Below are 60,948 nucleotides of genomic sequence, written 5' to 3' on the forward strand. Positions count from 1 at the left end.
GCATAAATTAATGACAGAAAATAATACAACAACTCAGAATAAAATCACTAAACAACAATGCAAAGAACAGTTTTTACCCAGAAATGAATATGGAACATTTTAGCTTAGAAGAAGGCAAAGATATAAGTTAGCCTAGAATTTACGTGTTCAATTCAGATATTACTGATGAGGAAATGTTAATATCCGTTCAAAAACTACACGGAGATGCGAGCGCTGGAGATGGCAATATAGTACCAGATTTCTTCATTAAAATATAGATTTGACCCTACCCATTATAGTCAAATAGGCTGATTGAAAAAGAGGAGTTCCCAGAAGCTTGGAGCTAAGCAATGATTGTAGTTACACACAAAAAGGGTAATGTCAACGATCCAGATTACTAAGGAATAATATTATAGTTGTTAAATATTTTTGGGAAAATATACAAGGTATAATCTCAAGGCGCCTTAACCTTTTCGTGAACATTTATGACAAAATAAAGGAGTCTCAAGCAGCATATTATATAGTATATATTGGTAAAACTAATTGGGTGTCAGATATCAAATACTTGCTTACACACAAGGCTCTGGTATATAAGGAACCAGCAGAAAATTAAAAAGACAAGCGTTTTTGAAAATATTTATTCAGAGATTAAAGGACAGTGGTCAGATATGATAGATAACAGTCATATGCTTCACCCATGCAACTTACCTAAAAGATCTTTTGAGCATGAACGGTATCTAAAAGTAATAACAGTGAGAAAATGTGGAAATGCTTTAGCAAAATTCAGAACATCTGCACATGATAAAGAAATTGACAGAGGCAGATACACTGATATGCCGCAAGACGAAATATTTTATAAGTTATGTGTTTCATTAGCAGAAAATTAATACCATTTATTGCTTGTATGCCCGCTCTCTGTAGCTTTAAAACAAAAATACGTTCCTGAAAAGTACTGAAAATACCCTAACATTACTAAATTCAATGCACTTATGCGCAGGAAATGCGCGGGATTGATAAAAGATGTTATGTATATTTTGTATGCATTTGCATTTTGAAAAACGAACAAAGTTCGCAGTGTGAAATTAGACTTCTTGAAAATAGTTTTAATAATATAAAAGATATGTAATGAAATGTATGAATTCAGAAGTAATTTACATATATTTTTTTGCATATATAAGTACTTATACTACAGCCAGTGTTCAAAAGTTGTATAGATAAGTAAATATTTTCATTTTATTGGCCGGTGGCCTTCGTCATAATTACTTTGTCATTGCCGTTGTCAATAAATTATTTGAACAGTCTTGGTTAAGGGTCACCCACGGTAAAGTTATTTCAAAATTGGACCAGATGTTTTGAAGGAAATATTGCTGGAAGATTTCTACATGTTTAACTTTATAAAGTCGAGCAAAACCATTTAAACAATTTTGCATAGGACCATCTAAGGAACACCCATGTTAATTTTCACCAGTTTGCACCAAATGGTTTCAGAGCAGATGTCATACGAAGGAAGTTTTGGACTGATGAATGTCGAACGGACGTTTAACAGACGGTGAATGATCACAAGAGCTCACCGAGCATTTTTTTTTTCAGTTGGGCTAAACAGTAAAGCAACGGGAATCAATTATTTGCCTGTCAGCATTCTATATTTTTGTCGCATCAATTTCAGTTAGATCTATAAATGATTTTTAAAGATATTTTAGCGGAAAATGTAGAATTAGACAGTGGGAATTTTAAATATTTCGATTTTCGAAATTAACATTTTATGCATAATATTACATCGAAGATTCCAAGATTTATAATTCAAAAACATCGTTTGCTTGGTAGCATGATTTCCTTCATAAACCATTGCTGCATTCGACTTGTTTCTCTCTCACGAAATCGTATAATTATGAATATGTTGATATAGTAACGACTGATATAATATCTATTCATTTCAAGTTGGGACCGACGTAATCTGCGATTTTGATCTGGTATTTAAGGAGGGTACAGTTCGAACTATCTTCAACAATAGGGACTATCTATTCGACAGGTCACGTGTTTACTTTGGGAATGAAAAGGGCCTAACGGATAGTCTTTTCCTTCAATTAGCAGACTTAACAGTAAATCAATATGTTGATGAGAACATATGCACATTTGAGGTAGATTACAAATAATTTGTTTTTCAAGTTATGATGTTATTGAATTGGTGAGGTTAATAATGTTATTGAATTGGTGATTTATATTTCATTTCATATTTTGCCGGGCTGAAGCTGCTAAAGGACTTTTTTTCATTAACTATATACTGTTCATTATGATTATATCTATATCATTATATCATTGGTAATTTGTATCGCAGATGTTTGGGAATCACATAATATTCATGCATTCAATACATTATTCCTTTTATTACCATCGCGTTTGTTTCTCCCTATACTATGATTCCGAAACCATGATGATGCTAGTTGGAACCACAAAGATGAAAACACGAAGCCAAGATTATCAAAGTCTAAACCACGATTGTAAAAGCACGAAAACATGAAACAAAGACGTCAAAATTTCCGTAGTAAGATACTGTTTAAATGCTTAATGTTAACTGGTATATCATCCAAGAATCACTTAGCGCGATTCATGAACTTGCTAGAAATCCCAGTTAGGTTTATACGCCCTTAAATAATAAATGAAGCATATTTTGTATCTTATTTTCTTTAAGCCTGATAATTTGTTCATTTTGAGATTTGCAAGTCCGTCTTACTTTCACTTTCAGGTAACAGAGAGCTGCAGCCCAGGTCATGCTGCAGTATTAGATTACGATTCAATATATTATAGTAGAACTTTTAATGAGTGTGTTTGCGATTACGCATATATTGAAAACTTCGATTGCACGTAAGTAAAATTTTGTTTGCAACCACGAACACTAAGGACCATTTACGTAGACATTGTGTGTTTGCCAGTAAACAGCATATTGTTAAAAGACATCCACTTCTGTTTTAGAAATTTTGTTTTCTGTGGTAATAAAGAGCCGCATCTGCTTTTCTTACTTTTATTATGAGAACTTACAGTAAATGTTGATGATGCTTAAATGTTTTTTCTTTGCTACTTCTTTAGTAAAACTCAGTAAATAAATTTAATTAAATGATCAGTTGCGGGATGTTAAGAGGTTAATGTTATTTTATCGGTAAAATACATACCTATATTTTCAATTTGATTGTCGGGTGCTTGCTGCGATGTGAAAGTTTCATATCATACCGATGCACTGGCGGAAGCTAGTCGTTCTTTTAAGGTATTAGACCCTAATAGTAATGTTTTGAAAATGGCATTTGCTTGGTATATTCTTAAAGTTGACCTTGTTTCGCGCTGTGTTGCAATTTTTAAACAATTTTTACCGTGCCGTATTTTATAAATTTTGTATAATTTATGATATTTCCTCAAGCTCAAGTACAGACAAATTTCAAAGTGATGGCCACTATCCAAGACGTTTGCAGAGAATTCATTATACAATTAATTAACTATTGGTAGACAATTATAAAACAGAAAATAAAACTGTCAATATCATTTTTGTTCTAGGGTGCCTCCAGTAAAAGATTTAATGAGACAGAATTCTAACTCCAACATTGAAAACTTAAGGTCCTGTCAGGGACTGTTTTAAATTTTGCTCACTTCATTCAAAAATAATCTTGTGGCAGAAGTAAAGCCTACCTACATTTCTTCCACAATATGTAATCGGAAGAGTAAAGGCAAAATAGAGAACTTTTACGCGATGTAACTCGGTATTTTTAAAGATGTCTAACTCTGTTCCCTTCTGTTTCAGAGATAAATTCACTATGAACAGCAAGAAATCGCTTATCAAATGAAACAATTCTAATTTTTCACAATAAATCAATAATAAGTCTTGAAAAAAGTAAGAACTTACTAGAAAAAAAGGAATATAAGGAAAACAATTTTGGTCCCAGTGGGGCATGAACCTATACCCACCTGAAAAATTTAAGTCAAAGTAGAGTTACGGTAGGAATTGAATACTCTTCAAAAGGAGGTACACTATTTTGGGTCTAATACCTAAGACTTAAACTTGCACCTACACTAATAACGCTTGATTAACAGAATGCAAAATGTAAGGGTTCTGTGCGCCCACTGCAATTTAACTAGTTGCAATAAATAGGAGTATGTTCTATACAAATATCACCTGATATCAAGACTTTTTTGTTTTAATTGAGATATAGATTTTGTTAGCATATCATTTTCGGTAAAACTACAGCTGTATTCGGTATTTGAAAATTTAGAATAATCTCGTATAATTATGTGAAACAAAATCCGGTCCTTCTTTGAAAAATGCTTCTGTGTTCTGTTTTGTCAGAACAAACAGGCCATGGATATGGTATAACGGTGTGGGAGAATTAAGTAATATAAACATAACGGTGATGCTGAATTGAAAATGGAGTATGCTCAAATAGTCAGAAAAATAAACGGTTTTATTTGTTATAACTGTTTGCCAGCGAGTCAAAAGTCTAATTGTAAATCGCAGAAAAAGTGTTACAAATGTCATAAAAGACATCATACGAGTATTTGTAAGAATTAACAAGTAGCCAGCAGCTGCAATAACTTTAGCAGCGACAAATTATCTTCCAGTACAACAACAAGCAGCAGCTCTATATTCCTAAAATAAATTCACATTCGAGTAGACGACATCCATGCATCATCATTGGCACGTGCTTCTGAAGATAGCTGTTTCAACAGTTCCATCCGGAACTTCTCCGCAGACCCGAACATATTGTTAGAAGAGGGGTCACAGAGATCAAACTTTTCCAGAGAACACACAGATTAGCTGAAACTTACCTCAACGGGAACTGACACCATTCACCTAGCATGTTTTGTGAGTTTAAGAGACGATGTTCAATACCTAGATAAAGCCACAGTGTGCATAGTACCAAATGCCGATTAATGAACCGATAGTGCTGACTATTGCAGTACCGCTACATACCTATAACAAAAAATGGCGAACATACCGCATCTTAAAAGTCGCAAACTTGCGAATTCAGTGACCATGACAACTTACGAACCAATTGGGAGTGCAATTACTATCCGGCGCAGTCAACTGCTGGAAAATCGTTGAAGATGAATTCGTCCAAGGTTCGGGCCCGACACCAGTAAAGTCCAGGACTGGACATTTTTTCTCCGGTCCGGTTCCATTTCAGCTGACGGAACGAAACCCAAACAAAAAAATAAATAACGCAAAACATCATCACACACATCCCACAAGATACTGACCTTGAGAAATTACCGGAGATAAATACACCGCCAAGTTACCATGGACACAGGAACATCCACCCCTACGAACAAAATATGACATTGTGAAAAGCAGAACCGATAACCTAGTCTGCAAGTAACACCAAGATCAGACACCATTGACGCATTTCGTAGATATTATTAGTCAACAAGAAAGAAGAGGCTTTATAGAAGAAATTACCCATACAAACAAACCCCGACAAAGTATACACTTCATTCCCCATCATGCCGTGAAGAAGGATTCTACTAAGTTTTTGGCGCGATGATTAAATAATCCAGTTAATACTAGATAGGCTTTGGCTGTACCAGATTCCAGAATAACCCAGGTTACATCGTATTTCTATCACTTAAACATTTTTCAAGGTCATTCAGGAAAACAGAAAATAAAAAAGGATAAAGATTTTCACATTGTCTTATTCTTACAGTGCATTTGAAATAAGGAGTTCTCCTTCTGATGTTACGACTTTTGGCTTTAAATTGCCGTAAAGACTTGTGATTACTTTAAAACAATTACCATTTACATTTTTATTTCGAATTTTTTGCCAAAGGCCAGCATGTCAGACGGAGTCAAAAGCCTGCTTAAAATCGAAAAAAAAAAAAAAAAACAACAGTAGGGTCCTTTTTTTCAGCTTGTACAATGCCTATCAATCTTTAAAGTATATCAAATATATATATTATCAACCGTTGAAACCGGCCTGTGTTTCATGTATCAACTTAGTGTTTTTCGGCATATTTATCCAGTCGGTTATTTAAAATACATGTAAAAGATTTACCAAGATAGCTTAGCAGCGAGATTGGTCTATAATTTTCAGGTTATTTATGATCGCCTTTATTTTTATAGATAGGTTTGATTATACCGAAAGTGCAGCTTTCTGGAATTACTCCTGTATCAAATACTACGTTAAAAAGTTTCAAATAAATCGGCATCATGTACTGTAGTGAATATTTGATTTGCTCATTTATGATATCGTCATTTCCTGGAGATTTGTTTCTTGTTCAGTTAATAAACCATTTATTTCTTCGTTAATATTATTATTATCATCAACTTTATTATTATTATCATCATTCTTATTATTATTATTATTATTACCATTTATTTTTGTGTTTTCATTTATATTTCTGAAGAAGTCATAAAAATCTTTCAGTGAGGCATTTTGTTCACTTCATTTAGTTTTTAAGTGTTTATTATATTCCGATATTTTTAAGGATCACTGGTTTTTAATTTCCTTAGATTTTGTATTCTGGAGATATTAAATTTGTTATTTGCTAACCTTAAAGTGGATTTATATTGTTTACTTACTTCTTTTAAACGCAGTTTATAGTATTGTGATTTATGTTTATTATACAACCTTTTTGTTTTATGATAGATATTTCTACTTTGTTTACAGTTGTCATCAAACCATGGCTTTTTTATTAGTTATAGTTTCAAATTGTTTTTGTTTTTTTCTTAGTTTCAAAAGTTTTAAGTTAGCATTTTTAAAAAGGTCAGCGATATGTAATACATAATCATCAATTTCTGTTTGAGAAATATTATGTGTATCTGTTAATGCTACGCTCGCTTGGTTCCCAAATCCGTCACAGGTCTTCAATAAACACAATGCAGGCATATTCCTCGAAAAATAACTACAATGTATTACTTATTCAAAAGACTTGATCGCAAATTATATAACTGTATAATGGACATACCAACAGAAATAGAAACTCTGATTCAACTTGATTAAAAATTACACCGACTATATAATCTGTCAAATCTAACAACACTTTTGTAACGGCCTTCTTCTATCTCTAAATTATGAGACGAACATCTTAATCGTGCTAAAGCGTTTCTATGATCATCATTATTTATCAAGCTTATATAATTATCTTGAAAACAATTTAACTTAAATTGTTTATAATAATCCAGTTTAGTAGATGAATCAAGCCAACCATTGCTGTAAATACTAATAATAAATTCTATGGACAATTGTATTAACGTTTGTTTCAGATATTCTATCATAAATTCACACACAAAAATCCCAGATTATTTAATAAGTTTCTCACAATTATAACTGACCAGCTGCTTAACAATGTATTATTGTTTCCTCATGTCATCGTACATTTATGCATTAATGAATTAGGCATATTCATAATTTTGTCCCAATACTTAATAATTGTAATTTTTCGCATTACATAGATAGGAAATACACTAAATTCTCCATATACTGCACTGCTATATGTTTGTTGCTTAACACCATTTGTTTAAGAAAGTTTAGGTATATACCTTCTATGTCTAGAGACTTATGGAAACCTTATATCTTAGATCCGTAACACAATATCGGTACTACCATAGAATTGAAAAACTTTTATCTCGTCAGTAACATCTAAAGTACATTATCAAAAAGTGAGTTAAACGCCGGGTCCAACCTGGCTGATATAGCGGTGGTAAAGCCATTAAGCATATTTAGAGAGTAGGCTGGGCTTATCTGACAGATTATTATACCAGATTTATATAGCGCCCTTTTCATGATAAACACGTTCAAAGGCGCTTTACAGCAACTGCAGCCACACAGGGCGCGAAATCATCCTCTACTAGTACAGACACAGAGCGATCTGACCAGAGGGACAGAGTGAGACAAAGCCCCCACAGGGAGATCAGAAATTAGATACAGGCTTGTCCGGCTAACTTAGCCTAGCTCGTTGCGAATAGACAACCTGGTTCTTTAACGTGCCCAGTGTATAGCACTGATACACGCAAGGATTGCCTGGGTTCCTGACCAGGACACCTCTAGCTGGGTGGCAAACACTGAAAAGCGTTTCTGAAAATTCCCGAGTAGCTGCCGGGGATCGGACCCCGACCTCAGGATTGGAAGGCCAGTGTGCAAACCACTGAGCTATCCGTCCACCCAGATGATGGGTGATACACTGAAACTTTATCTCTAGTAAATAGAACCACGTGTGCTTTTGTATATACAGGAATAACTAGTTTTCAGATCTGAATAAATTGTACTATTGTAATATTCATCCACAAATTAAAAAGACTATGTATCTACCAGGGTATCTACAAATATTTTCCACTGTTGAAATACTAATAATTTACCTGAGTGGATGAAGTTAAGAAGTTTAAACTTAACTTTGCTTTTGTATCAGTATCAGAGCAATGGTACACATGAATTAGCATTTCATGTAATAAATATTAAAATGTGGAGATAGTTTAGCTTACTTACGTAATTCTTTGAATCATGTTCCATAGAATTGTTGAATCTCTCAGAATTATAACAAGGTCAGTATGTGCTACATAATGAATGTTTGAATATTTGTTTATACATTTACATCTCCCGGAAATTGAATTTTGAAACTACTGGCTGTGATATCCATATTTAATATACATGTATATAATAACAAACTGCTCTCAAAACATACATCTGGTTACTATTAATATCCTGGCTTTGTTTAGTTCAGCTTATCAGGGTGACCAGAATACCCATTTTATAATGTAGGTACATCAGAGTAATCAGTCCAGCTAGTTTTATGAAGTACTAATTTCAATATACCAAAATACAGATCTGGTTCTAAGAGCTATATATTTTTACTATAGCAGTTTCAAATTATACAGTTACTATTCATTTGTTTGAAGTAGGTCAATATTGAAGCCAGTCAAATAACCTTCTAACCTAATGGTTCAACCCAATGTTTTGGGAACTAGATATAAATCACTTTTATCTACAGCTTTCACGTGGCGTAGCTTATTACTGTAATGTGTGCAATACAGGGATGCAGGGGGTTACTCTAGATAACTGAGTGGAACAAATGTAGAATATGTGAACAGTGTGATATCTAACAGTGGAAGTATTGTGCTCAATATTTTGAAGGTTAAATCAGAATGTGAATTATCATTTATGGATTAAATCTAGATTGTTTATAGAAAAAGCAGAAGATTCTATTTCTTTTCTTTATCTAAATGCTGAATGGAGTTATTTTTTTCATCTCCCGCCATCTGTCAGATAAAGATGTTACTCATGTAAACCTCCCTATTCTGTTACTGGCTGAAAGGGAGGTCATAACCTTTATGTGGGCTGGCCTTAGCAAGTAGAGGTAAATTTGAATTTCTAGTAGACAACAAAAAACTTTTTTTCAGAAGGGCAGTAATTACTTAATAAAAATTTACAAAATTTTACACACTGAATTCTGTCATACTAGAGAACAAATGTTCCAAATTTCAAAAAAAAAGTTCAATAAAAGTAGAGATATTTAGAAAAAATGTATCAGTTTTCTGTTGTTCACAGCACTGTGTTCAACTGAAAAGTAGACATTTTCTGAGCTTGTCTGCCTTTTATACTTTTACACTGGTGTTTAAGAGAGAATAGGGATTTTAATGCCAGCGTAGATTATGCCATTTAGAAATGATAGTTACAACCATTAGACGACAAAGTGACACCAAAGACACTAAGATATGTTATAAAAGTTTTTAACAAAAACTTGATTATTACACTTTAACGATACATTATTTGTCCTGTTACCCTGTCTAAAAACCATAACAACTGTTTTGTCTGCATTAACCTCTATACCCCATTTACTGCAGTAATTATAAAATTAATTAAAACCCTTTCACTGCCTACAAGACGGGTATTATACCAGTCCCACTTCTATGTCATCCTATTTGCCTACAAGACGGGTAAACCCGTCTTGGGATTTCCCAACATTCCAACATGTAAACAATTCAAATGACGTCACATGAATTCATCCCAGAGCAACCAATCATATTAAAAGAATGTTTTCCATCTGTGTTTGATGTAGTATTTTTAGAATACTGTACACCGGAAAGCCCACAATGACCTAAGTGACTGGTAAATTTCCACATTTCAAAATGGTGGACGGCGATTCAGCTGCAGGGTAAAGTAGACAAAACAACTGCAATATTCCCTCTAAACGTCGAAGATTTGATAAGGAGATTAGGTACTTCATATTGCTTTGTTTTCTAAATAAAGATTTACAAACTAAGCAGATTTTTCAAAAATTTATAGCTGTTTATGGTGATTCTTCCCCATCTAGGCCCTTCGCTGTCTACATGTATGACGGGTATACCCGTCTCACATTTACGTCAGCATATTTCAAAGTAAAACAAGATTTCTTTTAGAATATATCTGTTCATCTGTATGCATTTGTTATTTTTCTTTCTAAAAATTATAGGTTTTTTATATACTTTCTGTGAAAATAAAGCCTCTAAACTATTCTGTCAAAACTAAGGTGTTTTCCAGGAAGGTGCCTCGGCAAATGCAGTGTACATAACGTTATCGGGTCTTCAGCAGCGAAAGGGTATTAATCTAACGTTCTAATATGACTACCAATGTTTAAATCATCGCAACGATATTATGTTGACGTCACGTCGACGTGATATTTAGCGTCATGTATGCATTTAGAAATTGCGCTTTCAAATTTGATCAAATACCTTACTTAATTGCATGATTAAAACGAAATGTCACATTGCACAACTGTCCTGATTTATTTACACACATACTGAGTTGGTTATTCGCTTTGCAGAATAATCCGCCATAATTTTCGCCCAAAATGAATTCCTCCGCAAGACGTATTACCATTTCCTGTCCTAGCGTGTATAATCAAAGGAGCGTGAAGACCTACCATTTGGCGCAACGCATGCGCGAAGAAACAAACAGAAACAAACCTATCATATTTGATATAAATTTTACAATAAAGACATATTAGAATCGATATATTTTATAGCAAAACAGTATTTTAACACTATTTATGCACACGGGCGATTATACGTCGTTCGAAATAATTTCACTCGGGCTGCGCTCTAGGGAAATCATTGCGCCCGACGTATAAACGCCCTTGTGTATGAATAGCGTAACAACAGTTTTGCTATAAATTATTTCTTACATATTTGTAACCCTTGCTCAGAATACGAAGTTAAAGCAGTTTCATCAGCAAACAATAACAAATATATTTGTATTTCATCTATACTAAATGCATCAATGTTATAATCAGCTAAGTATTCTTGCATGTCATTGACAAATATTATGCACAGAAAGGGAGATAACTTCTCTTTGTTATCATCAAAATAACAAATTAATTTGGTTAATGACAAATGAATCTTTTGATGTTATTAAACGTTTTCCAGATTTTGTACACGAATGCTTCAAACCCTGCCAATTCTGCAGGATTTCTTTTCAGAGATGTACCGATCACTGTTATAATTTGGTATTTGCCTAAAAATCATTTTGAAAACGGACAAAGTCATTACTACATGGTATTTATATAACAGTAAATGAACACAGTTTGTGTGTATAAACAGTACTCGATGTTAGGTTTGGAATAAAACACTTAATATTTACTGTACAACAAACCACAGAACGACTTTTTTCTTCATCAATGCATTTATACGTGGTCAGTTAGTTTTATATTAGACTAGGCTGTAAACATTTGTAGAGGATGTTATATATTTTAAATCTCTATAAAGTTTCAATCAATCAGGGCATTGTATATCTTTAATTGATTGATTTAAATGTACATGTTTTTTATGTTTAGTTAATTGCTTTTATATTAATCAGAATCAAGCCTTTGTTACCTTATGAAAATTTTATGTTGCATTTATATTTGATTCTAAAACGACCCGATTTGTTTTCCTATTATACAAAGAAGGCTGAAAATCGTGTGTTATTATTCAACAATTCATCTTTCTGACGTCAAAATTATTACGTCATAGCGTTAGACGGCATAGCGGCGCACTGGAAAAGAAATCAACAGAAATCAGGCACATATTTGATGGATATCTTCAAAGACGTACAAATTAATCCTTAGAATCGAACTAATATATCTCAAACAGTGTTTTGCTGATGAATAAAATCATTGTTTCTGATTTAGATGCGTATTATTATATCACTCGGGCTGTGCCCTCGTGATATAATTCTTTCGCATCTAAACTGCAAACAACGATTTTATTCAATGACAAATCACTGTTTGGGATATATCATTTCTTAATTTATATGCCATGGATGGCCAATAAATGGTTAATGAAATGCATTCTATTCTATTCTGTTCTGTTCTGTTCTATTCTATTCTATTCTATTCTGTTCTGTTCTGTTCTGTCCTGTCCTGTCCTGTCCTGTCCTGTCCTGTTCTGTTCTGTTCTGTTCTGTTCTGTTCTATTCTATTCTATTCTATTCTATGACTTTGTAACCAATAACTGTACATTATACTAATACAAATCAAGCTGATAGAAAAATAATCATTAAAATCTTCTCCATTGCAGCAAAGACGAATGTACAAATCCTTATACATCCCATACGACATGTACTCCACCAGAGTTATTGATTCTTCGATGGGATTTTATTACCTTTGTAATGTCTGCACTATCAACAGACGGGCCAACTGCCCAGATTAACGTTTCGCCTCTTGTTTGCAAAACAGGTAGATATTGAGTTTATTGTATGTTTGTTCATTTTGGGTAAAGTTTTATTTTTACTTGTTTTCTCAAATATATCAATCTCAATCAATCTTGATCAATCATAATCTTTTACATCTAATCAATTTGATTCCGTATGTGCTTTCAGCATATTCGTTTTCCACTTTAGAACATATATGACGTTACACTCGATTGCATAATACTTCGGTTTAGCTTGAGGATGTACAATTGTTTCTACAATTAAGAATTGTTTCATACTTTGAGAGCATAAGTTTCTGAGACAAATGAGGGCAGAACAAAAATACGGTCACTGCACTCGTTTTTATTTTATATGGCACTTTCTACATCCACTAAGCATTTCTGAAATTAAGTAAAATTGAAAACTTGGGGTACGTTATAAAACATATAATATTCCACTTAAGACTCGTGTCTTACAGGTTACTATGAATGCATGGTGATATCAGTATCATATGAACATAAATGTCACCAACAAATCTCTTTTATTTTTACATGTTGATATAATTACCCCATCCACTGATTTTCAATGCAAAAAATAAATGTATTTACATCTACAATAAAATCTGTTGTTAAGATTTTAAATATATTTTGCTACTTTAATGACACACAAAAATGCCTCAAAATGGAAGGGGAAAAAGTTGGGGTCACAGTGCATCTAAGAGATCTTTTTTGAAAAAAACCTTTAAACACAGGTAAAGTTTGATATTTTAGTTCTTTTTGTTATAATTTATGCTTCCTAGATAATATAAAGTATGTTTTGTTAAAAACGTCTATTTCTGTTGTAGCCTATCATTATATATATATATTTATATATATATATATCCTGAAAAAGAAACGTTCGTACATCCTTAAATGTTACGAAGAAGTATGTTCCTCATAAAGTACCAGTTTCATTTGGATGAACACATGCCGTTTCGTTCTTACGGTTGTCTATGAGAACCCGTCAGTTTTAAAAATTGATTTTAAATTAGCAGACAATCTTCACCTAAAAGTAAGGTTAAAAACAATAGTCTCACCTCTGAAAGCAGCACATACAATCCATGTAGGGATATACCAATAATGTAAACGTAGATTCATTTGCGGAAGCTAGGCTAACACCTGCCGATATTTCAAGTTTGAAAAACGTGTTCGTGTGATAAGTGTTCTATTTAAATGTCAATAATAAAAGTTTTTTATATATTTTCAAGGATACTTTTCTATAATAATTTCTCTGAAAACTGTTGTAATGTGTCCTCGGAATTTCGTAATTATCTATATTTGGGGCGAAATCAGCTTAATACAAACTGGGCCCTTCATAACATGTTGCATAAGGCTGCTTTTAATCAGATTGTGAAATGCGAGATGATTAGTAATATTCCTCTTCCAATACGAACTTGATTTTATTCCCTTCTAGCTTCAAGAAATCTTTATTATTTTACTATCCATCCTTTAATCTTTTTTCACAACGTCTTATTTTCGTTTGAAGAATACAAACCTCCAGCTGATGTTTTGACATGCAAAGGAGATGTTAAAGTGATTGACAGTGCTTTAAAATGTGTTTATGACGTTGATGCCTACGGCTTTATTCTAGGCTGTAGATCAAAAAGCCATCTTGAAAATTGTGGTCAGTATAAGAACTACTAGCATTTAGATTTAGGTTGCATGAATGTAAAACTATTTTATTTATGTTTGCTGCCCAAATAGAAATCCAGACAAAATAATAATAAGTTTTATCAGAATCAACTATTTTACATATTTTGACAATATTAGGCAAATTTATGTAGTTTATTACGGCTTATGCATAATTCATACCAATGAGAACCTAGTTATCTGAAGTATTTGTCATGTGTTCAGTGACTTTTGTTTCATGTAATGTTTAAAAATGATAATTCTAAGATGTTGAAGAAGGGATATTGGTCTTGATTTTACAATATCTATTGATTTACATAGATCCATTTGAATGTCCTCCAAACACAGTCAAATGCCCTGGCACTTACTGTATACCACTCAAGTTTGTTTGTGATGGAGAATTTCAGTGCCCAGGAGGAGAGGATGAGAAAGAATGTGGTAAATAATCTTTATCCATACAGCGGAGGAATATAAATGTTTTTGTTGAAAAATAAAACTGGTCGAACTTGCATCATTTTACCTTAATTCGTGTTATATCAGTCTTGGTAATGTTTAATGTGCATGCATAACCTATACGATCTGTAACATACTTTGCTAGGTTACAATGTGCCCTTTAATTTGACTCGGTATGTGCCTGCCTACTGCATAGCGGATACTATAATATTCATTCGAAGATCCTTTGGAAGCATAGCACGCAATGAATCTGTTTATGAGAAATAACGAAAGCTGCAACAAGCGGATCTCTGTAATAAACAACTATTAAAAGGACCCTATGATCTTACTGGACAAGAAATAATAACAACACTAACACCAAGGATAAGCATAGCATATCGTATTATTTAGTTTTGGCTGAGTCTCAGAAATAGTGTTAAACTCTATTAAGGTAATTTTGCACGTTTGGATCGATTTTTTCTACAATGTACAGTTTGGTCAAACCCAGATACTCAAAACATAAGAGTTTGGTAAATGAAAATGATAGGGTCGTGTGCTTGATTTTTTGCTAGACTGATTTGAAAAATTTCAATAATATTTTTGTGAACAGAATTTTTTCTATAATGTACAAAATGTAGATATAAATGAAACTTCTCACAGTAGTAAATTAATATATGGCCTATAATATGGTGAAATAAAATATACATGTCCGTTTGCTTGTTTTTGAGATATTTGCTCATCCTTAAAGAGATCCACACATTTCAAGCTGATTTTAAAAAGACATTTGGGATCATGATTTAACGTGTCAAATGTTAAATATCAAATTTAACATACGGTTTTTCAAACGTGCAAAACTACCTTAAAGATAAACATGTTTTGTCAACAGATTCCGCCCGCTTAGCTCAGTAGGCAGAGCGTTGGTCTACAAATCGCGGGGTCGCGAGTTCGATCCCCGGGCGGGGCGTATGTTCTCCGAGACGATTTGATTAAAGGCATTGTGTCAGACATCATTCGTCCTCCACCTCTGATAATTCATGTGGGGAAGTTGGCAGTTACTTGCGGAGAACAGGTTTGTACTGGTACAGAATCCAGGAACACTAGTTAGGTTAACTGCCCGCCTGCCGTTACATGACTGAAATACTGTTGAAAAACGGCGTTAAACCCAAAACAAACAAACAAAATCTGTAAGTCTGAATAGTAAGTAGTTTTCATATTAAGTACTATACATAAAATAAAGTTTTAGATACGCAATCTCAAAAATACTTAGAAAAGTCTTCTTCATTGTAGGTTGCAATAGTGATATGCATGAGATAATAATTGTCGTTGATTATAATTTTCTTACGAACGGTGACTTATCAGTTGAAGCGTTTGCAACACAGCTTGGTAATCATGAAAGCATAATCAGGATTTTAAGTTACGAGGTCGATCAACCTCTGCAAAATTATGACATTGGAAGCCATCGACTTATAATTGAAGACATTTCACTGGAACTGCGGGGTTTCGAAAATACTAAAGAAAAATGTAAATACAACATTATTTCTGAACAGTTTCTCAGTCAGGTTAGATTTTCAGACAAGAAAATCAAGAGTGTTATTTTTCTTGAGACTGATTCAACAGCGGCTGTAGTAGCCAATGAACTTTTTTCAAACAACCAAAGCACATTCGAATCAGGCCTTCTGCTATACAGAGTGAAAGAAGATCCAAATGCTAACAGATACGGTATTGATAAATATCAACATGTAACTGATGTATATATCCCGCGATGGAAGACCCTGACAGATATTGGAGCCGATTTTTTCCCAAAACTTTGTGGAGGTAAACTCATATATATGTTTTATGCCATAATTATATCGAAATAAAGGTTGAACAACAAAACAATAACAAAAGATTTTATGTAAAAGTCAGCTTGTTTATGTCAAAGAAAGCGAACTCCTTTTATTAAATTTCAGATGGATGCACATAATTACGTAGTCCGAGATCCTTTATTGCACGATATATCTATAGAATTGAGAGTGTCTTACTTATTGTAATACTAATTGATTAATATTTTAAGTCACGTTAATTCTTTATTCTAAGAGTAATTCCGAGATACTATCTTTTTTACACTTAGCACTACATACAAAATGTATGTAAGTGTAACATTCGTTAAGCGAAAACATTTAACTCGCTACAAATGAATTGCAGTTTCATCCAAAGTTTACTGCCCAGGAAAATACAAATGTGCTGCAAGCAAGATGTGTATATCTTTTGACAACTTGTGTGATGGAATCAAACACTGTGTCCATGGAGATGACGAACGCATGTGTGATTTTAAGTGTCCAGTGAATTGCACGTGCATTGGATTTGCAGTTAATTGCCATGATAAGGGACTTCAAACAGAAATGATAAATTATATATCTAAAAACACCCGGTCTCTTGATCTTAGTAAAAATTCAGCTTTAGGTATAATTTTGCAGGCGTCGTACATTGACATTGAGGGTTTAGTACGACTCAATTTATCACAGTGTAATGCAGAGTACATCATGCCTACTGTGTTTAATAAGATAAATAATTTAAGAATATTGGATTTAAGTTCAAACCTTATCCGGACAATTTCTTCAGGAACATTTTGGGGACTGAATTTGGAGATTGTTTATTTGTTTAACAATAATTTCATTAGTATAGAAGATTTTGCGTTTAATGGTATGTCGGTTGAGATTATTGACTTCGAACCAAGCAGTGTATCCGAGTTTAACAAAAATATATTTACTGGAGTAAGAAACGTTAAGGAACTTAGGACTCCTGCATTTAAATTTTGCTGCGTTCGCCCGAATTATCTTCCAGAAGAGAGCTGTTACCCAAACAAAGATGAATTTTCATCATGTGAAGATTTAATGCGACTGTCGGCCTTACAGACAATGCTTTGGCTAGTAGGTTTCTCTGCTTTTTTCGGCAATATACTCTCTGTCTTGTACAGATTAAAGTATGATAGAAACAGGCTGAAATTGGGTTTTGGAATATTCGTCACAAATTTGGCAGTAGCCGATTTTGTAATGGGTGTTTATCTATTAATAATTGCTGTAGCAGACGCTGTCTTCAGAAAGAGGTAAGCCATTTCAATAAGAACTTTCAATTAAGAATAACAATTTCATAAGTCCAATGTTAGATTTCAAAATACAAATATGTGTCTCAAACCTGTGTATAACTATTAAACTATTAATATCAAATTCGGCACGATGTATATATCAATGCTTACGTCAGCTTTGTAAGTGTAAATCTTTGTTACTGATACTGAACAAAACAGCTACAGCTAGTCTGCCATTTGCTATTTTTCCAGTATCTTGATAATTATTGAACACACATTTTTGAAACTTAGCACAACTTTTTGGCAAATTTATTCATAATAACTAATCAAAATTTAAAAAATAAAGAAGAACAAAAAAGTTGTTTTACTACATCATCCCATTTTTAAATGTCATAAAAATTCACATAAAAGTTGCTTGTTTAGGAAACGGGTGAATATATTTTATAAGGATACAGAGGTGAAAAGTTGGGGTTTTACAAGAAAATTGTCAAATATCATACACATATCAAATGATCTTTTTTATGTCATTTAGTTCTTGTTGTCATTTTCTTTCCTGGTTACGGTTATCGCTTGGTTTTGGAGTGTATCTTCTATTGCATGATTTGTTACTGCTATTTTATTTAAATTACATGACTGGGTGCATATCTAATATCGTTTATCCATTATTCAGATACATATATAATGATGACTACTGGAGAAACAGTGTGTGGTGTAACCTGGCTGGAGTACTTTCCACATTGTCTTCTGAGGCCAGTGTGCTGTTTCTCTGTCTAATAACTCTTGATCGCCTTTTAGTAATAAAATTTCCATTTGGAAATGTGAAATTCAACTCGAAGAAGGCTATTATTTGCGCATGTGTAGTGTGGTTGTTTGCTCTTACCATTGCGTTGGTGCCTATACTGTATGGAAGTTACTTTCAGAACAAGTTTTACACAAAGTCTGGCATTTGTATTGCTTTGCCCTTTACACGTGATCGGCCTCCTGGATGGCTGTACTCTGTGGCATTATTTGTTGGATTTAACTTTGCAACATTTTTATTGATTGCATTCGGTCAATGGTCCATCTTTATGGAAATCCGAAAGTCCAGTATTCGAACGAACAAACCACAGGCAGCCAGAAAGAGGGATTTGGTAGTTGCTCGAAACCTGTTGCTGGTTGTTACGACTGACTTCCTGTGTTGGTTCCCGATTGGAGTGATGGGTGAGAAATGTATTTATATACTGATAACAATACGTTATGTTGATATAAATCACAGATTTTATTTATCTTTCAATTTCACTTAACATTTTAGGTATTAAGAATCTTACGTGGCCAAAGTAACAACTTTGTTGGATAAAAGCGCAATTCAATAATGTACATGCAAGTATGTCTTTTATGACTTATTACTATTTAAGGTAAGAACCAAAATACTGGTATGTTTTTTTTTTAATTAAAGATAATGTACATAATGTACATTACCAACTTTAATTACATTACATTATTTAGTTTGTGCTTTATGACATATGTTCACTGGGCATGTAAGTCAAAAGTTTAAAAATGAAACTAGGATCTCTGGCTGTTATACATCGTAGGAAATAATTTCACGAGGGCGCAGCCAGGTGTATTATCCGCCAATTGTGTATAAATAATGTTAAAACACGGTTTTGCTTTAAATTATTTCTTAGGTGATTAAGAAAGTAAACATCCACATATCGGGAGAAACTGGTCATGAATTTAAATGTATTAAAAATAGTGAAGTGGCATATTTTTTACTATTTCTGAAGGCTGTGTTCTCTTATATAAAACAAAAAACTTATGTTTTCACATGGGATACGTACATCGAAAATATATTAAATATGTATAAAATTAATGTCATTTTAGGTATAATGGCTTTAAACGATCACGTGATACCAGCTGATGTTTATACATGGACCGCAGTTTTCATACTACCTATTAATTCTGCATTAAACCCAGTACTGTATACACTGACAGCCATTCTTGGAAAAACGGTTTGTATTTTACAGAGCTGTCTGATGTACGATATTGTTGATGAATTCATGATATATGCACATTCCATCTGATAGACAGATTTTCCTGAAATTTTGTTGTCTTCCACGTATGAATTAAAAATAATCAGTACAAGGTATATAGATCACGGTGTTCATTTTAAATTCATTGCATGCATGCTCTAACTTTTTACAAACAGTAAACTACCAAAATATAAAAACAATACTATTTTTAATGTCGTTTCGAAATTTATTTGTAACATTCTATCAGTTACTTACAGAATTTATCTCGATACTAATACAGATTTGACAAAAGTTAGAACTATTTCAAAAATCAAAACAATCAAATGAAAATGATTAAATTCTATTTTAAACTTTTGAAAATTCTCAATAATACATTTATAAATATATTTTAATATATATATGGACAGATGTTATTCAGAACAAATTCGTAGATCCAACGCCTTGCAATCTATTGAAATTATAAATTCAAAATAAGTATACCCTGATGAAACATTCCATATGAAAAGCAATGGTATCATTGGACAATTAAAGATAGTGGAATTTCCACAGGTAGCTCAACATGACAAAAATGAAAATGTTGCAGGCTCGCTTTGTTTGAGCCTGTTCATCAACGGTAGAAAGAGGATCTGAGGTTATGGATCCTGCATATCACCGAAACTGCCTAAAGACAAAATTAAAAAGCAGGCACCATATCCAAGGGGTGATATTATACAATACCCAAAGCTATGAAAGCGGGAGAATTGTAACCACCCAGGCCAAAATGTTCAAGCTGAGAAACCATACAGTACAAATAACGCGACATAATAGAAGAACGAAATATATATAACAGCCCTGACTGAATGTACGGGGAGATATTTTACGACCGCCACACGGCACAAACGACGCTGCTGTTATAATAAAATAGAAAAAGTGGAAACTCCGTAGGTCGCTCAACACGACTAAAATGAAAAGAGCAGAACTCAACATTAACACATGCTACAAATAAATCTGTTTTGCTAAATAACAATTTCAATTGTTTTTCCAACAACAAAAAATGAACTCGTAAAGTGATCCTTCGTCATAATTAAATTAATCATATTTTGCTAATTTTATTACTCCATTTCCAACATAATCAGAATACGCTTGACTAATCTTCTATCGCAACACTAAGTTTTATGCTAATGTCTTTTAAATTACTTATCAGCTTTTTAGACTTTAAAGGATTAGTTGTAAAGAATATGTCCTAAGTTATTTGCTGGGTACCAGTAGCCGGACAAATTTTTATATTCATTCTTTAGTATTTTCTCACAAATTATTGGCACAAATGAAACTCACAACGTGTAAATTTCAGTTCCTACTCTTTCCGATTACGTTATCAATATCATATATTTGGGCAAAGTATGGGTTTCCTAGAGTCTCCAATGGGCTAAAAAAAGAAATATTGTTCACGTGTGGTAAACCAGAAGCTGACAAATATTTTGACGATAAAATTGAACTCTGATCGAAATAAGAAATTGAAATATATTTGCACATCTCTTTATCATTAATTTTTCTAGTAATGCATACTTAAAATAATTAGACTGCCCAAAGTAGCTATGAAAGCATATTTCGTCTTACACGAACTCAAATAGATAAAGAGTAAACTCAGCGCAAAAAATAGACATCCCTAAAATTTATGTGATTAATGTCGTGAAAATAAAGTAACAAATGTAATCAACCCTAAGTGATACATCGAAAAATTATAAATATTGCGCAACATCCAGAGTTAAGTCCCTTCCGTGAAGTGATAGTAACCCTTGCTTGAACGTTAATGTCACGCCGGTATAGAGAACAATGCAAAAGATGTCTAATTTTGTGTAATGACATTATTAACCATGTGTTAATTTTTTGCCCAAAGAAGTCAGACATAAGACAGACCATATTGGATTTTTTCATGAGTGATATATTTAAGGGATTACATTTATATTTATATTCAATAATCAAATCTAGAAATGTTCGGTTTGATATACTTCTCAGCGTTACTTTTAACGAGGTCAAAAAATCTCATTTTTCACTTCGGAGACTGCTAAATCGTATATTCAACAACAGAACACTGATATTAGTGGTTACTACAATGCTGTTAGAGGTTAGTTGACTATGTATATGTGAAGGGTACTTAAGCGGGACATGTTGTTATATGGCATATACTTCTTATCTACTTGGTTCATTGTTTTAACATCATGAATTACTGTAAGAAAAGTTTCTAAGCACATAATGCTGCAATTATGAAAAGGTGAATGCACCTTTAACAAATACAGATTTAAAGTAGAAAGAACTTCCATATGTCTTACTAGTCTAGCTGTAAATAACAGATTTTATGTTTCATTTTGTGCGCTTACTATACTGAGTTACCGGTTACGATGACGTAATTTAATGATTTCTGTGGTACACTAAAATGTTTGTTTATACATTATCAAAATGTAATTCAATTTGCTCTTCAAGGATTAGAAATAATAAAACTTTATCTATTATCATTCATACTGACAAGGTGTATACTAATTTGAACATAATATGTACCTAATTTGAACATAATATGTGCGAGGTGTATCACAAATGTTCTACGGGCTGTTTAGGTGGAAGCTGACCTAAATCATTTGGCACGATTTGCATTCTGTGATGTTGTTATATATTTGTATTTTTGTATATGCATTTCTTCTATAAGCATTTACCATTGTATCATTTGTATCGTAACTTATGTATGCGCTATTTATATGCTAGCTGTTACTTATGAACATAATGATACTGTTTCTAAATGTTTATAATATGTATGTTTTGCTCTTCATAATTAGAGGAAATAAAAGAATCTATCTATCTTATTGGCAAGATATACTTCCTTCATCAAAGTATGAGTATAATTATGAAGAATTTCACAACACTAACCGAACGTATATGCGAGTGACTTAAATGAGCGAAATTTTCTTAAATTGACACAAAAGTGAGTATACTTGAGGATAATGTAAAGAAGTGAAATACACTTTTATATTGAAAACTCTATAACTAATCATAATACAATAACAATACTAGCTAGCTGATGTGATGATTTATGATTTCAGACATTTAACCCAAGTACAGACGAACAAAACGGTAACGAATTAACGAAAGGTAAGCAATGATTTTATAATAGTCTCGCTTTTTTAGATTTTTTTCAGCCGCATGTGAGAGTTTGGTTTTTTTACTTTTACCCATTTCATATTTCCAACAATCGGTATAATTGTATTACATAGTTTAGGATCGGTTTACCAGCATCATGTTATTGCGTAACACTATGAACTTATTTAAACCTAAACTCATAATCATTACTAAAGACGATCTAAGTTCCTGAATCTATTACATATTCATCCAGAAACATTTTTACATACATGTATCGGTATATCAAACCAGCATTCTGCGTTAGTGTAATGAGTAAAATCATCTTTTATATTTGAAACAATCGTGCATATATGATCCCAAATGCATCTTAAGACTCCCTGTCAGTGGCTACCTTAACAGAAAACAAACAGAATAATAAACAGCTAATTCTCAGATAATTCTGTTTCAGATTTTGGAATCTACTTTATGGACTGTCAGTTGGTCAACAGGTACATGTCTACAAGGGTAAAACCAAGACAAAAGTACAGAAGCGTTAGTTCAATTTTGGATGCTGAAATTCATGTACCAGTACATGCTCTCCTTCAAATATCATCAAAGATTTTCAAATCCCTTGACGTAATTCAAAAAGGTGCCTTGGTACTAGGAACACTGAACAAACAATCAGTGTATCTGAGCGTCTGTCACAGACAGGTATAAAACCGTATGACATTTTCTTATATTATATGTATATGTGAATGCAGTTTCCATGAAATAATGATATTAATGTGATTTAGTTTGTGTTAACTATTTCCATTTTTCTAATTACTTGCAGGACATACTATTTCATAGTGTTTGTAATTGTAGGGTATATATTTGATTTTTTGCCAGTTACAACAGCTTGTTAGTGTTTAAAGTGTTCGTGAACTTATTCATGTGTATTCATTTTATTATCAAAACTTCCGGTATTTATACAGCTCATGAGTACTGACCCTGGTGATTTTAAATATATCAAAGTCTATGTTCTCTTTTAGGTAACTGGAAGCATACAAATTCAAGGAAAACCATACGTGTCAAGGAAGGCTGTCGATGCAGAGAATGATATACGGGATGCTGCAGTTATTATTCATTGCCTGCTTAAAAAAATTGGTAGGAAAAAAGTTACGCGAGAATAATGATTCAATTTTCGTGCGTTGACCGTCATCGTTCTATGAGATATCGTGCCTCTTTAATTCTAACTAGTAAACGAATATTGTAGTTATTAGATATACATGCTTCTTTTTTTAAATGTTTCTTTTTAAATATTTATTGATGCCCCCTTCGACGAAGAGAGGGTGTACTTATTTGCTTATTGTCTTTCGGTCGGTTTGTTTACTTTATAGTATGATTAGATGACCTCTATTGTTTGTGGGTCAGTAAGTAAATGGTCGAGGTCACAGTGGAATTGAGACAGCAAACGGTTTCCACTAAATCAATAAAGAGCCCTTTGGCCTACGTCATTGAACTCCATAGGGTGATTGCTGGTGGTTAGTAGACGATCCATATTGTTTCGCGGTTCATTGGTCAAAGGTCATGGTCACAGAAACCTTGAGACTAATAACAGTTTCCACTAAATAATTAAAGACCATTTCAGCCTACACATTACAAGAGGATTGCCCACGGTAAATAAATGTCCTTTATTGTTTCGGGGTCCGTAGATCAAAAGTCAAGGTCCACTGAATAAGTAAAGACCAATGTAGCTAAAATTTAAAGGATGATTGCCCGTGGTCAGTAGATGAATATTCTTGTTTTAGTGGAAATAAAAGGTCACTCAAGGTCAAAGTGACATCGAGACCGAAACCAATTTCGCATCACTAACGAAAAAATGCATTGGGCTAGTCATTAAACTTCATAGGAAGATTGCCGGTCTCTATTGTTTTATGGCCATCTGGTATATGTCACAACAACGCGATGGCTTACAGTCCAAACATTTCATAAAATGACTGCTTGTGGTTATAAGATATCTAAAGAAATTTTGGGTCAGTAGGTCAAAGGTCAGGGTCACGATGACCTCAGGACTGAAAATGGGACAGGCATATGTGCTTTTCAAAGTGCTCTTACTTTAATTATTGTATGATTTTACATATACCCGAACATGTAATTTTGTTCGTGATTAAAATCCTCGGTAAATCACCACCGGGAATGGTAGTACGATAGAAGTATATAGTCATCTGAGGAAAAACATTTGGACTGTAAATATTTTTGATTTATTTAAAATTGGAATTGCTGGGCTATACTAAAACAAAAATGTGATATATACATGTAATTCTAGGTTTAATTGTCTCGGAATTATTAAACCTATAGATATCTATGTTAAGACAGCAATTTATAGAAACATTATTTATATTTTACCATGTGTGCTACCAGTCAGGAACGTTGTTTTTATTTAGCTTATAAACCTACCACAACTTATTGACCTACTGTTTCCTTACATAAACTTCATAAAAATCATTCTGATAATACAGGTATAATACAGTTATACTGTAATATGATAGGTGGACATTTTAGGCTTTTTCTGAATTAATGTGTCTTCACAACTTCATCAGTCAATCTCTTTTTAATATAGCTTTGATGTTTTGATCTTGATGTAGTGTTCTGGTGAATGAAACTTTGGGTTGAATGTATATTGAAACATATTTTATTTCAGCTGACTACTACTTTTACTGAAGAACTGTTTTTGCTCGTTGTTGTTATTGAACATTAGTTCTGAGAAGGAATAAAGTATATAGTGTGTAATCTCCATTGTATTAAACGGAAAATATAGCGCCCAAACAGAAAAATAAAAGCCATGCTGTTTCAAACACACATTCACTGACAAAGTTAATAGGGCTCAAAACCATTAAAAATATTTTTTCTTCGCAGCATGATGCGAGTCTTTTAACAAAAGGACCCCAATTCGAGTTCACCTAAAATATTTTTAAATTGCTTTGTGTTTATTTCTTTTTATTTTAAATCATTTATACATGATTATTAAATTAAAAAAATAACAAACATTATTTTGTATAAGTTATGTTAGAACTTTTGTCTTTTCATTGTTTGTTATTTTATTATATATTCATGCAACATTGTATTGAAAATGTATAGAAATGTTTCAAAACATTTGAAATAGTTTGTTTAATTCATTTTAAAACATGTGTCTTGTTAAATGTTATGCATGTATTTTTATATTGTGTTTATTATCTTACACCTGAATAAATATATCTGTCTATCTGAAACAGACAACTTTCATTTATGATCTAATGTTGTGTCGCGACAAATGTCCAAAGATATGACTGTGTGTTTGCTGAATATGTACATAATTATACATTATACGCTGCATATAAGAATAGGCACGTTACATCTACATATTCACTACTTATATAGGTTGCAGAAAAGGCTCTACATCTAATTCTAACACAACCTGATTTACTGTCCTATTAAACAAAGAAGACTGAAACGTTTGTGTTATTATGGAACAAGTCATTGTCTGTACGTCACAACTAGTACGTCATAGTGCTGACAAATCCGACAAATATTTTGTAGAGGTCGTCAAGGATGTGTTAACATTTTAGAATTAAAATAATTTTATTCGAGCAGTGACTTGCTCTTCAATGAGATCATTGTTTGTCGTTTAGATGTGTCTTAATACTGCACCCTACTGATATAATTCCTTCGCATCTGAGCTCCAGACAAGATTTTATTTGACAACAGATCACTGTTTGGGATATATTTTTTTCCTATACACTGCGTATACAGGTTGGAGAAGGTGTATGAATATGTTTCAAATCTATATACATGTATACACTGCATAGGTTGAAGAAAATGGGGGTTATTTCAATAGTATACCTTGATGTGCAATGTTGTATTCTGTTCAAGAGGATTTTGCTAGGCATGGATCATAAGATGCGTTTCCACCGAATGTGATCAGGCCTAGAAAAGTTCATATATAAAACTGTGTACAGCAGTGCTTGAACAACATTAATATATTTCGCTATAATTACTTTATACAATGCAAAAGTATATTTCATAACATGACTTAGACGTAAATACTCAGAGAGAATGATTCTAACATAAAATCATAAACTTAGCATATTAGAGTCTTATTTTCTGGTGCTTTTGTAATCAAGGAGAAGTTTTTGAAGAACTTGTATTATTAAATGATTTAAGAGTTTCGCAAAGTTCAAGCAGATCTGAAGGCATTTTCCCGAATTATTTCATGCGTCAAAATTCCTGTAATTTTAGCTCCACTATTCGAAGAATAAGGAGGGCTATTGTACTCGCCCTGTCATCGACTTTTTTTTGTTGTTTTTTTAATAGTCAGTACATTTCTACGAAGTTTGTTAAAATTCTTAAATGCAGATGAAAATAGATATACCTCTAAAGTGTAAGACATGTGAAAGGTAGATTTTTTAAAAATGCTCAAACAAGATTTATCCATTCTCGCATATCAGAGGTGTACCACGGTTCCCTGGTTCGTCTCATGATTTTGACGAACCTCTGATGGATGAGAATGTATTTATCATGTGCTTTAGATATTTAATTATGATGTGTGGTTACAACAGAAGGTCGGACATGTTATTTAGTTAAACATCAGCGTGTCTGGCGATAAATTTAAAGTAATTGATTTCATAGTAATACAAATACTTGACCTAGATTTTTATGAAAAACGTACGACCCCCACCATTTAACACGCAGACATTGTGAAATGCCACAAATAAATGGCCATGACAACATTGAACATCAAAGGACTACTTGGAAATGATACATACCAAATATCAAAAGCTTAGGCTTTGCAGTTTCAGACAAAAAGATTTTTAATTTTTTTCCTATATAAGTCTATGTAAAACTTGGTACCACCGGGGCAGGTCCTCTTTTCACCCTAGGGGTATAATTTGAACAATCTTAGTAGAGGACCATAAGGCAATGCTACATACTAAATATCAAAGGCCTAGGTCTTGTAGTTTCAGAAAAGAAGATTTTTGAAGTCTAAATAAACCAGTTGACCCCCGGGGTGGGGCCATATTTGACCCTAGGGGAATAATTTGAACAATCTTTGTAGAGAACTACTATATGATGCTACATACCAAATATCAAAGCCCTAGGCCCTGTGGTTTTGGACAAGAAGATTTTTTTAAGGTTTTGGTTACCATGGCAACCAGAGTTCTGCCTGGAATTCAATTCTTTGAACAATTTTGAAAGTGGACCACCCAAGGATCATTCCTGTGAAGTTTGGTGTAATTCTGCTCAGTGGTTTTCAAGAAGAAGATTTTTTTTTAGGAATTGTTGACGGACACACGACGCACTACGCACGACGGACTACGGACGACGGACATTGAGCGGTCACAAAAGCTCACCATGAGCCTTTTAGGGCTCAGGTGAGCTAAAAACACCCCCAACCTGACGAAGCTCATAAATTAGATGTGTGTTTTCCCGCTTTTGTCTCTCTTAAATTATTAAAATATTGTAATAATTTGTTATTGTCACTTTTTTCATCTGTACTTTTTCATATTTCTTTAATTCTAGTTTCCTTCTAATTGATAAAGAAGAAAGGAAAGAGCACATTTATTTTTAGTATTATTATTTTCTTTCCACATAATATTTTCATTTAATATTATAAATTTCTGTAAATGGTAATATTTCATGAGTTTAATGAAATTTTCTTTGATTTATTTTCCTATTTCATTGTATAATTATTTTTTATTTGGACCAGCCTGTAAAGCAATGTAAATTTGGAAGTCAGGGAAAGATAACTCTTTGAATTAAAAAAGTAATGGACTCGTCATGGAATTACACTTTAAACATAAAAATATTTCTCAAATCACTCTGAATCAATATTAATTATCGACCGTCATATTTTATCAATATACAAAGATTTTTCAGAAACAGCACCACTTCTGCTGGAACATCTTTCTCAACGCAGAACATTCAATAACATCTATACGAAAATACTTAGGAAGCATAGAACTCGTTCAAGTGAAAATAATAGTAGACTCTGTTAGATCGTCTGACCATGGCATAACATGGAAATGTGCACCGGCTTCAGCAGAACTCATGGACGGTAGCATGCATTTCCACTACCGTCCATGAACAGGCTCAATCAAACCGAGCCTGCAACATTTTCGTTTTTGTAGTGTTGAGCGACCTGTGGGGTTCTCACTTTTTCTAATCCATCATTTTTATAAGAAATATTTCAAAAAGGCCTATCTATACAGAATACAAACTCTAAAAGAAGATCCTTTTAGAAGCATACATAGAACGCAACCCCAAAGAAATGCATACTTGGTTTGCGATTGCTCATTAGAGATAGTGAAAATGTGCAATATCTCGTCGTTTGTGTGAAGTTAGCAGACTAGCAGAATAGCGGGATAACTCTAGCAGAATAGCCGAATAATTCTAGCAGAATAGCTGAATAGCCAAATAACTCTAGCAGAATTGCCGAATAACTCCAGCAGAATAGCCGAATAACTCCAGCAGAATAGTAGAATAGCAGAATAACTCCAACAGAATAGCAGAACAACTCCAGCAGAAAAATAGAATAACAGAATAACTCCAACAGAATAGCAGAATAATTCCAGCAGAAGAGCACAATAGCCGACCAACTCCAACAGAATACCAGAATAGCAGAATAGCAGAACAACATTAAAAATAGCACAAAAGCAGAATAATGACTTTTAGAAAATCATTTTAGTCTGTGTGAAGTATAGGTAATGGACTCGGAAAGACTTAAATGATAGGCTGAGTTTGTTCCTGTGAGGCTGATGAAAATGTGCAACACTTTTCTTCATGTCCATTAGCGGAACTGCATTATAAGTAATATTGAATGGACTTTATGATCCCAAAGGACCATAAACGCTGCGTCCAAGTACGGGTAACCATTTTGCGGCCGCCACAAGACACTTATAGACTGCTGATGTGGAATTGATAAAACCTATAAAAAAGATCCTTGGAGAGCAAAGAACCCAGTCAAACAGAGAAACAGAAAACTAGCATTGCCAAGCATATCAACAAAACACCATTTTAAAAATGCCAAAGTTTAAATATCTGTTGAAATCATGTCACATTCGTCGTTTGCCGTCGTTTATATTATATTCTACTTCTTTAAAACCGTCATGTAATTTCTTGGGAAACATCCCCATAAGAACATCACTCACTGTTATTAATCCCTGGCCACGAAATCATACTTTACCCCAAGCAGTTACTGTATCATACGATTGTCTAAGTGGCTTCTTACTGTTTACGGGGAGTTATCTAGTGAAAGGATTATAATTGTTTATATCATAATTACTTCCCTTAATTTCAAACATTTTATGACATTTGTTCTGCGAGTTTTATTTGACCATTACAAAAAGCCAGATTCCAGTCAGAAATATATCGAAGAGTGAGAGAGAAAGTGACCAAAGTACATATAGATAAAGAAACTTAGAACAGTTTCGCTCTCATCACTCGGCATGTTTCATCAAATTTTGTAATTACCACATTTAAATGTGAAAGTAGCATTTCTTTTGATTTTAATAGAATTTCCCTTTTTCTACTCAACCTTTCCACTTGATAGTTTAGATGACCAGAATCCGATTATTTGGCATAAATGCAACGCTGTCTGAAGATTTTATATATAGTGTCACCGCTGGTAGGGACTACATGTTCTAACTAATCGTGTCAATAACCAATCATTGCCGTCTGATAAGTGCACTATACATTTTATCATATATCGACACACAATAACATAAAGAGAAATAAACCGAGTTGAAATCATTAAATCAGATCAGACACACAAGATTAACAGAGGACTTTAACAGATTTATTAAAACTAGGCTCAAAGCTTATTCTATCTAAATAAATGGAATAAAGTGCAGAAAGGATTTGCATTTGAGGGTCTTAACAACAGAACAGCGAAAATAGTTACACATTTATTGTATTTATTCATCTATTAAAGATATCTATCCAGCCTGTCCAAATTGGACCCTTACTTGTTATCTATGCTCTTCTCATGATACTAGTGGATACTAGAATACTGACTGGCATCTAGTAAGTGCACTGTACATTTTATCATATACATACACGCAATAACGTAACAAGGTAAAGTAAATGTGAGGTCATTCTTTGTAGGTTTTACTCGCAAAGTATTTTGTTACACTTTCATGTTACTGCGATGGAAACGGCTATGTACTGTATTAGTCTATTATTATGTGTGTGTGTGTGTATGTGTGTGTGTGTTCGGGTTTAACGTCTTTTTCAACAATTTTTCAGTTATATAAACGACGGTGTCTACTTGTAGCAGTGAGCACAATGCCCAAATTTATAGTGCTGCCTCACTGGAATATCACGCCGTAGACACGTGGCATGATACCCCACCCAGTCACATTATACTGACACCGGGCTGACCAGTCCTAGCACTAACCCCTTAATGCAGAACCAAGCGAGGAAGCTGCTAGTACCATTTTTTACGTCTTTGGTATGACGCGGCCGGGGATCGAACCCACGACCTCCCGCACTCGAAGCGGACGCTCTACCACTAGGCTACCGAGGCGGTTAGTCTATTATTAAGACAGATAGGTAATATTTTATTCCACCGAAAGAGGAAAGACATACAATTAACATGTAATACAGAATGTTATGTGAATATATTGTAAAAAGAATATTTGCCAAACGAAACATATATATATAGACAACAGGTTAAACAAGTGAAAAACATTTCAATGTTGACAATAATTATAATAACAAATCTATTCCGCTGCTTGTTGACGATATCAAAATTGTTTCACTTTGTCCTTTAATATCCAGTTAATATCTAACCTTTTGTAATGCAGAAAAATGCTGTAATGATAAATCTGTCAACTACATAGCTCAAAACAAAAACTCATTATCTAAAGATACAGAGTATCAACAGGGCCACAAATATTATAATAATACACGCGAACTTCAAACAAGTTCTATCCGTTCTAACCTACGTGAAGGAACTGTGAAAGAATTAAATGCAAGTTTTGTCCGTTTAGTTGGGTATAAACTGTATTTGGACTTTTGCGAATATGCTAGCGGTTCTCTGACGATTTTCAAGAATTATACACGTTGAATATGGCGTGTAATGTGTTGCAATATTATATCTTCTATAATTATTGCCTATCTTTACATATTTATTCAATGTCTTAAAATATTTATTACAAAACCGAAATATTTTTTCAATGTTTTCAAGACATATATTTTTTCTATCTTTTGAAATATTTATTGTAAAACTAAAAAAAATCTGCAGTGCGATAAAATATGTATTTTATCTTTTCAAATTATCTATTCAGTCTTACACAATATTTATTGCAAAATAAAAATATTTGTTCAATAAAACAAAAATAGTTATTGTATATTACAAACTATTTATTCAAAAAATTAATATTTTTATGCAATCCTAAAAAATTGTAAATAATTTTGAGTAAAACGTAAATATTTTTTCTATCTCCTTAAAATATTTGTTCGAAAGAATTCTGGGTAAATTGCTATATTGCGGCCAATCTTCGGCTAACTGCGGTGCATTTTGTTAATACGCCGGCTTTGAAAAAACGGACGTATTATTTGATGGTGCGTGCGTCCGTCTTTTTGTTCGTCCGTCTGTCCGCCCGTCTTAATTCGTGTCCGGAGCGTAACTTTATAAATAAAGGTATTGACTTTAGACTTGGCAAAAAGAAGATGGCAATGACATGATGTGCAGAGCACTTGTAATGGCTCTGTAGGTCAAAGGTCAAGATCACAAACTGCGCTTAAAGGTCAAAACTAACTTTCATGTCCGGAGCATAGCTAAATAAACATGCAAGGTATTGACTTCAAACTTGGCATATACGTAGGTAGCAAAAGAGAATGTACAGAGCACTTAAATCAGCTCTGAAGATCAAAGGTCAAGGTCCCAAACTGAGCTAAAAGATCAAATTTGTAAGTTTAATTTCGTGTCCGGAGAATAACCTATTAACCATTCAAGGTATTGTTTGTTTATTTTGGGTTTAACGCCATTTTTCAACAGTATTTCAGTCATGTAACGGCGGGCAGTTAACCTAACCAGTGTTCCTGGATTCTGTACCAGTACAAACCTGTTCTCCGCAAGTAACTGCCAACTTCCCTACATGAATTAGAGGTGGAGGACTAATGATTTCAGACACAATGTCGTTTATCAAATAGTCACGGAGAACATACGCCCTGCCCGAGGATCGAACTCGCGATCCCGCGATCCTCAGACTGACGCTCTACCTACTGAGCTAAGCAGGTATTGACTTTAAACTTGGGGTGTATGTATGTGGTGATGAGACGATGTGCATAGTGCTAAAACCAGTGTGGTAGGTCAAAGGTAAAAGTCACAGCAAGGTCAAATCCACCCATCATATTTCATGTCCAGAGCATATACATCCCCGGCCTACAAACAAACAACAAAAAACCCCCATTTTTTTATTTACACCCCACCCTAATTTTCAGTGTACCCCGCCCCATGACCCACCAATCACCCGCCCCGCCAATTATTTTTCTCTGGTGTTTCTTTTTTTCATTTAGCTTCTTGCCCTTTAGTATTCTGTCACGCCAAAACCTTCCCACTCCCGCATCCTGCTTTTTTAAATTTAGTTTCTTACACTTTAGTAAACTGTCTCCTGTCACCAGCATCGCGCACACACACCCTTCTCCCTCTCCCCTCACATGCCCCGCCAAAAATCTTTAAATATGCTTCGTCTTTTAAGTTTGCATCTGAAAAACCTTTTGGGCGTATATTGTCCCGCTAGGTGAAGCTCTTGTTTGGTATATTTCTGTCTTCGGTGATATGATCTATATCCTCTAACGTTTATCCTGAAATCAGTGATAAGCATAAAATACATGTAATTGTTTTATCATTAAGGTAATAAAATGCGCACAGATTGGCCGCATGGCCGCGGAATAGAGATGTCCGCAAAATAGCAATTTACCCAGAATTCTTTCGAACAAATATTTTAACCAGATAGAATGAATATTTACGTTTTCCAAAAAATTATACTCGTTGCATCGAACACAATTTTTGTAGGATTGAACAAATAATTTGAAAACATTGAATAAATATTTTGTCAGATTGCAGATTTTGCTTTAGTTTTACAATAAATATTTCAAAAGATAGAACAAATATATGAAACATTGAAAAAAATATTTCTGTTTTACAATAAATATTTTAAGACATTGGATGAATATATAAAGATAAACAATAATTATAGAAGATATAATATTGCAACACATTACACGCCATAGTCGAAACGCACCAAAGTAGCATTCAATCCTTAGAGTTGCTTGCTAAAACGTATGTGATTTGATATCCATGAGTATCAGAAGATCAAAATAAATGTCAGGATATCGATCTTTTTTTACCTTTAAATAGAACAGGAAAATGACCCGCACATGTGAACTAATAATACGCGCTCTTATGAAATTAAAATTTCTGATTTCATTTAAAATATCCTTAAACGCAGGAAAAATCATGTTGTCGTGTCGATTAGATTTTGATCTTTAAGGTCAGAAAATTTACTTTTAGTTATGATTTGAAGTTTTACTTGAACGTGTTTTCGAACGACACAATTTTTTTCATCCTTTTTGTGAATTACATCAGATTGCACGTGCAGTTTGATAGAAAGGACTATTTTTGATATTACTGAACCGATTTTGTTCATATGATAAAAATGTTTTTCTCCTATGTAAACATATAGTGAATGTAATTGTTCAGCATATAAATATTACAATCATTGTATAACCCAATAAATGTAAATAATAACATCTCGAAAAACATATAAAGTTTACAATGCAATTGGCAAAATATAAATTGTAAATCATTAGTTGAGTGATTGCCTACCGCCGAAAAATAAAACATAAACCTAATAGGAATATATTTTGTATTACTAGCAGTGGTAGTTAACTGTTTTAACAATTATATTAATGCGAGTGGAACTTAGATATCATACTTTATCTTAGTTTGACGTAAAATATTTTTAAAAATATCAGTTCTAAAAAGAATATTCATTGTCAAGGAAAAACAAGATGAATCTGTTCAATCAAAGAGAAATTTAAAAAAAAGCAGCAGAATGATTTTCAGTTTTTATCAGTTTCAGTGTCAGTGTCAGATTCTTTGGCAGATTTACTGGCAAATCGGCATATACAATACAGATTTACAAATAAACATAGAAAGCCCAGATATCACACACACACATAAACCGCTACAGTGTGAATAAAACCTCACTCTTAATCCCCATCATGTTAAACATTTTCAGGAAAGTGTTAATAAAACTTATCCACGCTAAAAACAATCATCATTTAATAGAATGAAACACTTTTAAACAGAATGAATCACATATTCTTGCTATTAATACATTTATGCACATATCCAAATAAACTCTGTGAGTTTATCCTTCGAAACACAGAACGCAACAAAGTAAAATAATAGCAAACTTGGTCTGAATGTGTCTGTTCATGACAGATAGCATTTCACCTTCCAAAGCACCGGCTCAAACTGTATTCTGTGATAAATAATGCCTTGAGTTGACTCCTTTGTCGCATAAAAAGAAATAATAACCAGTAGTCAGACACATGTATAAAGTCTCGATTTTCTAGCTTTAACTAAAAGTTCGTTTACACGTATTTTATTAGTATGCTGAATACATCAAAATGTGGAAAAAAAAACAACACGGAGTATTCCGGATCTAGGATTTTGATTTAGCGAGGCTGGAGTAGAGTTTCTAGTGGAGTCCGGGGGCAGGCCTCCTCGGAAAAATTGACTGATCAGAATGGTTATTTCTAAGGTTCATTACATATTTTTATGTTCATTATACCAACACTAGAACTGTAATTTACATTCTTTACGATTATATACTATCTTGACACAACTTGTCTGAAAGTACCCTTTTCCTCTTTGCTGCATTTATATGTCTTTTTATGTCGCTATGCAAACTTTTATTGGAATCCGTTTCTATATACTTTATTTTCAAGTATCTTATGTGTAAAGACCAAAAATGAAATTTATTGTCGAATATAATCTACAGGGTTGACAATGCCTTGAGATTCTGTAACACAGACATAGTTTTCTTTTATGCAAAATGTTTTTGCATTTCTCTTTGGCTTTCTTCTACTGTGAATGTACAAAGTTGTCCGTAAAAAAACTTCAGGGCATATAGTTATTATTTTTGCATCTCTTGAAAATGGCATTAATGTGAACAAACAGTTGCAGTTTTCAGTTTTCAGAGTAATCAATATGCAACATATTTTAATAAGCCCAAGTCAAAACTGTTTAGAATTACTATATCAAATAAAATACTTGACCAGTATATTCTGTTCTTTCCCAACGGCTTGCTGTAGTGAGAACTACATAGTCATCCATCAAATTTCTTTCTAGCATATTCAAATGAGACCAGCTTTTTGCGCCCCACTGACTTAATCCATCGAGAAGTATCAGACACTTTTCAGACTCTCGTTCTATAACTTTTTCAAAGATGTCTTTGTATTCACTTTTGAGAAGATACTTCTTGACCATGTTAGGAATAAAAACTTCTTTTCCCACATCACAAAGTGATATCATCAAAACGAACTCGAATTCCTTGACACTAAGTTTGCATTCACATTCATGACACATATATCCTTGCAATCCTTCACCGGAGGACTTCTCGTCGCACCAGTCGGTAACAAGGTTCAAACAAAATGATGTTGCCAATCTCTCTTCACCAATGACACAGATATTCTTACATTTCCTGCATGTTTTAAAGGAAACATCGCTACATGTAAGGTTGCAGCCTCGGGTCTGTAAACAGCCTGGCGTCTGTGTATGTAATTGCGGAAATCGACGAACAACTGCCTGTCTGCGGTATACTCCTTCTGCAAACTTGTTCTTGTACGTTTTAATCAGGTAATCTCTTAATTCTGAAATTATTTGAAAAAAAAATCAGAAATATTTTTATCTTTTTATTTGCGTAATGAAGTAAATTGCAGACATCTAGTCAAGAATTTTTAAACCGATTTGTTTCAGTGTATGTTCAAAATAGAATAACTTTAGAAGGTAAAGGTATTATTGATTGCCATATTTCCAAATATCCTTCTTTATTTTATGCTAACTGAAGAAATACAGTTACTGTGTTTTATCAGTGAGATATAATCCATATCACTCACTGCATATCACTCACTGTAAATGATATAGCTTTGCCGATCTACTTGTATATCGTGTACAAATTTGAAATTATTTACATAAAACAGGATGAAAATTGTAGTCGTACTTTGTTCTTTATAGTATATTTCTCGATTCAAATTATTTTACTAAATGAGACTTTCATAACTTTATGCAGCAAGGAGTAAAATAAACTGGAACTTTATGTCGTGTGCGTCTTTCTAACGTCACAACAAGTCTGACGTCATGTTCAATGGCGCGTGTCTGTCTCCCGCGCTGAGATTACAGTTTCTTGCAAAATGCATATCTCAACGTAATGAGGCATGAAATAAAAGAAAATTTATTTGTTTTTCGTAAATATAGAATATCTCACCTCAAAGTGACATATTTCATCTGTACCTTTTTTAAAATCTAGTTTCCTTAAGAAGAAAGTAACGATATGTGTAATCACCAGTCTTATTTATTTCATTTCTTTCCTAGTAATGAAACTTTTACCTTGCTTTTCTTGTATGTAGAGTTCATCCTCCGAAACAACTTTCATCATCAGTTTTTGTTTGAAAGTAGTAAAGTCCTGCAGTATAAAACAACTAGAGATGCATTTTGTCCTTGTTTGTCAGTGCTAGCGTGCGTGTATTTTGTTCGTGTGCGCTTTCATAAGCGCAGTATTGTGGATTGCATTTTAAGCAGACTGCATTCTTGTAATGAAGCTTTTCCTGTTGGATATTTATATTTGTTTTTGCAGAACAGAAAGTATTCAAGCAGCATCTCAGGCAGAGAATTTGAGTCAAATATCAAAATTGTATTTCAACCGTCCGGTTTAGTTTTATTCTTAATGAGAATTGACCACCTGCCATTACTTGATAAACAGATAACAACAAAAAAAAAAGTAATAATAAAATAAAAAACAGATAAAACACATGGATGCTGCCTAAAATATGATTTTTGCATATCAAAAGAACAAAAGTAAAATTCACAGACTTGGCACAAAATATGTTGAATAATCAGAGGGCAATGTCGCACTGAAAACTGATTCCACCGGAACATGAAGAAAAAGTGCACACCATATTGAGAGTCAAGCATCCTATGAATTATTGCCGAATTCAACCCATTGGTTGTAGAGAAATACTCCTGATTAAAATGGTGCTTTAGTTTACTAATGTTGAATGTTTAAAGGGTAATAACTCATGGTTAATCATCCAATCGGAATATGAAGATAATATGCGCATTGCCTCTTGGGAGTGGAGTTTCGATGAATTTCAGCCAGTGATTACCGAGGAATACTTCTGACAAGAAATGGTACTTGAGCACTAATGTTGAATAATTAAAGAGCAATAACTGAGTGAAAACCCATTCGAACAGAACATAAAGATAATACGCCTATCTCCTCTTGGGAGCGGAGTTTTCTACGAAGTTTTGATGATTTCAAACTCTGCCTGCTGACGAATACGCTGGACAAACTATTACTATAGTATACTATGTTGAATACTAAAAGAGCAATAACTCAATGAAAAAATCATCCGACTAAAACATCTGTCGAACAATCAAAGGGCAACAACTCAAACACTAATCATCTGACCGGAACACGAAGACAATATGCTCATCTCCTCTTTATAGTGAAGCTTCTATGAAGTCTGGCTAAATTCCAACCAGTGGTTGCTGAGAAATACCCTGGTAAAATTGTACTATTGTATGCTAATGTTGAATAATCAAGTTGCAATAACTTGGACCTGAACATGGAGGCAATATATACATCTCCTCTTGATAGTAAAGCTTACTTTAAATATGGTTAAATTCCAACTAGTGGTTGAATAATCAAATTGCAATATCTTGTTAAATCATCCGATCCGACCGAAACACAGACGACATGCGCATCTCCTTATTATAGTAAAGTTTTTATGACGTTTCGCTAAATTGTAACCAGTGGCTGCTGAGGAATACTTTGGACAAGAATTGCACTATAATATACTCCTGTTGAATGATTAAAAGGTAACGATTTAGGGAAAAATCATCCGACCGAAACACGAGTATAATATGCGCATCTCCTATTGATTGATAAGCTTTCAGTTAAGTTTCCCTAAATTTAAACCAGTGGTTGCTGAGAAATACTCCGGACAAAAATTTTACTAAAGCATTAAAGGGCAATAACTCAGTGAAAAATCATCAAACCGGAACATGAAAACAAGATTAGCATCTCCTATTGATTGTGGATTTCCTAAGAAGTTTTGCTCCGGACAAGATAATATGCGCATATCCTCTTGATTAGATAGTTAGTTTTATTAAATTCCAACGATTGGTTTCTGAAGAATACTCCGGACAAGAAATGTACTATAATTATAGTATACTACTGTTGAAGTGCAATAACTCAAAGACAAATAATCTGACCGGAACACGAAAGCAATATGCCCATCCCCTCTTCAAAAGGAAGCTTCTATGAAGTCTGGCTAGATTCCAACCAGTGAGTGCTGGGGAATACTCTGGACAACAATTTGTAACACAGTTTGCTTCTATTGAATAACCAAAGGGCAATAACTTGGTGAAAAATCATCCGACCGGAACTTGGAGATAATATACACATCTCCTCTTAATATTAAAGCTTCCTGTGAAGTACGGCTATATTCCAACCAGTGGTTGCAGAGAAATAATCCGGACAAAACCTGTACTATAGTATGTATACTACTGTTGAATAATCAAAGGGCCATTACTTGTAGAAAAAATCGTCCGATCTTAACAAAACACAAAGACAACGCATCTCCTCATGATAGTTAAGCTTCAAATGAAGTTTCGCTAGGTTTTAACCATTGGTTGCCGAGAAATACTCCGGAAAAGAATTATATTATATTATACTTCCGTTGTATAAATCAGTGAAAAATCATCCAACCGGAACATGAAAACAATATGCGCATCTCCTCTTGATAGGGAAGTTTCCTTAAAGTGTCACTAAATTTCAACCAGTGGTTTCTGAGAAATACTCCGGACAAGAAATGCGGGACGGACGGACGCACGAAGCGGCGACTTTAGGCTTCCCCTTCGGGGAGCATAAAAAAAGAAAAAGAAAATGAAGGAAAAACTTCTAACACAAAACCTTATCATCAATTTAACAAGATATATGCCAGTATATTGTTTGGTGTTTATTATCATTACCTTTTCACGTATATAATACAAACTTTGACAAATTTCAGGGAAAAACCACACACCAAATTGTTGAGGGATTTCTATGTAACTGACTAGTACTACTATAGATTACATGAAAAATATTGGCAGATTCAACTTCTTTGTTAACGTACCTTTCGTAGTCGTTCAAGTCTACTTCTTTTATCTTCTATCCTTTGTCGTTGTTGATTCTGATAAATGTATGGTAAAAACGCAAAGCGTTCTGTTTCCACTTGAGTTTCGTCATTTTGTAAATGAAACAAATCTTCAATACGGGCTTTAAAAGCTATCAGTTCTTTCTCCGTTACAGTTGAGGCATTTTTCACCATCTCTTGAAAATACTTTTCTGCTGTCTCAAATGATTTATCAAAATCTTTTCCAGATGGACTGGTTTTGAAAAACCGTAGTGCAAATTTGGACCTCTTCTCCTGTGATTTCCTGTCTTCAGTCATTTCTATGACAGGTTCAGAACGTCGATTTCTCATAGAAAACCTTGGAGATAAAATCTTATCAGAGTCTCCCTCCTCATCATTTTGTAGTGACAATATGCTTCGAAGACGATCATAGTCATCTGGTTCCATTTCATCCTCAAAATCATCCTCAGATTGTTCAGTCCCGAGCTGTACAAAATATGTGTTCAATCAATCAGCCATTGATATAATATTGCTAGACAGGGTTATTCTAACAAAATATATTTCAGAAATATTACTACAGAATATTTTTACTAAAAAGAATGTCAATTACCTCACGAAATGCTTGAAACCGATGTCTTTCAATGTCCTTAGGTGTTTGTTCCATTGATTGTTCTTTGTCTTTCTGGGAAGATGTTTTGAGGTTTTCTGTGAAATGTAAGAAAGCCGCTTCAAAGCTGGGGCTAGTTTCTTTGAATATACATTGTAAAGGTTTGTTATCTGTCCTAAATAATGACAATTTTTAATGGAAATAAGGGAAATATCACATATCTATTTTCTAAACCTGGCAGCAATCGGATGTATTTTTTCAGCTTTTTCCTTCTTTACATTGTAAAACAAACATAACGATTTCCTATTTTGATATTTTCCATATTTACCTTAAAAAAAGTTACATATTTCTTTAAATCTAGTTTCGGGGCCTCCGTGGCCGAGTGATTAAGGTCACTGACTTCAAATCACATGCCCCTCATCGATGTGGGTTCTAGCCTCACTCGGGACGTTGAATTCTTCATGTGAGGAAGCGATCCAGCTGGCTTACGGAAGGTCGGTGGTTCTACTCAGTGCCCGCTCGTGATGAAATAATGCATGGAGTGGCACCTGGGGTCTCCCTCCACCATCAAAGCTGGAAAGTCGCTATTCGGCCAATAATTTAGTTGGTGCGATGTTAAACCCAACAAATTAAATAAATTAATTAAATCTAGTTTCGTTCTAATATTGAACAAGAAAATAAAAAAAGTGAAAATTCACAGGTCGTCGAACACGACATAAAAGAAAATGTTGCAGGCTCGGTGTGATTGAGACTGTGCATTGACGGTTGTTGGGATGCAAGCTACCGTTCCCGCCCTCTAGACCCGGGTTCAGCGGAATTGAACATTTACACATGTTATACTGTAGGATATACAGTCGAATACCGTTACCTCGATATCCAAGGGACTATAAAAATTGCATCGACGTATCCGAAGTTCGACGTAACGATATCGACCATCTCGGAAAACTTTGTACTTGTGTCGGACGTCTATATTGTCGCTATATCCAATGTTGTTGTTTTTTCAGAGGGTTTGAAAGGGGAAAGAAATAATGTAACGTAAATACGATTTTAATTTTATTGACAAATAAACATCTTAATTAAATAGTACATACATACATTTAAATTTTAAATATTTCAAAATATACGCGTAAACATTAGCATTTTATTTCTTCCATAAACAAGTCTGAATGTAATGTTCCTAGTTGAGTAGTCATTTTGACTGCGCTTCGATAACGAAAATTCGCCTGTGTGATACGCATATTGTTACCCAATTCTAAATAGCAGATACAGAAAAATATTTCATCCAAATTAGTTGTTATATTGCAAAACAAGTTGCCCGCTTGCACGCTGTTTTATAAGACTAATTTTTGGGAATTAAATGCAAACTTCCTAACATTTGAATTGAATTAAAGATTAAATAACAAACACACTAACTTGATTATGATAAATACATCGCCGGACAACAACAGATTGCTTTTCACACCTTACAAATAACATGGATATTTTTGACACGCTGGGATATCGACGAAACCAGGTGTAAAAACATTACAGGTAAGTTGACAGGACTGAAAAATCTCATCGAGCTAAACATAATATCGAGCTAATCATATCGAGGTAATGATAAATAATTACATTAGAATATATAGGGAAAAATCGGGACCGACTAAAACGCATCGTGCTAACCGGAGTATCGAGCTAACCGATATCGAGGTAACGGTATTCAACTGTAATTTAGAAACATCTGCAGATGTATTCATACGGCGGTACACATGGAACCTTAAATGGTGCACAGAGTGCAATTCCATGAAAAGCGGCGTATGGTTCCCCAGATAGAATAATGACTTTCTCCAAGAAGACAGTAAAGATCCGTGTAATCAGCAGTATTTTTCACTGTAACGAAAACTTTACCTTGTTGTTTTGTTATGTAGAGCTCATCCTCCGAAACGATTTTCATCTTTAGGCCTCGTTTGAGAATAGTAAAATCCTACAGTATAAAAAGCTAATGCTACATTTTGCCTGTCTGTGTGTATGTTTGTGTGCGCTTTCATATTATGTGCATTGCTGTAGGTAGTTTAAGCCGTCTGCATTCTTGGAATGTGACTTTTCCTGTTCAATATTGATCTTTGTTTTTGCATTTTGCAGAACAGAAAAGTATTCAAGCAGCATCTCGGTCAGAGTATTTATGTCAAATATCAAAAATCTGTTTTAGCCATCCGGTTCAGATTTGTTCCTAATGACAAAAGACAACTCGCAGAAACTTAACAAACCATGAACCCCCTCCCCTCACAAAAAAAACAACAGAAAACTAGTGAATGTTTTTGTTCTAATGCTCCAAAACACTAAACCATATAATCAATATAACAACAACATATATAAGCTAGTGCATTATTTGGTTATCATTAACTTTTTGTATATGATACGAAATTAGACTTTTACAAATTTCAGGGGACAAATCAAACGCCAAATTGTTGAGTTTTCTATGTTACTGACTAGTACAAATACAGACTACAAATACAACTTCTTTGTTAACGTACCTTTCGTAGTCGTTCAAGTCTACTTCTTTTATTTTCTATCCTTTGTCGCTGTTGATTCGGATAAAAGCATGAAAAAACCCCAGAGATTTCTGTTTCCACGTGTGTTTCGTCATTGTGTAAATGAAACAAGTCTTCAATTTGGCCGTTAAAAGCTTTCAGTTCTTCTTCCGTAATATTGGATGCGTATTTTACAGTCTCTTGAAAATACTTTTCTGCTATCTCTAATGATTTATCGAAGTCCTTTACGGATAGACTGGTTTTAAGCAAACCTAATGCAAATTTTGACATCGTCTCATGAGATTCCCTGTCTTCAGTCATTTCTATAACAGATTCAGACTGTCGATATCCCGAAGAAAGCCGTTGAAATAAAAACTTATCATAGTCGCCAACCTCATCATTTGTCGGTGACAATACGCTTCGAGGACGGTCATATTCATCTGGTTCAATTTCATTCTGAAAATCATCCTCAGATTGATCGGTCCCGAGCTGTACAAATATGTGTTCAATCAATCAATTATTTTCTAAACAAATATAAACATTGATTTGCAATATTGTGAGAGTAGGAAATTCTTAGATAAAAATTGTTATTACAAACAATATTACTACAGAAAGTGTGTACCAAAAGTAATGTCAATTACCTCCCCAAGTGCTTGAAACCGATAGTGCCGATGCCTTTCAAAGTCCTGAGGTGCTGGTTCTACAGATTGCTCTTTGTCTTTCTGGAGAGATGTTTTGAGGTATGCTATGAAATGTAAGAATGCAACTTCAAAGCTGAAGAAAATTTCTTTACATATTCACTGTATAGGGTTGTTATCTTTGCTACATAATGACAATTTAAAACTAGGGAAAATGTGACATATCTATTTCCTAACATTGACAACAATCAGATGTAAATTCATTTAGCTGAAACAACACTAAATATTGAAAGGAACATGTATCAGTAAAGTCTTAAAAACTGCAGTATATTTATTATATAAGAAACTGATTTAACTTTCCCACTTAGTTTAAAAAAATCATGAAGATGGAAAGTATTATGAAGCGTCCAAAAATTACACTCCTTACCAGGCAATTTTCATTGTGTTTTTTCTTCAAAATTTTCCCGCAACGTTGTAATAAATTTGGCGATTTCCTGGTTTGATATTTTCCATCTATACCATTAACATAATTATTTCTTTAATCTTGTTTACTTGTAATATTGATGAGGTCTGATATTAATAAGGAAGAATGTAAAGACCTGTGTAATAATCTGTTGTTTTTTTTTTCATTTATTTCATAGCAACGAAAACTTTACCTTGTCTGTTTGCTATGTAGAGCTCATCCTCTGAAACGACTTTCATCATAAGGCCTCGTTTGAAAATAGTGAAGTCCTGCATATAAAAAGCTAGAAATGCATTTTGTGTGTGTGCGTGTGTGCGTGCGTGCGTGCGTCCGTCCGTGTGTATATTTTGTTCGTGTGCGCGTTCATATGCATATTAAAGTGGAATGGAGTTTCAACAGACTGCATTTTTGGAATGTGGCTTGTCCTTTGGGATATTTATCTGTTTTTTGCAGAACAAAAACTATTCACAGAGCATTTACTTTAAATTTTAAAAATCTTTATTCGGCCATCCGGTTCAATTTTAATCCTATTGACAAATGATCACCGGTTTTTATTCGATAAACCATTAACAAAAAAAAAATGAAGAAAAACAAAATTCTACTTGATGTTTCTGTTTTACAAATACAAAGCAGTATACCTTATCTTTGATAGAACAAAATATATGCCGGTACATTATTTTGTGTATGTTATCAATATTTTTTGTAACATGATATGACATTTGACAACTTTAGCAAATTTCAATGGGAACATCCCACACCAATTGTTGAGTTTTCTATGTTACTGACTAGTACAAATACAGACTACATGAAAGATATTGGCAGATTCAACTTCTTTGTTAACTTACCTTTTGTAGTCGTTCAAGTCTACTTCTTTTATTTTCTATCCTTTGTCGCTGTTGATTCGGATAAATGTATGGTAAAAACGCAAAGCTTTCTGTTTCCACTTGTGTTTCGTCATTTTGTAAATGAAACAAGTATTTAATACAGGCTTTAAAACCTTTAAGTTTTTCTTCGGTGACATTTGAGGCGTTTGTCATCATCTCTTGAAAATACTTTTCCACTGTCTCAAGTGATCTATCAAATTGCTTTTCAGATGAACTGGCTTTAAAGAACCCTTGTGCAAATTTGGACATCGCCTCCCGTGATTCTCTCTCTTCAGTTACTCCTATTACAGGTTCAGAGTGTCTCTGAACTCTGCCACTGTTAAATAGTCGATATCTCATAGAAGGCTCTTGAAATAAAAATTTATCAGGGCCGTCATCTTCATCAGCTGCCAGCGACAACACGCGTCGAAGACGGCCATTGTCATCTAGTTCTATTTTATCCTCAAATTCCTTCCCAGAATGATCAGTCTCGAGCTGTACAAAATACGTGTTCAATCAATCAATCAATCAATTAATCTATCGTTTTCTAGGCAATTGCATACATTCACTTGTAATATTGTGAAAGTTGGTTATTCGTAGATTAAAAAGTTATTACAAAGAATATTACTACAATATATTTGTACCAAAAGTAATCCCAGTTACCTCTCGAGGTGCTTGAAACCGATAAAGCGAATGCCTTTCACCCTCCTTAGGTATTGGTTCCATTGATTGTTCTTTGTCTTTCTGGTGAGATGTTTTGAGGTTTGCTATGAAATGTAAAAATGCAACTTCAAAGCTAAGGACAGCCTCTTTAAATTTATACTGTTTTGTTACAGTTTTTCTAAATCAATACTTATGTTGTTGTTGTAATCTTTGCTAAATACATGTAATGACAATTGTCAATGTCAATTATGGAAAATGTTACATACTTAATTCACCACATCGACAACAATCGGATGTTAATTCATTTAGCCGAAACAAACTTATATACGAGGGCCATTTTAGAAATAATGGCAGTTGTACAGAAATATGGTAATCAGTCTGTTTACAGAACAGTGACACGTTCCTGAACCGCATAGTTGTCGTTGATCAAATGAAGTCCGCGAATACAAGTCTTATTAAGTAATTGCTTTTGTCATTTCGTTTAACAGCTCTAAGTACTGTGTCTCTAACTTTCCAGTGACGACTTTCCTAACGAAGTAGGAATTTGTATAATAGAGTGATAAAACTTTCAATATTTTCCATATTAACATGTAAATTTTATATCAGATGTGTGACGTCACTCATAACACTCATTAATGGATACCATTAGAAAAAAATTGATCTGTGCGGAGTTTGAACTCTTGACCTAAATATGAAGTTCTTCATCCTAGAGCTTTAACCACTGGGCTACGGAGCAAATTGAAAACTTTTAAAAAGGAATTACGTAACATTTTATCGTATTTCTGCCGAATTGATTAAAAGAAACTGATAGTTCATCGTCATTTATCCGGGCAACCTAGAATAATCCGTGGTAGCCACTATACGAATAACATTAGTGTTGTCAGGAATCTATTATATCCCATAAAGTAAGTATTAAGCGGTCAACGGAATGTCTTTCTTCAGTATTGATAATAGGTTATGATGAAAAATAATGTAATATAGTAACATAGAATAAGCAGAAATGCAAGGTCTCCAAATAATATTTGGCGACAGTGAAAAAATATAATTATGGATCTATATGTTTTATTTGGTAATATGACTAATTGTACGTAAAATTACAACTGTGAAATGCTTCATTAAAATCTACATTGTGGACGTTCTTCTATACTCTAAAATGTCATCAAATTGTTATTTTTTCAAAAAAGCTTATTGAGGAAAATTAACGAAAGACCCATTTGTTTCAAATCAGTTTATGAAAATTCAAGCTGAATTCCTTCAGATTAAATGATACTTTGAAAAAGATAAAATTGTTTCATAAAATTCAACATTGCAGAACAATACTTGTTCTAAACTTTCAGCAACACATTTACGCACAGGAAACATGTTTATAGAAAAAACACAATTACTTGGTCCAAATCAGATTGTCCGCCTTTGAAGACACATTCTTTAAAACAGTAATTGCTTACGAAATGGATAAAGATTTAAAGACTTGTAATTCAAACTTTTAGATTTATTCTATTAACTAACAGCTGTTTTGAATAGATTACGTGTCTGCATGTTGTACAGACTGTGCATAGTGTTGTTTATTATAGATTAATATTGTGTACACTGAATCACTTTCATTTCACTTTTTATTTACAATCACGAAATCTTGTCTTGAGTGACTCTGCAACCGTTCTATTTATTAGTTCACACTGTCCGTATGTATACTATAAACTATGGTCCTGAATGGGGAAATACAAGCCCATTACAACCGCCCATTCATCAGTTTAAACGAGTTCTACAAATGCGTTTTATGCATACTGAAAAAGTCAGCATTTATTTTGAATCGTGCACAAACTTACTCGTTACCGTTTAATTCCAAGTAATTAATGTGTGTCAAAAACGACAGATACGCTACTTTCGATACATCATAACACAGTCGTGTTACTCAAAAATAATGATATATAGAGTAAACGCAACCAAACAAAATGAGAATTTGTATTATTCACAGTTATACAAACAAGAGGGCCATGATGGCCCTATATCGCTCACCTGTTATCATTGCACTTGAGGACAAGAAGGTCCTCAGAAAAAATATCTAAGTCCAAAGGACAGGAACAACAAAGGGAAGAAATTAAACCAAAAAGAAAAAAAATTTTTTACAAGGTACAGATATGTCAAAATACACCTAAAACCTGGAGGTACCATCCATGTTGTACCACAGAAAAGTGTTCTCGGTTTTTCCCTATGGCCAATAATAAAAAAGTTACTAAAAACAAGCTATTTATAGTAACGTAAAAGGGAAGCAATTACAAGAGGACCATGATGGTCCTGAATCGCTCACCTCTTCCCACATGACCCAGTTTTGAGTATGACGTCGTCTTTTCTATTATTTGACATAGTGACCTAGTTTTGGAGCTCATGTGACCCAGTTTTGAACTTGACCTAGATAATATCAAGATAAAAATTCTGACCAATTTTCATGAAGATCCATTGAAAACTATGGTCTCTAGAGAGGTCACAAGGTTTTTCTATTATTTGACCTATTGACCTAGTTTTCGAAGGTACGTGACCCTGTTTTGAACTTTACCTAGATATCATCAAGGTGAACATTCTCACTAATTTTCATGAAGATCTCATGACAAATATGGCCTCTAGAGAGGTCACAAGGTTTTTCTATTTTGATATCTACTGGCCTAGTTTTTGACCGCACGTGACCCAGTTTCAAAACTTGACCTAGATATCATCAAGGTGAACATTCAGATCAATTTTCATGAAGATCCATTGAAAAATATGGCCTCTAGAGAGGTCAAAAGATTTTTCTAATTTTAGACCTACTGGCCTAGTTTTTGTCCGCAGTTGACCCAGTTTCAAACTTGACCTAGATATCATTAAGATGAACATTCAGACCAACTTTCATATAGATCCCATGAAAACTATGGCCTCTAGAGAGGTCACAAGGTTTTTTTATTATTTGACCTACTGACCTAGTTTTTTACAACACGTGACCCAGTTTCAAATTTGACCTAGATATCATCAAGGTGAACATTCTGACCAATTTGCATAAAGATCCATTCAAGGGTATGACCTCTAGAGAGGTCACAAGAGTTTTCTATTTCAAGACCTACTGACCTAGTTTTTGATTGCAGTTGACCCAGTTTCAAATTTGACCTATATATCATCAAGATAAACATTCAGACCAACCTTCATACAGATCCCATGAAAAATATGGTCTCTAGAGAGGTCACAACGTTTTTTTCATTATTTGACCTACTGACCTACTTTTTGATGGCACGTGACCCATTTTCAAACTTGACATAGATATTATCAAGTTGAACATTCTGACTAACTTTTATGGAGATCCATTAACAAGTATGGCCTCTAGAGAGGTCACAAGGGTTTTCTATTTTTAGACCTACTGACCTAGTTTTTGACCGCACATGACCCTGTTTCGAACTTGACCTAGATATCATTAAGATGAACATTCAGACCAACTTTCATACAGATCCCATGAAAAATATGGCCTTTAGAGGGGTCACAAAGTTTTTCTATTATTTGACCTATTGACCTAGTTTTTGATGGCACGTGACCCACTTTCAAACTTGATCTAGATATCATCAAGATGAACATTCAGACCAACTTTCATACAGATCCCATGAAAAATATGGCCTCGAGAGGTCACAAGGTTTTTCTATTATTTGACCTACTGACCTAGTTTTTGAAGCCACGTGACCCACTGTCGAACTTGACCTAGATATCATCAAGGTGAACATTCTGACCAATTTTCATGAAGATCTCATGAAATATATGGCCTCTAGAGAGGTCGCAAGGTTTTTCTATTTTTAGACCTACTGACCTAATTTTTGACCGCACGTGACCCAGTTTCAAACTTGACCTAGATATCATCAAGATGAAAGTTCAGATCAATTTTCATAAAGATCCATTGAAAATTATGGCCTCTAGAGAGGTCACAAGATTTTTCTATTTTTAGACCTACTGACCTAATTTTTGAGCGCACGTGACCCAGTTTCGAAATTGACCTAGATATCATCAAGATGAACATTCAGACCAACTTTCATACAGATCCCATGAAAAATATGGCCTTTAGAGAGGTCACAAGGTTTTTCTATTATTTGACCTACTGACCTAGTTTTTGAGGGCACGTGACCCAGTTTCGAACTTGACCTAGATATCATCAAGATGAACGTTCTGACCAATTTTCATGAAGATCTTTTGAAATATATGGCCTCTAGAGAGGTCACAATGTTTTTCTATTTTTAGACCTACTGACCTAGTTTTTGACGGTACGTGACCCAGTTTCGAACTTGACCTAGATGTCATCAAGATGATTATTCTGACCTATTTTCATAAAGATCCCACAAAAAATGTGACCTCTAGAGTGGTCACAAGCAAAAGTTTACGGACGCACGGACGGACGTTCTAACGAAACGGTCTTTATGTGACACCCCCATTGTTCTCTCTATTGTTCTAACAGTCACATAAAAAGAAAATAGTCACATAAACAGAACGGAATGAATGACATCAAAGAGAAAGTACCGTTATGCAGTCACTTAACCATCATTTCGCGGGCACGACCGCACTCACGGACGACGGACGACGGACACCGCGCGATCACAAAAGCTCACCTTGTCACTTTGTGACAGGTGAGCTAAAAAACTTGAAATGATGGCAGAGATGAGTATGAAATCATACATTGGTATACTTGATTTTTATCAATTAATCCTGAAAATCCACATTGCACATTCCTGTTGCATATACGCATTTTAGTTTAAACGATGGTCATATTATCAGATTATTTGTTGTTGTCTAAAACGGATGTTTACATGTGGAAAAAACAACCTACGAGCAAAACTTTTACCAAGATGTCTTAGTAAAAATCGGCCATAAGTCCTAAAAATATAAGTTCGGGTTAATGCAGTTCAGTGACGCTAAAGACTTGTGTGGGTACGGAAGCATGTTATAGAGTTGTTCTGCTGTTCTTGAGAAGCTTGTCTATATGCAAGATAAGTGTATGGCGGCACATGCTCTATTCATTTGCTCCATAAACTTACAATTGTGTTTAAACGTAGTCAAAAAACTAATAATTGTTAACCAGACATACTGAAACATATCAAAGAAATTCCATTTTAAAGACCCAAGTATGTCAAAGACGGTTGCAAAAATCATAAAGAAATATAATTACCCCGAAGGAGTACTGAAGAATCTTCATCCACAAACGTACTTTCTGGTGATACACTTGATACCTGTTTTGAAAAATCCAAAGCTAAATTTCTATGATAATAACCTAATGTTTAACTATACCAATTGTACCAGTATAAATAAAATAAAATCACACATTATCGACGGATACGATTATTGTTGTATTGAAAAGAAATGCCATATGATGTAGAGAATTACTCGAAATTTGTCATTTTGATGAAGGCCATAATGCCGAAACGTTAATGGAATAAAACAGAGTCAAAACCATAGAGTTTAACAACGGATATGCTAGAAGAAATGTGTACATTAAGGACAAAGCTACATGTAATATAGCATACAGGAAAAACGTCTTGAGCTTATAAGTTTAGCACAGAAGGGAACACAAACAGGCTTCAAAATTTATTCTTCTGGATAACATAAGTTTTAAAGAAATGGCCGAGTATATACACAGGTATTGGCTGATTACTAATTTTAGTCAATTACAACTTTCGAATGCCCCGAATAAAATACTCAAATTATTTAATGATATTCCCGATATTCCCGAATTACCCAAGCTACCTTTAAACAAAAACTCGTGTGTGTGTGTGTGTGTCTGTGTGTGTGTGTGTGTGTGTGTGTGTTTGGGTTTAACGTCTTTTTCAACAACTTTTCAGTCATATAAACGACGGTGTCTACTTGTAGCAGTGAGCACAATGCCCAACTTTATAGTGCTGCCTCACTAGAGTATCACGCCGTAGACACGTGGCATGATACCCCACCCAGTCACATTATACTGACACCGGGCTGACCAGTCCTAGCACTATCCCCTTGATGCTGAGCGCCAAGCGAGGAAGCTGCTAGTACCATTTTTTTACGTCTTTGGTATGACGCGGCCGGGGATCGAACCCACGACCTTCCGTACTCGAAGCGGACGCTCTTCCACAAGGCTACCGATGCGGTTTTGTAACGTAATGCTATTGTCTTATTTTAAATTTCTAAAACTACAAAGCACAAATCATAGACATGATTTTGAATTTCAAAGCAAGTTTCTGCTGCTCTGGCTAAAAAACTATAGTAGTGTTATTTCAGGGAAATTTGCAAGAAACCGACAGCTCCTATTCATAATTATATTGCGTTATCTATGTTATTTATTTATTATAAAGTTGTTTTGCACTGTTTGGACTTCAGTTTTTAATTCATGCTCAACGTCACAAGAATTACCTTATTGCCACATTTTACATTTACCGTAGTTACCTATTACTTAGTCACTTATGATACTGTTGCATCTGACGTTCACTCGGTAAAGAAGAATAATAATAATATCTTGTTTACCGATAGCTGCTCGAAATTAATCCTAAAGTCTACGAGAAATTCTTTTCAAGGTACAGATAGGTCAATACAACTAAAAAATGAATGTAACATGCTTGTTGTATCACAGACAAGTGGTCTCGATTTCCCCATTGGCAAGTAATAATCAATATAATATATTTACAGTAGAACAAAGGGACGTGATTCTAAAAGCAATGGTGCCTCAAGGAGATCAACATTATTGCCAAGTTACATCAAAATCCTTCCAGGCATGAAGAAGAAATGAAGAAATGCTCAGTACAAAGTCATTCTTAAATGTGACTTTGACTTCTAAGTGTGACCTTGACCTTAGACCTAGGGACCTGGATCTTGCACATGACAATCCGTGTCATAGTGTTGAATATTTGTGCCAGGTTATATCACTCCCTCCATGCATAAAGAAGAAATGCTCCGAAAAGTCATTCTTGTATCTGACCTTTGGCCTCTAAGTGAGACCTTGACCTAAGACATAGGGCCAGGGTTTTGCGCATGACATTGTTGTCTTATACATAGTTGTGCAAACCGATATTTAAATCCTGTTTTACATGACAAAGTTATATACCGGACAGGAAAAATTCCTATTGACCTTTGATATCCAAAGGAGACCTGGACCTTTAAGCTAGGGTTCTAGGTGTTACACATAACAGGTCGTCTCATCATGTAGAAAAATACTGTAATTCCTTGATGTGGGATAAAAACTAGGTCAGTAGGTCAGATCATAGGAAAAGCTTGTGAAAACTCTAGAGGTCACAGTTACGAAAACCGCAAAACGCGGACCCCTAGCTCAAATGTCAGTAATCCAGTTATTAAAAAGTTTAAGATTAATCATTCCGCGGTCAGAAAACATGTCTGTAAACATTCGTGCATATTACTTATGGTCATCTTTTGTTTACAAATGTACTTATTATTGTTCAGCAGAAAAACTCTTTCAAATGATACGAACCATTATGAGATCACCAGGCATCGAAATGTCACCTATTTATGGATCGGATACCTTAAGGACAAAGCTGATATAGCATATGAAACATTTAACTGTTCTTGAGCTTATATGATAAGCAGAAAAGGGAACACATAAATGCTTCAAACATTAATCTTTTTGGATGACATACATTTTAATAGCCGAGTGTATACTCAGGTATTGGCTGATTATTCAAATTCTAGCCAATTTAAACTTTCGAATGCCCGGTATAATATTCTCGAATTACTCAGACTACCTTTAAACGAAATCTCAACGTAAAGAAATGTTATTGTCTCATTCGTAAATTTCTATAACTAAAAGCACAAATAAACGAAATGACTTTAAATTTCAAAACTAGTTTCTGCTACTCTCACTCAAAATCATAGTAGTGGTATTTCAGCGACTACAACTTTAATTGATAATATTGCTTTACTTATGTAATCTATTATCCAATAAAGTTGTTTGTATTGTTTTGAATTCAGCTTTTAATTAATGTTCAACGTCACAGGTATTACGTTATTGCCACATTTTATATTTAATTTAGTCGCTTATGATACTATTGCAACAGGTTTGTACTGGTACAGAATCAAGGAACACTGGTTAGGTTAACTGACCGCCGTTACATAACCAAAAAACTGTTGAAAAACGGTGTTAAACCTAAAACAAACAAACAAACAAACAATTGCAAATGACGTTCACTCAATAAAAAATAATAATAATATTTGTTTTACCGATAGCTGTTCGAGTGAGTCTTTGACTGTGTCGGTACTTCGATTTTCCTGTTCAGGATATCTATCAACAGATTCGTCTTCATAATTGCCACGTGAAACTGTAGCTTCTGAATCTTCATGTATGAAAATAAAAAACATACATTTTTCCGTCATTAAATAGAAAAAATACACAAATGTACATTTATACTTTTTACCTTTGATACTTAATATATGTAAAACTTAAATAACAATGGAAACGGACATTTAATTTGTTCTATCTGCCTTCAACGAGATGATCGACGGGTATAATGGCATCTCGGTTTCTTAAAAGCCTTAAACCTTTTTAATATAATTTGATAAGTAAACAGATTGTGTCCAATCTATATTTGTGTTTATCTCAAATCACGATTAACATTCAGCCTGCATATTGTGGACAAGATCGAGAAAAAAAAATTAGTTTTATTAACCAGATATTAACCAAATAGAATTTGAAAAACTCAAACATGTTTTTTTCCTAAACATCATAAATTTATAAAATATTTCTAGATGCGTTTTTCATTCAATTTTACTCTTCTTCCTTATTGATTACTCTTCTCCCTTATTGATACAACTGAATTGACTTCACATGAATCAATTACCCTTCTTTACTGGAACCAAATGTGAAAGTCGTTTGCCCCAACAGTGCTAATAAAAATTCCTGGACCAACTGCCTAGGTATAGGCATTTAAGTATTCCATTCAAACCAATGGGCATGAGCTAGTACTTGGGAAAAGTATAACTGATTTCTAAAACAAGAAAATAGTTTTATGCTTCATTGCCAGGCTTCATTGTGTAGCAACTTACTTTTTATCGTTAATAGTGATTAGCTATAATGAATTTTCAGTTTGCCACGGAACTTGAATTTTAATTTTATGATGAAATCATAATTACGCTTTTGAAAATAAAATGCCATACTACAAAATATCTATAGTATACCTGTTTTTTCAAATACGTCTCTGAACGATAGCAAATCAGGGAAAACAGTTATTGTAACAGTTTCCTTTAGCTCAGCTGATATCTTGTCGGCAATACTATTAAGTCTGTTGGTTGTCTGGTCACTTTTCAAAGTTGTTAATACATGCCTTAATCCCTCTACAGAAAAACATTTCAGTGGAAGACTCAATCCGTTTTCAGACTTGTTTTCCTTAGACCCTGCAACACAAACTATATTTTTCTGGAGTTAGTGTGAGCTGTCCAAAAGATACAAGATCCATCGATGCTGAACGAAAAATCACGAATTCTTAAATAGACTGTCTATACACCAAATGCAGATACAGTCAAACCTGTATTAAATACCACCTCTTAACAGAGACCACATGTTTTGTTTCCCATTTTAACATTTACAGTGTATTTTAACCTGTGAATAAAGACAACCTCCCAATAAAGACCACATCTTGGCTCTCCCAATGGTGGTCTTTATAAACTGGTTTGACTTATTGACACATTTATAAAGAAATGAATATATTGCAATCGTTACGAATTTTTTTCTTTTGTAAGCCTTTATCTTTGATCGACAATTTTAGATACCAATTTGGAAGTGCCTTGTAAGTTTTTCAAGGAAATGATTAGTGATACAAAAACAATTATTTGTGTGTTATAGAATAATGATAGATATACGTTCCTCTGGTGGTATTTGCTTAAAGACTATTAATCTGATGTGTGCAAACTGAACGTTTACTATTTTTCTTAGGACAAGTACTGATAAAAATATATAACCTTATAGCTAAGAGGATGTTTCAGAAGTGATTAATTAATGACTGTACTTTCAATAACAGCAGGGAAACTGAATGTCATTTATCATGACTTAGCAATGTTCAGAAAAATGCTGCCTCGCCCAGTTAATGATTTGAACGAAAAAACTTAATAGTTTGATTCTATGATAGCTTATGTAACAACACAAAGTAGATAGATGGAGTAATACGGCATAGATACGTACCGACAGTATGAGCACTTGAAAGGCTTTCAAGTGTGACGTATCCTTGCAACAAAAACGCCACTTCATACAAATAATACAATTCGTTTGAGATGTTATGAAGTCTTTCATTGAAGTGTTGACTATGAAAGTAGTCTAAAAGATGCAATAGTCCACCAGGTGTTGAGCTTGCGAATGACAAAATAATGCAACCTCTTTGTATTCCAGTCAATGCTACATCTGGATGTGTAGTTATGCTTGAAACAAAATCGTCTGTTTCAATCCCTATGAATGTGTTTTGTTGATCTGACCCATGGAGGGAGGCTTCTAAATGTGTTTCAAGGAAATCTTCTGCGTGTTTTTTATTTTCTTCGTTGTGACAAGTCGTCAATAGTTTTAGTTTTAAAACTGAAATTGTTAATGTTATGAAGAGAGTTAAAATTATACATGTGTAAAGCAAATACTAGTCATTTTACTAATATCTAGTTTGTCTAGTTTTTTCTTTAGTATAGTGCTGCCATGTATATTTTACTAGATTCATATAGTGTCCTTTCAATGATTACCACGTTCAAAGGCGCGTTACCGTTACATAGCGCAAAAGCAGCCACAAATGCCTCTACTAGTACAGACATAAAGCGATCTGATCAGAGGAACAGGGCAAGAGAAAGCCCCCAGAACACAGAGTGGAAAATCGTTTTAGATACAATCTGTCCAGCAAACTTAGTCTAGCTCTTTTCGGATAGACAGTCTCGTTCATAACGTGTGCGGTGTATAGCATCGATACATGTTAATCCGTCTTTGCTGGGAATAACCATAACTAACCTCTTAGTTAGGAGGGAGACACGCAAGAGCATCTCAAAAATTACCACTGCCAGGACCAAGATTCGACCCTCAGACATCTTGACTGACCGGCAAGTGTGTTACCATCAGACCAACGTTATAAGTCAAATTCGACCAATTGTTTCAATTATAATATATTGTTTATAGTAACAAGGCCGCTAAGGACAGAATCACGTATCTTCCATCATATCACCAGAAGCACAAAAACCTGTTATTGGCCGATCAGTAATGAGAAATGTCATTATTGATGTGATTTTACCCTGTGACGTCGCGAAAAACAGCGTTGATATCTTACATGAATATTCCATATCAGCAATCGTGATATGGTTATTGTGTTTATTATGATTGTGTTTATAATTATAAATTGTGTTATGTAATTACCAATTTATAAAACGGCAATCACATTCCTCGCGTGGGTCTAGCACTCCTAACCTATGTTGGCACTCGGGCTAAGCCCACTTGCTCATGCTAATGAACAATTAAAGTCCGCCACTGCCGTTATATAAGGATGACGTAAACGTCGTTAACTAGTACACACTTCTGTTTATAATAACATGTATACTATTAAACAGCATAAAAGGGCTTCATTTGAAAATAGTTTCAACTGAAGATATGGCAAATTATACGCGAAGAAAACCTCGCAAAATATTAAATGCGGTTTAGGTGCTTATTACACTTCTCGGGGCTTCCGTGGCCGAGTCGTTAATGTCGCTGACTTCAACCACTTGCCCATCATCGATATGGGTTCGAGCCTCACTCGGAGCGTCGAATACTTCAAGTGCAAGTGGGGAAGCCATCAAGATTGCATACGGAAGGTCGTTGGTTCTACCCAGGTACCCGCTCACGATGAAATAATGCACGGAGGGGCAGTTGGGGTCATCTTCCACCATCAAAGCTGGAAAGTCGCTATATGACCTATAATTGTGTCGGTGCGACGTTAAACTTAACAGAATAAATAAATGAATGGTTACATATTGAAATAAGTAAATTCCGATGCTGGCATACCGTAAAAATATTATATCTTCATACATTTTCACCCGGACAAATCACTTTTTGGTAGATCTTATGTACATTAACTCACCAAGGGGTTTCTTAAATTCTATTCCTTTCTCGTCTAATTGCATCGTCATTTGTCTCAGTTGATAAACGGTCTCTGAAAATATATGTTCATATTTTACAATAGCTGTGATTTACGGCCAGTTGTTTACAGAAGCTGTGATTTACGGCCAGTTGTTTGGTGTTACAGATTGTAAATCATTCAAACATTTTTTTACCTCAGTTACTTATTTTCGTATGTGTAACTGAAGTGGTAAGACTGTGGAAGACATGAGAAATAAACATTAATTTTAAATCTATTTACTGTACTAAATTGTTATTGCTATAAATGAATAGACTTTTACCCCTGTAAATGTCTTTTAGTGTCTTTACGGGCACACCACATTTCCTCAGTTGATCTAAATACTCATCCGCATCACCACCATCAGATTTCTTCTTGTAAAGGTCAATGAAGTTCTCAACTTGAAGTTTCTTCTCTTCGTCGATATTCATTGAAAGATGTTTTAAGCTACTGATCAAATCTGTCCAAATAAGGAGAAACTTGTCTGCGTCTAAACAAATAAATGCTTGTTCTGCATAACTGAGCCTTGCGTGTTTGATTTGCTCTATGTTGTGTATGTCACCTGCATTTATATCTGTAAATACGAGCAAAATCACAGATGCGAGAAAACCAACATCCCAACTGGTATAATTTATTTCATTTGACTCTGACGGGAAGAGGAAACTTTGATATTCTTTATCAAAGTTAAACTGAAGTATTTCCCGATTTTCAGAAACTAGAGAATTCAGACCCTTGCCATATTTTTGCAACTCCCTTTCGAACACACCACACAAAACAAGGCGCCCGCCATCGAAAAGTTGCTTGAGATATCGCACATATCGCTCAGGTGTTCTTTCAAAGTATACATGAAATTCTGAAAAAAACATAGGTATAATAGATATAATAATCAAGCGAATGGCAAGCACAAAGACACGCCACGAAAACATGAGCAGATAATGTTAAGATTACAGATAGTATACATGTAACATAAACAAATTATACTAAAAGAGAAAATACAAAATCCTTTTACTTAAAGGTGAAAACTTATAAAAATGTTACTATTCTATGTTTGTCATTATGAAAGTTCGAAATAGGCACAAACCTTTTGCCTTCTCGCTTAACTCTTCAACCTGAAAGAGATTTCGGTATATATTTTATGCATATCAAAACGAAATGACTTAGTATCTATTATATGTAAATCTGAAATACATACTTTCCAAGAAATGAGATAACAAAATAAACCATTTTTATTATTTATAGAAATATTACTGAACGCTGAAGAAAACAATTTCAACGAAAAATTCTACATACCTTTTTAAAACTACATTACGAAGTGGTTCTATAAACGTTATTTCGTTAGGATTATAAAGTTAAAACTTATACTACGTATGTTACGTAGAGTCATCATCAAATATGTGATATAGGTATGTCTACGATACTCTAACAAAAAATATTGTCATTTTACTACTATTATTTAATACTGTTCTTATTTCTCTTACGTCTTTTTATTTTTATAAGCAATTTCAGTATTCACCTTATTTTGAAGCTTCTCGACATCTTGTTTGTACTCAGACAATTCATCCAGATACCGCTTCACCTTCGTTCGCTCTGTATCTAGTTTATATTGCTTGTACCCGTCAAGTTTCGTAACAAATTCATTCTTAGACTCTGGTTCAACCATTTCAACCACCCTCACTAAAACTGCTTGCACCTTATCCCATATCTTTTCATACTCAGCTTTAGACAGTTTTGCCTCTGCTCGATGCCCGATTAGTTTGTTCCTTACATCTCTTAAACGGATAAGATCAGCTCCCAGAGACTCATCTTTAGGTTGTAGTTTTCCTTTCCACCCAAGTTGTGGCTCAGTGATTACATTTCTGCATAATTCTATTATGAGCCTTAACAGCAGTGCAATATCAAATTTCTCTGGATCTGGCCAGCTTGAACGAACTAGATTATATTCAGTCTTGTTAAGAGTGCCATTCTTAAATAAGTCAAAAAGTTTGCTAATCGTATCAACAGAAGTCAAGAATCGAGTAATATCCTCACTTTGTATTAGATATCTGAACAATTTTAAAAGTGTTTCTTTTGTGAGGTCCATGTACATACAAAGAGTCCTGTGATAGTACGTTCTCTCTTCACAGTTGTCAGACATGCTGCATAAATTCAATTAAACAGGATGTTTATAGATTTTTGCAAATGAACTGAAATGTAATAAACCACGTCATGACACAAATGTACATACCAAGATATGACATGAAACACATTAAACAATATTACTTTATTCTGAGTTGCAGAAATGCTTGTATAAAATCTAGAATCTTGTTTTCAAACAAGGCGACGTGATTTTTTTTATTTGTAATTATTAGCGAAATGATTTTTAATAATACTATCCACAGGCACAATGGAAAGATCAATAACTGATATACTCCGCATAGTGATAGTACCAAAAATATCTTATAAAATCAAAGCATTGTAAATACTGAAGGTCCCTTTTCTGTTGGGACTGTTAAACCAGTAAATGTCGTTTTCGGTTGTTTTCTTCTACAACAGTGTAACCATTTCTTTGCAAAACACCAAACTATAATGACAAAGGGAACAGAACTGACATTTTTTAAGGTCAATAATTATAGCAGGGACGGTCGCACTTTTAATGAATACATATAACTGGTTACCGTGTTACAAGTAAAACAGACTGTAATAGCCACATCATTTGAGCATGAAATATTTTGGTCTTGCTTCAATAATAGTTATAACTTTTACAGATTTACCGAGAGCTAATGGTGGTAGTAGTAGTAATTTATTTGGCACAAGTGTACATAACATGGCAATTTAAAACAAATGACATATAACA

The 60,948-nt window shown here is 34.0% G+C and overlaps 1 protein-coding gene across 2 annotated transcripts; it reads right to left on the reverse strand.

The window, feature by feature from the left end:
• Positions 1–33,933: 33,933 nt before the first annotated feature.
• LOC128549058 (uncharacterized) lies at positions 33,934–60,283 on the reverse strand. 2 transcript variants are annotated; one of them, XM_053525140.1, is made up of 18 exons: positions 59,629–60,283; positions 59,197–59,224; positions 58,399–58,968; positions 58,080–58,151; positions 56,183–56,566; positions 55,183–55,410; positions 54,229–54,341; positions 51,197–51,257; positions 46,033–46,136; positions 45,352–45,864; positions 44,700–44,775; positions 44,047–44,150; positions 43,409–43,894; positions 42,783–42,858; positions 40,899–40,993; positions 40,289–40,774; positions 37,500–37,575; positions 33,934–36,763 (listed from the first exon to the last, which is right to left on the reverse strand). In XM_053525140.1, the coding sequence occupies exons 1-18, from the start codon at positions 60,247–60,249 to the stop codon at positions 36,147–36,149; spliced, it is 4,710 nt and encodes a 1,569-aa protein (XP_053381115.1). In that variant the 5' UTR covers positions 60,250–60,283; the 3' UTR covers positions 33,934–36,146. The 2 variants fall into 2 exon arrangements, with proteins under 2 accessions (XP_053381115.1, XP_053381116.1); XM_053525141.1 differs by lacking the exons at positions 40,289–40,774; positions 40,899–40,993; positions 42,783–42,858.
• Positions 60,284–60,948: the final 665 nt, after the last annotated feature.

The sequence above is a fragment of the Mercenaria mercenaria genome, chromosome 15 (genome assembly GCF_021730395.1).
Source record: "Mercenaria mercenaria strain notata chromosome 15, MADL_Memer_1, whole genome shotgun sequence".
NCBI classification, from domain to species: domain Eukaryota; kingdom Metazoa; phylum Mollusca; class Bivalvia; order Venerida; family Veneridae; genus Mercenaria; species Mercenaria mercenaria.

Bases quoted from the DNA above. Each gene is read 5' to 3' on its own strand.
- LOC128549058 (XM_053525140.1), bottom strand. From the start codon at position 60,249: ATGTCTGACAACTGTGAAGAGAGAACGTACTATCACAGGACTCTTTGT. The intron at 55,411-56,182 runs GTACGTATCTAT...AGAAAAATATAG, and splicing joins TTCAAGTGCTCATACTGTCG to TTTGTGTTGCAGGGTCTAAG. The intron at 44,776-45,351 runs GTAAGTTAACAA...TTTTATATGCAG, and splicing joins GACTTGAACGACTACAAAAG to GACTTCACTATTTTCAAACG.